This window comes from Pocillopora verrucosa, chromosome 8 (assembly GCF_036669915.1).
Source record: "Pocillopora verrucosa isolate sample1 chromosome 8, ASM3666991v2, whole genome shotgun sequence".
NCBI lineage: Eukaryota > Metazoa > Cnidaria > Anthozoa > Scleractinia > Pocilloporidae > Pocillopora > Pocillopora verrucosa.
In genome coordinates, this window is record NC_089319.1 from 9,543,429 (window position 1) to 9,615,227 (window position 71,799).

General features: G+C 38.5%; 4 protein-coding genes and 1 non-coding gene across 6 annotated transcripts in view; 2 read left to right on the forward strand and 3 right to left on the reverse strand.

The window, feature by feature from the left end:
• The window catches only part of LOC131778889 (coadhesin), a 6,508-nt gene extending 4,613 nt beyond the window's left edge, over positions 1-1,895 (forward strand). The window contains exons 7-8 of the mRNA XM_066170735.1: positions 816-1,125; positions 1,745-1,895. Of these exons, the coding sequence (XP_066026832.1) occupies positions 816-1,117 (302 nt within the window). The 3' untranslated portion in view covers positions 1,118-1,125; positions 1,745-1,895. The remainder of the gene's footprint in view (positions 1-815; positions 1,126-1,744) is intronic.
• The window catches only part of LOC131778916 (uncharacterized), a 34,904-nt gene extending 16,364 nt beyond the window's left edge, over positions 1-18,540 (forward strand). Inside the window, exons 8-24 of the mRNA XM_066171136.1 lie at positions 5,955-6,022; positions 6,368-6,604; positions 7,268-7,415; positions 8,010-8,077; positions 8,455-8,694; positions 9,252-9,399; positions 9,507-9,574; positions 10,102-10,338; positions 10,870-11,017; positions 11,257-11,324; positions 11,671-11,907; positions 12,146-12,287; positions 14,175-14,351; positions 14,723-14,911; positions 15,712-15,882; positions 16,985-17,284; positions 18,254-18,540. Coding sequence (XP_066027233.1) covers positions 5,955-6,022; positions 6,368-6,604; positions 7,268-7,415; positions 8,010-8,077; positions 8,455-8,694; positions 9,252-9,399; positions 9,507-9,574; positions 10,102-10,338; positions 10,870-11,017; positions 11,257-11,324; positions 11,671-11,907; positions 12,146-12,287; positions 14,175-14,351; positions 14,723-14,911; positions 15,712-15,882; positions 16,985-17,284; positions 18,254-18,540 — 2,933 coding nt within the window. The remainder of the gene's footprint in view (positions 1-5,954; positions 6,023-6,367; positions 6,605-7,267; positions 7,416-8,009; positions 8,078-8,454; positions 8,695-9,251; positions 9,400-9,506; positions 9,575-10,101; positions 10,339-10,869; positions 11,018-11,256; positions 11,325-11,670; positions 11,908-12,145; positions 12,288-14,174; positions 14,352-14,722; positions 14,912-15,711; positions 15,883-16,984; positions 17,285-18,253) is intronic.
• Positions 18,541-20,077: 1,537 nt separating this feature from the next.
• On the reverse strand, positions 20,078-45,184 carry LOC131778867 (uncharacterized). Its single transcript, XR_010718586.1, has 41 exons — positions 45,077-45,184; positions 44,231-44,245; positions 43,809-43,876; positions 42,818-43,054; positions 42,389-42,536; positions 41,836-41,903; positions 41,318-41,554; positions 40,930-41,076; positions 40,573-40,640; positions 39,847-40,083; positions 39,434-39,581; positions 38,589-38,656; positions 37,755-37,992; positions 37,347-37,494; positions 36,507-36,574; positions 35,910-36,144; positions 35,004-35,168; positions 34,557-34,624; positions 33,970-34,206; positions 33,283-33,427; positions 33,017-33,199; positions 32,324-32,391; positions 31,912-32,148; positions 31,240-31,387; positions 30,953-31,020; positions 30,272-30,508; positions 29,509-29,656; positions 28,885-28,952; positions 28,507-28,743; positions 28,259-28,406; positions 27,864-27,931; positions 27,033-27,269; positions 25,375-25,522; positions 24,927-24,994; positions 24,544-24,780; positions 22,703-22,850; positions 22,007-22,074; positions 21,563-21,799; positions 20,970-21,111; positions 20,411-20,590; positions 20,078-20,235 (listed from the first exon to the last, which is right to left on the reverse strand). It is a non-coding gene; the product is annotated as an uncharacterized protein (transcript).
• Positions 45,185-48,875: 3,691 nt separating this feature from the next.
• On the reverse strand, positions 48,876-58,133 carry LOC131778869 (mucin-17). Of its 2 annotated transcripts, none has more exons than XM_059095345.2 (9): positions 58,071-58,133; positions 55,165-55,335; positions 53,430-55,046; positions 53,218-53,331; positions 52,683-52,796; positions 51,554-51,919; positions 50,546-50,634; positions 49,901-50,032; positions 48,876-49,734 (listed from the first exon to the last, which is right to left on the reverse strand). In XM_059095345.2, the coding sequence occupies exons 2-9, from the start codon at positions 55,229-55,231 to the stop codon at positions 49,660-49,662; spliced, it is 2,574 nt and encodes an 857-aa protein (XP_058951328.2). In that variant the 5' UTR covers positions 55,232-55,335; positions 58,071-58,133; the 3' UTR covers positions 48,876-49,659. The 2 variants fall into 2 exon arrangements, with proteins under 2 accessions (XP_058951328.2, XP_066027565.1); XM_066171468.1 differs by lacking the exon at positions 58,071-58,133 and adding an exon at positions 56,526-56,662.
• A 5,450-nt stretch (positions 58,134-63,583) lies between these two features.
• LOC131778874 (uncharacterized) overlaps positions 63,584-71,799 on the reverse strand; it is a 10,607-nt gene continuing 2,391 nt past the window's right edge. The window contains exons 3-9 of the mRNA XM_066171476.1: positions 71,617-71,799; positions 71,407-71,520; positions 70,859-70,972; positions 68,438-68,803; positions 64,746-64,834; positions 64,128-64,235; positions 63,584-63,839 (exon numbers count right to left, since the gene is read on the reverse strand). The exon at positions 71,617-71,799 is cut by the window's right edge and continues 612 nt beyond it. Of these exons, the coding sequence (XP_066027573.1) occupies positions 63,765-63,839; positions 64,128-64,235; positions 64,746-64,834; positions 68,438-68,803; positions 70,859-70,972; positions 71,407-71,520; positions 71,617-71,799 (1,049 nt within the window). The 3' untranslated portion in view covers positions 63,584-63,764. The remainder of the gene's footprint in view (positions 63,840-64,127; positions 64,236-64,745; positions 64,835-68,437; positions 68,804-70,858; positions 70,973-71,406; positions 71,521-71,616) is intronic.

Consider the following 71,799-nt stretch of genomic DNA (forward strand, 5'->3'; position numbering starts at 1 on the left):
GTTTTCTGGTGAAAAGGAAACTGGGTAATGATGTACTAATGAGAGTAATAAAACAATAAAAATGATCATAATTATAGGAAAAATGCTTCATTGCGTTTAAAACAGATAATGACCGAAGTCTTATTTCTAATCTATTGCTTATACGTATTGGGAAATCTGTATGATTGATTAAGTATTTTATCTATTTACTGGAGCCTTTATATCGTTTGTTCACGTTGTTCATGTAATTGCAGTAAGTAAAACGTGATCTCCATAAGTGCATGTTCATCATTTTCGTAACAAGTATGATGATAAAATCAAAACGAGGAATAATTATCGATACCATAATCATCAATAATTATCGATGCAAAATTAAATAGTGCTAACAGTAATAATGATAACAACAATAAAATCTAAATTAGAGAATGAGATACAAAATACAAAATAGGCGTGACTTAACAATTTATCAGTTGTAAACTTAAAGCTAAAAGCCAGTCGTGTAACCACTAGAATTGCCGAAAAAAAAAAAAAAAGAAAAGGGTGAGAGAACGCAATTATTGTTTGAACTCTGGGAAATATGAAGTCATAACTGATAATTCCCCCGCTGTAAAGCACCCACATAGAAAATAAGAGAGCCTTGAGGTGGGACGAACGTTCTGACCACGGAATTACATGAAAAGCGAGAATGATAACCACCAGTGTAACTGTTAGACATAGACCGTTAGAAATTTGGAAAGAGACTGAATATAACGCATATTTTTCTTGAAATCATGGAGGTACACAAAGGGCGTTTAGAGAGGTCTGATTCCTAATTCTTCTTACTATTTTTCACAAAGGGGACTGGGCACAAAAAGGATGCTACGTCAACAAGGCATCGAAACTGGCTTTACCAGACTCTTTGGACGACGGTGTCGATAAAATACAAGGTAATGACAATATCTTCTTGTACTGCAAGGAGAAGGCTGAGTCTTTAGGCCACGAGCTATTCGGAGTTGACGACAAGATCTGCTGGGCGGATAACGATGGGGAGAACAAGTACGATAGGTACGGGAAATCCTCAACATGCTCTGTCAGCAAAAGTGGCAACGGGTCCGGCAAGGAAATTAATGGTGACATGTTTGTCTATAAGTATGAATAGTGGTTCAGGTAAGTTCGGAGTTTGTTTTCAAATTGCTAAAACTTTTCCACCTCAGCTATGCAGCTGGCGGATTTAACTTGTTTATTACCTGCGTATGATCACCCCATGATAGTCAAGTTGAGCTTGTGAACTTTGTTCGCGGAACACGAACGATATTCTGCTCACCTCTTGGGTATCGAGTAGAAAACCTCGACATTTCGGACCCTTAGCCGAATTCAAGTCTCGCAATCCATTTTCATTTGAAGCCAAAACCAAAATAAAAGAAAACGACACCTTAGAAGTTAGAGAAATTGAGTTAGTGGGTAATACAAGCCATCAGCCAGTTAACCAAATCAAGAGCAAAATTATAATAAAGGGGGAAAGTTTCTAAAGAGACTGTGTTGCCGCGTCGGTGAGGGAGCGTTAGCCCTTCGTCATCAATTTCTGACGAAGGGCTAACGCTCGAAACGTCAGCTTAAAAACTCCTTACGGTAGACAATTTACGTCGTCAACTCAGTTTATAAACGAAATTACCCTGCATGACCAAAAGTAGCTATTCACGTTTGTTCAAGACTTCAAGTACAATGTAGGCAGTTTACAACTTTTCAAAATGCGAAACTCAAGTCGCATATATATTATCTTTCACAGATCAAGGGCCAACTCAACTCAAAAGTGGATTAACCACAGAACTGGAATGTACGCGGAAACAAAAGGGAAATATCATAACAAAAAACAGTAGTCTAGCTACTCTCTGGTTTATAAATTGTAAGGATATTGGGGAAAAAGTTTAGCGCGCTTAATGGGTTAATAAAAAAGCAATGAAAAAATATTGATTGCATTATTTTTCTTTCCATGCCATTATCATCCAAAACTCAATTTGTCACAGCAAAAAAAATATCCACAAACTAGAGTGGAACGAACAAAACTTCTCATGAGAGTGCCCATCATTCGTCATCATTCAACTTTTTAAACAGGCAACGAAATTAACATGTTACTGATGACTTCTCCACCTCCCTTCCTCTAACCCCCTCCCCTCCCCCCTCCCTCCTCTACACAAGAGTTAGCCTTCGATAAGGCGGTCGGCATGTTCTAAAGTTTACGTTATAAATGCCGTACATAAACAGTCAAGTTTTCAAGCCAATCCCAGGTTAAGATACCTGAAAAGATCCTCTAGAACCCCTAAATGAAACCCAAAGGCAAACTCACTTTTGTCGTTAATTCACAAACTGTGAATTCACGGCTAAACTGTGCTACTCAATTGAAGTTTTACTCTATTCCCTCTGTTTTTACAGAACTTTTACGAGATATTATCTTTAAATACGCATTATAAATTCGGATTCTTTCTTCTTTTTCTTTGAATTCTAAGAAATAATTACTAACAAATATTTAACGAAGTGGAGGTACAAGTGCCCAGTGGTGGATAATTAACGACCGGCCACGAGGCGGCGTGCTCTCTATCCACCGCTAATCACCGACACTGAGGTGAACAGCTGTTTTGATAGATAGTAAATCAGTGAAGTAAGAAAGCAAAAAATATTATTTCGACTCATTTATTCCTGCAACGATTACAATATTCTCAGGCGCAAATACCGCGCGCTTTGCTCGGAGGTGAATAGTGAAGGATTATCGGTGATTGGGTAGCCAATCAAAGCGCGCCTTCAACGTTATCTACTGTTTTAATGGATACTAAAATTAAATATTGAACTTCGTAATTATACTCTGTATCCGGTACAATAACCAAGTAATTTCAGTGGAGTTTTAATTCGATCAAGGCCACTTTTTTTTCTTTGAATATTTAAATTTAGGCATCTGAAGAAAGCAATCACAGATTTTTAGACTAATCTCGCTTTTCCCGCATATGACCAGGGTACTTGGTAAACATTTTGAAAGGCTTTTGCTCGAATATTTCTATATCCAATTTGCCCAAATCACCAATTTCCTTACTTACTCACCCATGTCAAATACAGAGCAAATTTCAATAGGGTCTATGACCCATTTAATTTGTTTTCTATGGGGGGTCTTTAAGGGGGCACATATTGGCCCTTCCTTTTTCTAGCAAAAAAAAAAACCTGAAAAAAATTTATCACACAAAAGTGACCCCTTCTTGTAGCGTTGAAATTTGTTCAACCTTATCCATCCAGAGAGTAAAGAAGTTTGCTTATCACCTCTAATTACCATGGTGTTCTCAACGTGTTATAGGGATTTTTTGAGCGGGACCCCACGGAGAAAAACTGCAATAAAAAAAATTAAATTACCAGATAAAATAAGATTTATTTTGAAACATATCTATAAAGGAAAACTCACGTGCAGAGTTTTGAAGAAGCTTGCTATATTACTAACTCTGGGCATAAGGATACCTGATTGGTACTTTTTTTTTAACGCCAATACTCAAGAGAATGTTGACAGATACATTCTTTTGGGGTTTTAAAATTGGCGTGGTTTGCTAATGAGTCAAAGTTAAAGCAAATTGTGCAGTGTAGTCGGCGGTTTATCACAAAGGAAAGTGCAATTACAGACCCTCCTAATGAAATTTAAGTTTGACACTGTGGCAAATATTTCCATTTGTTTTTTAATCCTACAATATAACTTACAAATAAGCAACGCGTGAAAAGGCTGACGACTCATTATCATTTAAACTGTGAATATTGTTTGTTCTTAAATCAAACAAAGGATATTTAACGACCTAGCAAATCACCAAGCAAGTTTTTTTTATTATTAAATTTCTGAATATATTTTTCATCGGAAAAAAGCGTTTTTTCGTGACAAGAAACAACATGCCAGTCAACATTTTGTCTCTCCATTTTGACAAGAAAAGTCCTGGATCTCTTTTTAAAGTGATAAATGAAACGATTTTTGCCCCAGCATTCTCGTGGTTTATATAACAAATTAAAACATTTTTAATTACTATTTAATTAGTAATGCAGGGTTTAAAAAGTTTGTGTTATAACATGAACTACAGCCTCACACCTCACATTATCTTCGAGTCTTTCTTCAGAGTTGTCAGAATGGCCTTGAGCGCCAACCTCATCGCTCTTTTAGAGGCTATTCTTCTATTTGGTAAGTACCAGATTGAGTCAATCCAACAACAACGAAAGTGTATTAGGGTTTTTTTTCTCTCTTCACCAGCAAAGGAGAGGCCAAAGGTTTGTCAAAAAACAATCATACCATTTTGACGGTCAAAGGGGTCAGAATCTGATTGCTGAGTGCCGGTCATATAAGCCTATGTGCTAAGTGCTGTTTAGCCCATAACAAAATATCATCAAATGTCTGTTCGATATTAACTTGAGGTGTATCAAACGACTTACGCCTTCGTGGTCGTCACCAAAAAAAATGCCTCGTTCGTATTCGTTTCTCGTTGAATTCTGGTCCCCCTCTCTCTCGAGCTGTCTAAAGTCAGTGTGGTGCATGAGTGTTCTTGGTTTTCACGGAAAACATCATCTTTCGGGAGTGTCATTCTGACTCATTTTCTTAACTTTAAATTACGTTATCGGCTGGTTCCGTTACTCAGACGAATCATCTTCATTAGTCACGGTTTCATTTTGATTCTATCAGTTTTGTCACACTTACACTCCCACTAATAAAAAATGAACCAAGCACGATATATGTGGCCCATGGAAACCAATAGGGATTATTTGTCAAATCAACTCGGAAACAGACCAGCCTTGCTTAGTCCAGCGCTGACTTTGGAAACCCTATTTTAGTCACGGTACTTTGAGTTGTCTGAATCCTCTTTTTAGAAATGTCACAGTAACATTACTTTATTGTTGGAATAAACAGAACAATGACAAGTTAAAAATGGGAAATGGGAGGGTTTGATTTTACTCAAAGGTGTAAAAATCATGTTGAAATTCATCAGGTAAATGCCTTAACGTATCATCACCTGTTGCCGCAGGTCACTGTTGAATAAAGCGCTGGAGGGTTCTCGTAATAAGAAGCTATTTTAGAGGATGTTAAAACTAGCAAGATGCAGGTAGCTTGAGCGTTGCTAGGAAACCAAGTGATCTGCTAAAAGAATGTTTTAAGAGAAACTTCTGGTGAGAGGTACATGGAGCCGGCTTTGCAAATTACTCATGATCTGTAAAACAGCACTCAAAATTCACATTGATTAGCCAGAAAATATCGCAGCTAACGGTCTCAATTGATTTCGCTTTTAGAACTAATTGGTTTAGAAAGTGGTACAAGTTTTCTTGAACAATCAAATCACGAAGTAAGACAAAACTAATACACTGATCTTACTTCAAGGTGGAAACTAAATCAAAATATGTCCTTTCAGCAGTAAATTTTTCTGAGTTAAGTGCTAAATAAAACTCCCATCAATCGGTTCCAATAAGAGAGAATATTAATCTGACCACTTGTATTCACACTACATGCCTATATAACTCGTAAATAGGAATGGAATTTGTTCTTTTTTTTCCGCTCTTTCCAGCGATCACGAGAAATTTAAAAATTACTTAAATCAAGCCCTAAAATAGTTCAGAGATAAATTATAATGGTAAACCGTCGTATCACATAATGAGTTAACGTTCTTCTTTTATTATATTTATCACAGGATATACGCATGGAGGTATGTCATACAATATTTAACAACCGTTTAAAGTCAAAGAAAATACCAGGATAATTTTTATTGCTAGAGTGTGGACTTCTTTTTGAAAAAAACCGAGGGTACTTGAGAACACTTAAAACGCAAAATAATGGAAGAGGACTCGATCCTTTTATTCAACTAAAAGAAAAACAGTGGAACCAACATTTATCAGAATATACTCATTGCGATCATGCCTTGTAAATTTGATGTAGTTTGACAAATTAAGGCGCCAATCATTTGACTGTAATCCTATCAAAACTTTTTTTCAAATTGCAGAATGTGAATCACCACTTGGTCTTCAAAGTGGGGATATACCCGACTCAGATATTACCGCCTCCTCAGAGGTAAGGAAGTTTAGCATTCAATTTTTCGGAGAGGGTCCTTCAGCTTAGAGACACACGGAAAGGGATATTTACTGGTCCAACCACAGGCGTTTAGCCACGAGAAATTTCATTACTTGACTCCTACACATTATTTCCAAACAAGGTCTGTGCTTCCACTCCTCATTTTTTAATTCAAAATGTTTCCAAATTTTCACAGCAAAATGTTTAAAACATTTTTTCCTTTTTTATGAAAAAACATAACTATTCAGAACTAACCAATTGACATATTTTATCAGTTTTATCATGTATCTAAACGCTGTTTGACTATATAACTAACAATATTTGAAATGTCATATTTGTCTGCAGTGGGCTGCAAACCATGGGCCCAGCAATGCAAGGCTCAATCGTCCAGCTGGTGGAGGTAAGACTGGAGCCTGGTCTGCCGGAAAAAACGAAAAGGGACAGTGGATCCAGGTGGACCTTCGTCAACTAACTCGTGTGACTAAGGTGGCAATCCAAGGAAGACAAGACCGACTCCAGTGGGTTACTGCATTTAAAATATCTTACAGTACGGATGAAAAAGACTTTCAATTTCTAGAAAAGGTATTTGAATGAGATAAGAAAAGAAATGATAAGGACTTGCTCTGTGGATAAGGCAGAGTGTGACTGCTAAATAGATGGCTTTAACGAATCAATTACTTGCCTTAACGCTTTTTAGAAATTAACGAAATAATACGAGCGCCCTTATTGGTCCAAAGCCTATCGTTTATTACATAGGTAACCCCTTGATAATTTACTAAAGCAATAGATTACACTTTTTATCGCATGAAAGAAATTATAGTCTATTGCTTAAATAAACGTATACCTGATTGACCATGGTATATAACTGTACAGATAGAAAAGGATAAAACGTATTTGTTCAAATTAATTTTGCTTGAGCAATTAGTACAACTACGCAGCTATCATAAACGATGCTGTCGATATGGCGCGCAAACGCACCTGCCAATAACGATACAGTCATCGTCGAAAGAAATTGATTACTGTACATACACACGTCTATTCTTCCGTTTGAAGTGCACTAAATACTACAACTATTCAAATAGTTATGGCCTAACTTTCACTTGTATGAATCATTTATACTTAGACAATAAGACAAAAAGTAATACAATCAAATATTCAGTTGATAAAAAACTACTTGACTGCCAATTATCCATGCTAAGGAAATCCCTTATGATCATACTTCGATATATTTTGGTCTCCCTTTAGATATACTACGGCAACAACGACCAAAACGGTGTTGTGGTAAACACTTTCATGACACCGATCGAGGCTCGCTTCGTCCGTCTTTACCCATACGCCTGGCATGTACACATCTCCTTGAGAATGGAGCTCTATGGCTGTAGTTTAAAACCAGGTTTACCATCAGGTGATTATCATAATATTTATTCTCGCTCTTAATTTTTTCTGTAATCTTCGTAGCGTCTTCATTGTCTTTGGCTTTAGGGTACAGATACGGACAGGGAGAGTGTGACTTCTTACTTTTTCTTACCGTTATGAAATTTGATCAGAGGTTAAGGAGGCCTATGATTATCAGCAGGGAGAGTCATTTTTAACCCTTTAAACCCCAAAAGTGATTCACATGTTAACTCTCCCTATAATATCTATACCACATCCAGTAAACAGGTTTTGAGAATACTCAAACTTATCAGGTTACAGTTGTTCTCCTGATCTAACACTAAATTCTCATCACTTATTTACAAGAAATTTTGTAGCAGCTAGAGGGGAGAATCGACAATCAGATCTTGAGATTTAAGGGGTTAACTGAGTTTGGTATTATGTATCACGAAAGCTCACTTGGTGCTCATGTCATGAAATAAGTTGAAAATTATTTACCCGAAGATTATCATAAAGGGTGAGAAGGGGGCACATGGTTTGGATTTTACGGTGCTCTTATACATATCTTGGACCAAAAGTTTTGAAAAAGAGAAAATGATAACTTTTCCTTCAGAGTGCGCAACACCTTTGGGTATGGAAAAAAAGGTCATCCCTGACTATGCCATAACAGCTTCAACTGAGGTAAGAGCTACGGAGAAAAAATTGCTTTTACAGATAGAGGACTCTCCATTTCCTTTTGCAAACGATATTTATATTGCAGTGCTGGGAAGAAATCATAATTTCAAGTATAGGACGTACCTTATGTCTGTGCTTAACGAGTGCTGAAAGCGAGATCATTTAGCTTTTTCTTAGAATCATGCTAGTGGCAATAGATACACGTTTGCCTCAACATTTTATGAACGGTTTGTTGAAAGAGCCGTTGCATTTCATATATGAAATAATTCATTGTGGGATGCAAAAAATATGGCTGCTAATGGAAAGACTGGCGGTACTACTGGTTGGGTAACATTTATCGCGCACTTTCGAGTGCTTAACTTATCTTGACTAATTTTCTTTAGTTTGGTTCAGCGTATGGAGCCTCAAATGCCAGGCTGCACCTTATCAAAGCGGGTCACGGAACGACTGGTGCATGGTCTGCAAAATCAGACGACAAATCACCATGGGTTCAGGTGGACTTTGGGAAGATCAAGAGAGTGACGAAAATTGCCAGTCAAGGCCGCTCAGACTACGCCCAGTGGGTGACCAAATACAGGGTCTCGTACAGTACATTTGGAAAAACGTTTACGCTTCAAGATCGCGTAAGCTACGACTAGATAACATGCATATATTTTGCATTTTGATAGGGTTTTAAAAATACATGCTACTTTAGTTCCTTGTGCTGTATTATTCTTGGCTTAATGATCTCTTAGTTTTAATTCTAACCACCCCTTAATGCAGAAGAAAACTCGAATTCAACCCATTTTTTTTTTGTTTTGTTTTATTTCAAGATATTAAAATGCCGTCAATCTTTCTCTTTCTCTGCGATGGGAGAGAAAATCATATACCATTATTTCCGAAAGACTTCTTTCTTTAAAGAAGTTCAAAATGGGTCCGTTATTTTAAAACACCAATTTATCGTGGATCACAGATTTGCAATTTGTTGGTGTTTTCATTGAAATTCGTACCCAAAAAGTATGCCCAACAAACTTAAAGTGATCATTTTTTGATAATTTAGAACACCATATGAACATTATAACCTGAAATGACTCTCATCACTAAGTTACAGTAACATCTTCCTGTCGATGGGCGAAGTTTTGCCTTTCCCACATCAGAATTTTTGCAAGTCCGCCGGTACAATTGATTTGGATCCTTACAGGTTTACCAAGCTAACAGTGACCAGAACAGCGTCGTTGTCAATTCTCTCGTGAAACCCATCGAGGCTCGTTTCGTTAGGATAAAACCTGAGGAATGGAGTAACCACTGTTCGATGAGGTTTGAAGTATATGGATGCGACGTCTCTGAAGGTGAAATTTCATTTTTTCAGTCATCACACATTTATGAAATCCCCCTTTGATTTGTTTATCAAACAACTAGTGTTGAAAACATGACGTATTGATCTCCATGTCTGCAGAATGTGTGACGCCACTCGGACTGACCAGTAAGAAATTACCCAACTCGGCAATAACAGCCTCTTCCGAGGTAAGTATAGCCTACACTATTCCACTCCCTTGCAAAAAATCCTCATAATCAACGCGCCAATTTTAAAGTTATACTTCTCTCTGATATATCCAAAAGGAATTTGACAGAGAGTTCCTTTTTTCCGTACATCATTAACCTTGGGAGCATAAGTTGAGCATGTCTTTTGCTTTATGATTTATGATTTTCAAATGATAACTTCAATAGCAGGAAAATTCTCCGTCGCGTATCTGTTACCCACAACGTGATGGGAACAGATAGGGGCCCAGAAAGGGCTCCTCTGTCTTTTCATACTTTATCACAGTAGCTGTAATTCACTCAGTCTGTTATTCATATTTAGACGTTTATAGCTGTCAGAGTGAGTTTAGATAGAGAAAGAGAGAAAGAGTTGTGATCGACTAGTTGCGACCGGTGTCCCATGCCACGCTACATTGGTAATTTTCTCGTCTTTGTCATGCAGAGATGAGAAATATGTAGGATGTGTGATGCATATGAGAGGCTCTTACGCTTATTCCCTTTTATATTGTCAGTGGAATGGAAACCGTGGGGCCAGTACTGGAAGACTCTACTATGTATCAACTGATAGGAGGAATGGGGGCTGGTCTGCCCAAGTTAGCAATAAAAGGCAGTGGTTAGAAGCAGATCTAGGCGAGACGACCATTGTCACTATGGTGGCAACTCAGGGACGGTACGACTATGATCAGTGGGTAAAGAGCTTTAAAGTGGCTTACAGCAAGTATGGAAGTCATTTTGAATTTCAAGACAAGGTAAATACTGACATAATCAAATACACGACCTCAAGAGTTCTCAATCATTTTGATCTCGGTAAAGGCCTGGAACGGATCTATCTGTTTCTTTAAGTATAATTTTTTCTCAGACCTTTTTGTATGAGGGTATCTGTTATCCTAGTTAAATGATATGAGTATGCCATTTTTTAATAGCTAAAATGAAGAAAAAACTTCATGGAACGTCCAAGATGACAAAATTCATGACCTTCTGGGTGCTCTGACACAGACGGATTAACCAAGGAGTTTGGCCCATATTGGGATTTAAATATCTTGTGTTGATTTTATCTCTTTAAAGGACTTTATACGTGTAAAATTTTGTATTACCAAAGGGACGAATGGAACTGCTCTCGGCCCGAGTTCTGTGGCGTCTCATTATTTTTGCCGAGTCTTTTTAGACAAGTGCCCATTTTATAATTCATTGAGGTCAAAGATAGAGCATTTGCAGTGCTTTAGTTTCACTGAAAAAAAAATTTAGGGAATTACTCTAATAAAAATTGCCTCACGATTCAGGTTTATGATGGCAATGCAGACAGGAACACCGTTATCGTCAATAAGTTGATTCAACCAATCAAAGCACGTTTCGTTCGCCTCTATCCTGAGAGTTGGAGTGGGCATATTTCCATGAGAATGGAGCTGTATGGTTGTGAAATCTCCTCAGGTATGCTGTATGTGTCAGGCTCTATCTTTTCTATGATCATTCAAGTTGAAAAAGCCTTTACGACTCTGAATAGAAACCACTGAGATGGCTTCGTTAGCAACAAACAATGAAAGTTTGGGTCTCAAAAGACGTCAAATTTAGTCAGACTCATGAGAATGCTGTAAACGATTACTAAGCGTTCGCATTTAACCGATTCCACGAATTGAGGTGAAGGAACCATGATATTTATATCTCGGTAGGATGTTCTTCACCATTGGGAATGGAGGACAAAAGCATACTAGACTCAGCTATAACAGCATCATCAGAGGTAGATCAGTCCAAAGCTACAGGCTTAACCTAAGCCTCAGCCTGCCTGTTACGTATCTACGTTTTGCCTCGTTGAAAATAAATGTTTCCCCTCAGCCATGTTTGTTTCTCTCGTCTTGTTTCTTCATTGAATGAATAAAATATTAGGAAGATTTCATTAAGTGATGATACACAGGTTATCTAGTGTCCACCCTATCCCGTTTTTTTTTTTTTTTACTTTTCTACACGCTATCCAGTCCACAGTTAGCTATCGTGGCTTTGTCAAGCTAGAATTTGATTTAAAAAGAAATTGAAGATAAACATGAATTTCTTCATTCCTGTCTAATTCAAATGTATCTTTTCACAAGTGGGACATCAACCATGGAGCGAACAATGCGAGAATCTACCACATGGCTGGAGGTTCAAGAAAAGGGGCGTGGTCAGCGCGGAGAAGCGACAAAGAACCATGGATTCAAATCAATCTTGGTAAAATTGTGGAGGTGACCAAAGTAGGGAGCCAAGGTCGTCAAGAAGCCGCTCAGTGGGTCACCAAATACAAGGTGTCTTACAGCACGGACGGTCATCACTTCACATCTCAGAATCAGGTGAAACGTCAATCCCTTCCAAGATCCAATTACTAATAATTTAGGCGACATTATACAAAGAGTTATTATTGAATTAACGCGAGTATCTTGACAAGTTGTAAAGAGCTTTAACGACTACATGAAAGTGTTTCATTAATCTGGCCGACAAATCGGTAGGATTCCCTCTTTAGATTTGCTTAATTCACAACAGTCCTATACCAATCTATTATAACTAACTTGAGTTAAACTACGATTTCAGGAATACTTTGGGAATAAAGACCAGAATACCCTCGTCATCAACGATTTAATCCAGTCAATCAAGGCACAGTATGTCCGAATCCTTCCACAAGAATGGTTTCAGGTTGCTTCGATGAGAGTGGAATTGTATGGCTGTGTTTCAAGTAAGATAGAGAAAATAAACACTTTTGGCGAAATACAAATCACAGCTTAGTTTGAGGTGACTGCGAACTAACTGTGGTTTTTTTTTTTGTTTTTTTTTTGGGCGAAGAACCTGTAGATGGCGGATACTCCGCTTGGGGACCGTACGGTGAATGCAGTAAACAATGTGGCGGAGGTGAACAAACTCGAAGGCGCACTTGTACCAACCCACCACCGGCACACGGTGGCAAAAATTGCGCCGGTCTGGGACCAGACTTTTCAACCAGAGAATGCAACACTCAAAACTGTCCAAGTGAGCGCTTTTACTTTCAAGAGCTACGGATAGAGGCTAACTGGCCTCGGTTTTAACTTAACACTGCCAAGAATTTTTAGGACATTTTTTTTTTATATATGAATAGCACTTACAGGTTGTCCAAATTTCTTTTCTTCCGAATTAAGGCTTCTTTCGGCATTAGAAATTCATATGTTGCATTCGAATTGTGTGTGGTTCAATAAAATTACACTGCCTCTTATTTCATTCCCAGTTGATGGCGGTTTTAGTAATTGGCTCGAATGGAGCGATTGTTCTGCCACCTGTGGTGGAGGCAGCAGAGCGCGCAGCAGGAAATGTGATAACCCTGTTCCACAGTACCAAGGAAAGAATTGCGTCGGACTCTCACTGGAAACAGAGGATTGCAATGAGGAAGAATGCCCCAGTTGGTGTTTCTCACTTATACTTGATATATCATTATTATTATTACTACTTTTATAATATTAGTATTGATAAAAACAGGATTTTGAGTGCAAATTTGGTGTTAATAAGCAAGAGTAAATTTTACAAAGAGAGCAAAACTACGCGAGCCCGTTGGGTAACTGCAATTTGTAGTCTTTAAAAAATTTAAAAAGGCTTATTTATACCAAATTTCACGAGAAATCTTGTTGGTTATTGTAAATAATTTACATGAAAAAGGCACCACAGTAAGTCAAGACGAACGAGATTTTGGCAACGCGCGCGCTATTTGCAATTTGCACTCGTACTACATGAACAATGCACACATTTCAGCCGATCAGACGCGCGTAATTTTCTCATTTTATTACAATTTATTAAACATTGCCTGATCAGCCATTTAATACGGGTCTTTACGTGTTTGGTTTGCTTTCGTTATAATCAGTAGAGAGATCCGTTTCATTACTTTATTTTTTTCTCCGGAATAGCTCTGTGTAAAATATTGAATGTGGAACCTTCCGAGAAGTGGCTTCTGCATGAACGTACTACATGCCAACTTGCAATTTTCAATGACAGGTTAAAGCGCACTATTTGAGCTGTAATTTTTTTGTAGCGAATGGCGGTTATTCTGCATGGGAACCATATGGTGAATGTACAAAAACGTGTGGAGGCGGAAAGCAATATCGAGAGCGAACGTGCACCAATCCACCGCCAAGTGCAGGAGGAAAGGATTGTGACGGACTTGGACCGAGTAAAACAAGTAGAGAATGTAATAATCAGGACTGCCCTGGTGAGTTTTTATTAAATTGAAACATAATAACCAACGGTAATATTTAAAAAGCAGAATTGATGAACAGAATTATGAAAGATTAAAATATATTTGATGTTAGCCTTATCGAAAAGGGTTTTAAAAGCTTCTAAAAAATATTTAAAAACGTTTTCAGGACTGAGAAGTGTTTTCATTTGTGTCAGAAGTGTATAGAGGTGAAATACTTCTGTTCCTACTGATTGAATTCTATATTAAAACATTATTCAACAAAATAAATTCTCATACACACCAAAGAATGAAAAATCGTCTAATTTTTAACCTTTTTCAAAATATTTACCATTTATACACCTATCATATGTACATATATAAGCACTGTAAGTCACTTAATCCATATTAATTCGTTGTTTCTTTAAGTCAACGGAGGTTACACGACTTGGAGTAAGTGGAGTGAGTGTTCTGCCAAATGTGGAGGAGGAACACGCAGTCGTAGCCGGGAATGCACAAATCCAACACCACAATACGGTGGGAAAGATTGTTCAGATCTGGGACCGAAGACACAGGAAGAGGATTGTAATAAGGATGGATGTGCAGGTTGACACAGTTTACTTTAATTCAAATGGCTATTTATTATTTTTAATCTTCAACTTAAATTTTCGTTCCATGCAGTCTAATTCACTCCCATGATTGTGACTGAAAGAAAGGATCCGTTTCCTACATGCACCTATACGTACTTTATATTACTAGCGTGTTGTTAATTAGCTCATGTAAACGCTGTGGACCAAGGAATACTCCTAACCTATATAGACCATAATATTGGATTTCTTAAGGCCCTAACGCCGAGAGAGCCTTTGGCTCACAGGGTTATGAAAACCGTAATCAAATTACAACGTGGTGAAAGAGTTTAGCAATGATCTAAAGAAAAAATTATGATGTTTCTTAATCATTGCATTGAATATTTCCAGTGAATGGAGGGTACGGACCATGGGAGTCTTGGGGCGAATGCTCCATAACTTGTGGAAAAGAGAGGGGCATAAGGACACGCGTCAAGTTGTGCGATAACCCAGCACCAGAAAATGGCGGAAAGGACTGTTCAGGTCTTGGACCAGATAGCGAGACAAAGCCGTGTGTACCACTATTAAAGAAATGTCCAGGTATGCATACATAAAGAAGAGTTTATAAAACGAAGACAGGCCATCTATCTGTCAGGGACAAACGAATGAAGCGGGTAAGAAACTGTGGTACTGCGTCGGTGGGAGAGTACAACAGAGTACTTTTTGAGTAATTTAGTATAATCAACTGAGTTGATAACGTAAATAGGCCAAGTAAGAGATGGAAATGTTTAAACTTATTTTGCAAGTCTACTGGGGGGGAGGGGAGCGGGGGAACACTGAGCTAAGGGTCTAAGAGTAGATAAATTTTTATGACAATTATTCGCGTGCGGCCAAAAAATGCTAATTGTAGATTTTTTTCACATCTGTTTATGGAATCATCATTATCGTTTCCATTATTGTTAACTGCGTTTTGATATTAATTATAATTTCAGCAAATATCACGTCCCTCCTAATTTGGGCAAATTCAAATTATGCTGCCATTACACAGAAATTTTTTTAGAATATTCGATTCAATAAAATAATGCAAAGAGATTCAAAGCTAACGTTTCGAGCGTTAGCCCCGACGAAGGGCAAGCATCTTTTACATTCTAAAATCAACAATTATTCATTTTCCACCAGCTGGAAATCAACAACATAGTACGATGTTAAACTAAAGACCCGACAGAATAAGTCTAAAAGATCCTGAGATCATTAGTAAGAGCAATCGTGACGGTCCTAACAGCTTATATATGTATGATGTATTCAGTTCTCTAGCCTGGTCCCTTCATGGTATTAACCGTCAATTATTTTCGCTCCATCAGTTCTAATACGTAATATGTTGCGATTCTCATTTTCTTCAGTGGACGGCGGATGGGGAGAATTTGGTGAGTGGAGTAAGTGCCCGGTTACATGTGGAGGAGGAGAACAGATCAGAAAACGATACTGTAACAATCCCAAGCCTGAAGGTGATGGGAAAAAGTGTGAAGGAGACCAACAAGAGACCAAAGAATGCAACACCAATAAGTGTGAACGTAAGTAATGGGAGATTTTTAACCTTGTCCTTTTATTATCAGTGTTGGGGACGCAGTGGCTTTCGCAAATTCACTGTTTACAAAGTACCATCAGCAATCACGACGGCGACGCCATGGAAACTTCGTCTCAAAAATGTCCATGCATTCGGCGGAAGAGTTTTCCACGTGGCATATTGTTTTTTACCGTCCAAAACGGCGCATCGAATCTCCTTTTCGGCGAAAATTGAAATGGAGCCATTAATGTCATGAAGAGACACAAAATTTCCTGTCGAAGTATTCGTTCACAGACAACAAAGCATTTGGTAATTTAAGGTAATTGTTTACGAGAGAACTGTGCGAAAATATACAAAGTTTTAAAACGCACGTGCAAAACTATTTTTCTGCCCGTCAAGACTTACATTTATCCACTTCTCGTTTTCTTCTCACACTAGTTTGCATAATGTTCATTGCCATTCTAGTCAGGAGTATTAAAAGATGATGCAAACTGTCAAGGGAACCTGAAAAACTCCAGCAGGGTACCCGGGTACCCTGTTTCTAACAACTAGCTCCTGAAACACAGGGAGTCGCAATTCTCCCGATCAGATAAGCTGCGCGTTTCGGAAGCCGAGATACACACTGACAATGTGGGTCATGAGGCTTGAGAAAGAAACGAATTCAGCGATCTCATCTCTAGTCACTATAACTCCATCTTCTTTTATGAGTATAACGACGGAAACCGCCAACCCGGCTCAAAGTTAAGCTTGAGTAAGCACAGCGGTCGAAATGACAGAAAATACGCTTTTGAAAATTATGCTGATCTTAAGCACAGCTTTATTTGTAAATCTGCATAAACGCACCAAAATAACTATTAAATGTCAACATAATTTTTTTTCTAGGAAACCGCTGTGGACTTAGTAGTCATTATTAAGCAGTCCACGCTATATTGTTGTTATATTTAACCCCAACCATTTTTACCTTCATCCTGAGGGTGTAAACCGCTGACTCTTTCTTAAAGAAGTTTGCCAAAGGTAACCTGCATTGGACCACAACTCTTTGCAAGGAAAGTAGTATTAATTTAGGGTCATTTTATGTCACAAAATAATTTTTTTCATTCCTTCAAAAGCTGAATGGAGGCCGGTTGGCTGCTTCATGAATAGCGTTCGCGCCCTCGGACAGATCCTTGAAAGAGTCGCGAGCAAGTCATCCATAAGCGCCCGCTATGCAGCATGCACGTCAGCGGCTGACAATGAAGGTGTGACCTTGTTCGGTATGGACGACAGGAGATGCTGGACTGGTGAAAAGGCAGAAAGCACATTTACCAAATATGGAACCTCAGACCAATGCCTAGACGCAAGGAAGGTACCATTAAGTGGTGGTCTGTCAGAGTCGGGAACAATGTTTGTCTACGAGAAAGACGCCAGCGGTGAGAAATTCTTTTTTCTCTCTCCAATCATATAATAACATAATAATAATAATAATCATATAATAACAATTCATCTTTTCTTTTTTCGGGAGACTAACTTGTAAAAGTGAAAGATTATATCAGGTATAGAACACGTTTTCAAATTAAAAGTACAATGGTTTCCTTGAGGAATCATTTCCGTGATTACCAAAAGCAAAGCTGGAAATGAAGTAAATTAAAATCTCTTCTCAGTCCGTCATAACAAGTGCGCTTTGCAGTCTTTCTGGCCTTGAGTGTGCGAATCACTCTATTTAATACTGAATGGCAAGTGAACTTAGTATTGACCACTTTAAGTATGAAGTAATGGTTGACAATCCATTCTGTTACCATTTTGAATGACTTATTTTTCCTGTATACGGCGTTACAGCAACAAAATCAAGCTTTTGACATTTATTCATGAACTATTTTTTCGAGATATTTTAATAATATGTGTTGGTGCGATATTTTCATTGCGCATTTTATACTCAATAAAAATGTTTACTTTTTCCTTTCCTGTTCCTGTGATAGATTTATAGTGAGTTATTAATGCGATAACGTCATAGCCTCGAAATCGTAAAACGTTTGAAACGGTTACTTACAAAAGACTTAAGGATAAGTAATTCAGTATTATTAACTGAGTTAATAACGTAAATTGACCACCGTAAAGAGTTTCAAAGCTGGCGTCCCGAGCGTTAGCCCTTCGTCAGAGCGAATGGCGAAGGGTTAACGCTCGGGACATCAGTTTTGAAACTGTTTATGGTGGCCAATTTACGTTATCAACTCATTATTAAATGACAATACTAAATTACCCTCCCACCGACGCAGTATCATGGTTTCTTTAAAAACTTTATTCCTTTATCCTTTATTCATTTCAAAGGATAAGTATATTGTTGATGTATTAAAGTATTTTGTAACGTAGATCGGCTAATTCGTCTCTTGTCTTTCACAAAGGCGAATGGAACAAAAAGGGCTGTTACATCAACAAAGGACCTATACTAGCTTTACCAGACTCATTCGATGACACTGTTGAAAACTATCAAGGAAAAGAAAACATCCTTGAAGCGTGCACAAAGAAGGCTGAGGATTCTGGCTACAAGGTATTTGGTGTTGACGACAAAAATTGCTGGGCAGATAAGAGTGGCAAAAACAAGTACGACGTTTACGGGGAATCCTCAGAATGCCGCAAAGGATCCGGCAGTGAAATTGACGGTGACATGTTTGTTTACCGTTTTGAGTAATAATTGTTAAGGTAGGTTATACTGTCATATTTAACGATAAATAAATTAGTTCTCGTGAAAGAGATAAGAAAATGGCTGGTAGTTTGGTCTCAGGGTCATGTGGTTCGTGTTTCTGACTCGACTTCTTGAGAATCATTCTATTCTCAGGGCCTTGGCCAGACTTCGGAACAAGACGAGGCAAGTTTTGAGCGCCGAAGGCGCGAGCCGCTAGGTGGGTCTGGAGGCATGCCTCCCCAGAGAATTTTGAAATCTGGAGGCTCAGAAATGCTCTTTTAAGCATTTTCGGTGGTATTTTTCATCAGAAAAGTCAATCTTGGGCCAAAATCAAGACGAGGCATTTGCCTCGTCTTGCTTCGTGTTAGCTACGGCCCTGATTCTGAAATTTGAAAGGTCGATAAGTCTGGACCTGACTTCCGTCTGTGATAAAGAGTAACTTTATTAGGGGCACTTGCATCTCAGGCAACCCTCCAACTAGGCCTATATATCGTAAAATAGGTTTCGGTTGGTGATCGTGTACATAACACTTTCAAAAGAGAAATTTAATCGTTCGTCTCACGATGTGGTCAATTTAGATGTGGATCGCGACATTTTGACTGCATACTGCTGGTCTACTTCAGGCGATGAGGTCGACTGAGTACGCATCGCCTATATGCTGAAGTGCTCAGCTTAGATTGAATAAAATTTTACGGCTGAGATTGGTGCATCTTCGGATCAGGTTTCGTTTGTGGTCCGTTGCCGTAGGGGTCTCCTGCTGATGGCCTAAACAGGCCTAGATAGGCCTAAATAATTGAAAAAAATTATAAATAAAACTAAGGATGACCTGTTTTAGACTAGCATTGCGTAAGAACCTTCCACTATACAAGTCAGTCTGATATGCAGTCTTTGGGTCACTGTACAGAACTGGGCAACTGAATTCAATTGACAAATGCTGATAAGAATGCTTTAATCATCAATTTTCATCTTTTGCAGACAAAGGAAATTAAATTCAGGAACGGACGACACATATAATGGAAGAATGAAACAGTAGTCTAGCGCCTATGTGTGGGTCTTGGCCATGGGAACAGGGTTTAGTGCACTTAATAGGTATATTAAAGAACATTGCAAAGCAAAACTTTTTGTCTAATTTTTTTTTGGTATGACCTTCAGCAGACAATACCATTATTCCGTTTCGTTTAGTGCCTACACCGCACAAAATAGATGGTTCTACCAGGATCTACCAGGATCTACCAGGATCGTATCTTACGCAAATCCAGTTTATTTATATGTTGGCTCCTACGAGGTTTTTAACTGGTTCATCATGGCTCTATGTGCGTTAAAAATGCGTTTCTATTGAAGTCTTCCCTTCCCCGTCAAAATCCTCCTCTCGGTACGTTAATAGGAATTCTCTTTGTATAATTTTCAATACATACACCTTACAACGGCAAACACGTTTAAAACACGTCTTCTCTGCATGAAAACACGTCCCCTCTGCCTAAAATATCCAGCCATAAAATACAATAAAATCTGATAAACCGTAAGACTCAATTTGCAGCATGAAGATTTTTTTATTCATCTTTGTCAATTCTGATATAACCTAAAATTTTCTAATCCCTTTACTCTTGATAATCATCATTTTTGTTCTACATGTAATATCAGTCCATTTGTCGATGTTTAGTACTCTTCACGGTTGTTCAACTCATTTCTGCCACGGATTTCCTGAAAATCAAATTGTAAAAAAAAACTTGAACAGATAAACTAATGTAAATAACACTCGGCAATCAGAAAGAGAATTCCGACAGGAAGAGAAATACAATTTTTCACTTTTTGTTTTTTTCTCGAGCTCGCTAATGAAAGCTTTCTTCATATGAGAACGAAATCAATCATCACTTACTAGATTCGGAGCATTCACCGCTGGTGCATGTCTGAAGCTGCTTGTTTGCTCCTTCACAGTCTTTTCCACCATTTGACGGAGGGGGGCTGGTGCATGTACGCACTCGTTCTTGTATTCCATAGCCGCATTTTGCCGAGCAAGCGCTCCACTCACTCCACTCAGTAAAACCACCATCAATTACTGTGGTTATAATAGCATAATCAGTAAGAGGACTTGAGGGTTGGGGTTCGAAAGCAATCCTTTAGTTCGCTTTAGTTTGGTTCATCTAGCCCCTTTGAACTCTAAGCGGTTTGTTTCTTTTTTCTTTGAGTTCTTCTCGCGGTATCCTCTTTTCTACCTTAGCGCTCGACACGTTGTGCGCTAGCATATGACTTACTGCATTTACCAAACTGTCCCTAAGCGAGAATAACTCAAAGCAAGAATAAACAAACCGCCTAGAACTCAAAAGAGCTAGTATCCGCCATAAACTGTTCCTTTGTAAAGCAAAATGTCTTTTGAGTTCATGCCAGCCTTAAAATAAGCTTTGATCCGCTGCTTAGGTTAAAGAGTTTTATCTTACTTGAGACACAACCGTAGAGCTCTATTCTCATTGAGATGTGTCCATGCCATCCTTGTGGAAGGATGCGGACGTACTGTGCCTTGACTGACTTTATCAAGTCGTTGATAACGAGGGTATTCTGATCTTTACTCGCAACGTATTCCTAAAATTGCAATTAAACGAAACGAAATTATATTGATACGACCTGTTAATGGTGGGTTGATTGGCTGCTTCCTTGAGCACTATTTTCTTTGGCAAGTAGAGAGTGAAAGCGTCTCTTCTCCTGTCACTAAGGATCTCTGTCAGTTAAGGGCACTTAACGCGTCTAAAATCTTTTTCCTGAAGATTTGCTACCCTCCCGGTGTGTACTGTCGGATGTGAAGGAGCGCCCTGAGCGTAACTTTTTGGCAAAGAATGCCACTAAAACTGACCTGATCAGGTTCCCAACAGTGGTAGGCAAAAGCTACTCAAAATAAAATGTTTTCACTTCAGTCATTCTTGTAGATGACTACCTTTTTCACAAATACCTTTACATTTCAGGTAACATAGTTTGGTACTTATTTGATGTCGAGTGTAAGGAAATGATGTTTAATTTCTATGAAAGAACAATTTACCTGATTCTGAATTGCAAAGTGGTGACCGTCCTGGCTGTACGACACCTTGTAGTTTGTGACCCACTGAGCGTGATCTTGACGACCCTGGATCCCTATCTTGGTCACCGTGGTAATTTTTCCAAGATTTACTTGAATCCATTGTCCCTTGTCGTTTGTCTTCGCAGACCAGGCCCCTGTTCTTCCACCTCCGGCCATGTGGTATATTCTGGCATTATTTGGTCCATGGTTTGCATCCCACTGGTTTGTTGAAAAAAAAAAAAATTACACCCATTTTCCATTACATTGTTACCATACTAATTTAAATTATTGAGGACTGATGAGAGCATTTATACTTTTCCTTTACGAAGCTCATTCATAAAAAAGGCCTAATCGTGATAGGTTAGATAAGTTTCCAATTATATCCCTTTAGTTTAACCTGGAGCTCATAACTTTAGGTCAACCTACCACTGACGAAGCAGTTATTGCTGAATCTGGTAAGTAATTATTCTCCAATCCCAAGGGCAACGAACATTCTAATAAGAAAAAAGCATCAAGTTAACTCACAAAATGCGTTTAATTAATTAAATATGATCAGGTTATCAACAACAGCGGCCTCTCTGACCTACGTAGGTGAATTCAGTCGCAAACCTCTTTCGGCATCGACACAACAATCTTTCTAAGATTTTTATGCATTTATTGCTATCAAATATATCTTAATAACGTAAATTAATGACGTATTTATCTATCTAAATGGAGACAATGGCAAACGTTTGCTGAGGAACCCTCGTACTCCCTCAGGACGAGTACAAGGGACCCATAAATAGAGGTGTCCCCTCATGGAAGATGACTGCGAAACTTCTCTCCTGCGTGGGACGCCTATCATTCCGGCAACACGTTCCTCTGACAAAGGGGCAACAACATTGATCTCAGTGAAATATAAATTTTCCATACACCGCTACATCGTTTATTTTCATTGCAGGGACAAAGGAATTCAAGGAAATCTTTTTTTTCACTCCTGAAGTCTCCTCTTGAATAGAGAAGTCCCCTGGATACTCTGGTGAGTGCTGATACGATCGCCATTTATGTTCAATAAGTTTTGAAGGATTTGGCAACAGATTATTTATTGGAAGAAAACACCCAGATTAAGCGATTTGCAATTACCTGGATGGATCTCACAGCCATAAAATTCCATTCTCATAGACATGTGCCCATGCCAAGACACAGGATATATGCGAACGAAACGCGCCTTGATTGGTCGAATCAATTCATTGACGATTACACTGTTTCTGTCGGTATTTGCATCATACACCTGCAAAATACAACATCCTCAAAATGAAATGGCACTTAACGATTACGATGTCTTACCTTATATTTTGGATTTCAATCAAGAACTGTAACCTTGCTAATTATTGAGTAGTGGCTATCGTTAGACGGAGAAAGTAATAAAGATGACAATATATATTTTTTACAACTTTATTGGGTTTATAACATAGTACTAACTACAAAAACATATCACATAGAGACAAAGATAAATGAAGATAGGAACAAAAGTAATTCTAACTCGAAAGGGCAGGTGCGACAGGGACTGGCGTCCCATGCGAGGCATCGTTAAAATAAAATAAAACACGAGAAATCTAAATCACAACGAGTTTTTGTGGTGTCAGCAGCACCTGTAGCTTGTGGCACGAGCAAGTTCCAACTAGTGTCCACGTGCAGGGCTAATCAATGTCAAAGGACGTTCTCAGGCGGTCAAAAAGTGTTTGTTTAACGAAAAGCTGGAAGGAAAGCGAAGAGGGAGCAACAAAACAAGAGTAATTTCAAAGTTTTAAAATGCGATTAAAGTAGGAGGCCTGAAAAGCGCTCGTTTTACAGATTAGTGTTTTTGAATTAAAGAAGTTATTAAGTTTGGTAGGGCCGTGAGTAATAAATTTGGTGAAACTATGTACATCAAGGTGAGTATGATTAAATAACCACTTATTAAGGAATACCAAGTCTTTCAGTTCTCTGTCATAGGTAAGAGGGAGTAAGTCCAGGACATCTCGCCAATCCGGTTTTGTAAGGTCCATCTGGTAGCGCCGCTGCACTCGCTCGACTTGTGCCTTCAAGGAAACCTGAGCAGGCGACCAGACTTGAGTAGCGTGGCAGAGTTGTGACTTGACTGGTGATAAGTATAGCGTGCGCCGGGTAGACGTGTCAGTTAGATAGAGAAATGTCCGCTTTAGGAGCCTAAGGAGCTTGTTGGCTTCAGCGGTGATGGTGTATATATGAGAGTGCCAATACAACGTACTCATAATTGTAACTCTTTTTCCGCGGACACTTGCTCAAGTTGTGTATTGACTACGGTGTACTCGTAAATCAAGGGGGTTTTCTTCCGCGTCACAGTAAGCGTTTTACATTTCGAGGTGGTGAAGTTGATGTTATTTACCTTCGACCAGCATTCAAGTTTGCTAGAGTGGTCTCCAGAGACAGGCAATCGCCGACAGAGCTGACGTTTTTATACAACTTGGTGTCATCAGCGGATAACACTGCCCTAACCCCGCCTAAAGTTTCACCCGGGAGATCGTTAATAAAGATCGTAAACAATAACGGCCCCTATTAAAAGGATGTTAATGATACCGATAATGATTATCGTTATCATAGCAATTGAATTGGTAGTTCTAGTAGACGCGATATTGATAATGATAGGTTTGCTTTAATTCTTTTAGTTTCAGTCCTCTTCCTTAAATATCGGTTAAGATGAGGCCCTTTCGTAATGTTACTTAGCCCTTTAACTTCCAGATCAAATTTCTAATTCTCCTTACTGTCAACCATAAAATTCTTATAATATTAGTTCAGAGAATTTAGTATTGGATCAACTAATTATCCCTAAATTGATATTTTTCTTTATTTTCATCACTTATCTGGTTGATATTGTATTGATATTGTAGGGAGAAATTCTGTCCCGGTCACTCATGAAAGTTAAAACGTTATGCAATTATTTTTCGATTTATTTCATAAGTTACCTTGTTTTGAAATTCAAAATGACTCCCGTACTTGCTGTAAGCCACTTTAAAGCTCTTTACCCACTGATCATAATCGTACCGTCCCTGAGTCGCCACCATGGCGACAGCTGTCGTTTCACCAAGATCTGCTTCCAACCACTGACCTTTATTGTTCAGTTTAGCAGACCAGGCTCCACTCCTTCCACCACCTGACACACGATAGAGTCTTGCATTGCTGGGTCCATGGTTTCTATCCCACTGACAACATAACGGAATTAGCGTATTACTTCTGCATCACACTACGTAGATCGCTGTCATCTCTGCATGACAACGACGACAAAATTACCCAATCACTCAATTGTAATCGTTTGGTAGAGAAGAAGAACTGTAAGGATATTTCTTACCTCAGAAGACGCAGTTAGTGCCGAGTTAGGTAATTTCTTATTGGTTAGTCCGAGCGGCGACACACATGCTAAAACATATAAGTATCTATGTATCATGCATTGCTCTGTTGTATTATAAACAGAATGTGGCAACGTTACGTTACTCATTAATTAAAAATTAAATGTGTTCTTGCCCATGGTTTGTATATGCTCACAAGCTCCATAGGAAAACATCATCAACACGACTCGGCATTTATCTCATAATCACAGGATGAAAAGTCATGAATAACAGCTATAGCCTGGTACGTTTACCATCAGCGTACCCATCACAGTTGAAATATTAGCTAAAATAATAATAATAATAATAATAATAATAATAGTAACAATTGCGCCCAACATTTGCAATGGCCAAAATGCCTGAACGAACAAACAAACGAAGAATAAATTGAATAAAAACATCAAACTTTACCTTCAAAAACATCGCATCCATACAGTTCAAACCGCATTGAAATGTGGCCATGCCATCCCTCAACATTTATCCTGAAAAAACGAGCTTCAGTGGGTTTGACGAGGGTATTGACAACAACACTGTGTTGATCGCTGTTAGCTGAGTAAACCTGGAAACAAGTTTAAAAAAAAAATTTTCAGGAAGACAGTTTAAAGCCAAGTGCGCATTTAGCTGAATTACCTATCGTGAACCATGTTCCACAAATAAAGTTGAACTTGCTCGCAAAATATTTCTTCTTAAGAACAAAAAGAGTATCTTTGCATATATATCTTACGGGTTTTAGTAGCCTGCAAAGCAGGTGGTTTGGCGAGCGAGTGCTCAGTATTTTCTTGACAAAAAATAATGGCCGCCACTTGATTTTAATGGCAGCGAAAGGTTGAGGAGAAAAATAAATCTGTACCAAGGGGGTCAGTTGACGGTCAAAATAAGGAGAGGGGTGGGGTGTCTAACCTAACTTCCAAATCAAATATGGCCCGTCGGGTAAACGATCACGAGCTTATAACGTTAGCTCGCCCTAATAAGACGCCTGCACTCGCAGGCTAGCGTGCTAGTTGCTGTTGGTATTATGAATACGCTCCCTTTTTAATTTCATGCAGGTTACCCAGCACATGCGAGATTCGAAGCACAGAATCGCCCATTTCTAAGCAATTGTGGGATTTCCGAAATCAAGAGCGATCTAAGAATGAATTAAGATTTATTTTTTAAGAATAATGTTTAACATGTATTCGCCGAAGGCGAAGAAAATATTGTTGAATAATCCCCGAGACAAAATCGAGGGAATTATTCCGCAATATTCACTGAGCCTGAGATTAGTAATTGTTTTAATATAATTTCTTACGTGCTTTAGAATCCTGTTGTAAATTCGCTTTGTTTTTTGTAATCATTCTAACAAAGTTGTATGATTACTCGTATAGAGATAAGCTCCACTCTCCCCTAGAATTTAACAGGTTTATTTATTTCAATCAGCAAAAACTTGACATCTTTATTTTGAAAACTGTAAAACCAAACTTAGATTTTACTTCTATTCCGTTTGTCACTTCCTCGGTGGCCTGACAAAACGCAAAGCTGCTATTTTGAAATTTCGTGCTGATGCTATAATCACCTTGAGGAAGATAATTATAGCGCGATATGACGAAAACCTCGACCAATCAGAGCACAAGCAACTCTGTTATCACTGGAACAATTTTGCTCATTACTCTTAGAGTCATTGAAATAATAATGATAATTATATCAATGATAAGTTCTGCATTGGCGTTTGACTCTCATCGCTTGCTTCTCGTTCCTTAGCCAAAAATTTTAATTTAGGGATTACTTTACGCTTGGTATTGAACGAAGGGTCAGGGCGAGTACTTACAAATTGAAACCAACGATTTTGATAATAAAAGTATTAGAAAATAACAAGAATTACTACATTTGTGTCCTTAAGGTGGTTCGAATCAAGGGAAACAAGCAATCTTCCTTACGTATTTCCTTTGTTTTATAGTATCTTCCACGAAGCAGCAAGTCTAATTTCCAAGAATTAAAATGGTATTCAATGACCTATTAAAATCAAATTGAAAGCTCTCCATTGTATCAGAATAGGACATGATATTACATGAAGTTTTCTTGATGTAACTCACATGATCGTGGGACTTAAACGTCTTTCCAAATGTGCTATAAGACACTCTGTATCTCGTTACCCACTGTGCGTAGTCTGAACGGCCTTGACTAGCAATTTGCGTCACTCTCTTCATTTTTTCAAAATCCACCTGAATCCACTGTGATTTTGCATTTGTTCTGGCAGACCAGGCACCAGTTCTTCCTCCACCTGCCATAAAGTACAGCCTCGCATTTGAGGCTCCATGATTTGCAGCCCACTTTGTGAAGAGAAAATGAAAGCGTTGTGAAAATGAGGTGGGTCAAAGTTGATAAAATTCATGCAATTAATGTGGGCTATTCAGAAAAGACCTGTTGTGTGTATTGAGTGGATTGAATTGGGAATAAAAGGTTCCTATTAACTGTTCTACTTACATACATACATACATACATACTTTATTTATTCCAGAAGCAGATGATAACTATTATATACAAATAAAACTAAAAAGAAAATACTTCTAGAAAAGGAAGTTAAGAGGTTAATTTTAATTTTTTAAAATTTTTTTAATTTTTTAATTTTTTTTGGTTTTTTTTTCTGATTAAAATTACATTTAAGTGTAAGGGAAACCTAAATCAAAAGCAATGTTGTAAAAGACATTCATAGAGAACAGATATTTGAAAATGAGACAATGAAAACGGAGTCGAAGACGTCGCTATCAATTTCGCATTTTAATCTGATAGTTTTAGTTGCCGGTGTTAGTTTTCTTGACCGATCACAGAGCGAGATAAAACACAACAAAAAGTAACCCCAGATCAAAAATTGCTTTATGTCGCGTAGACTGACTATATGAGAGAAAACCGATACATAAAAATACCTCAGACGAGGCTGTTATTGCGTAGTCTGGTAGCATCTTATTTTCCATTCCCATCGGCGAAGTACAATCTGAGAACAAAGATAATACTGAGCACTCGCCCGCCAAAATTACGCCTTCTCTACAGGCTATGCTATGATCAAGCTCGTTTACCTGCTAAAAGTCTGTTAGAAACTCTTCGGATCTGAAATCTTCAAGAAAAATTCCTCAATTTTTAACCACAAGTCTAGACAAGACTAGAACTTCTATAGACTGCTTTAGTGAGGTAAAATTGAGGAATGGTAAATATATTCATTATGGTACCATACTTTTCGCTGATAGACTTCAGAGAATTTCCTCTTCTATTCGATAAAGATGACCTAGAAGCCTTATGACCTAATAATTAGTAAAAGACTGACCTGCTTTCAAACTGCAGCCGTACAGTTCCATCCTCAAAGATATGTGACCATACCACTTCTGGGGATGAAGACGTATGAAGTGCGCCTGTATGGACTTCTCTAAAGCGTTCACCACAACTGTATTCTGGTTGCTGTTAGCTTGGTACACCTAAACAAGTGAAGGTAACCGAATGCATATATCGTAAAACGATCAATGCCTCCTCTGGAAAACAAAGCCCGCGGCTTCAACTTCGTTATCACTCACTGACCTTGTTCTGAAATATAAAGTTAGTTCCGTCCACGCTATATGAAACTTTGAATTGGGTCACCCATTGCGCATAATCCTGTCTTCCCTGTGTTAGAACCTTTGTCACTTTGTATCTTTCACGAAGATCCACCTGAATCCATTGTGATTTGTCATTTCTCTTCGCAGACCAGGCACCAGTCCTTCCACCGCCTGCTGGGCGGTGCAATCTTGCATTAGAGGCTCCATGATTTGCTGCCCACTAAGTTATAATAAACCAATGAATTCAAAATACTTTGTTTTACAGATAATTTCTATAAATGAATGCTGCTTCAAGATTTTAAAATGATGTAATCAAATCTAATTTACCATAGCTAAACAGGTTTCTCGCACAGTTTCTTACCTCAGTAGATGCTGTTATGGCGTAGTCGGGGATGAGCTGGTTTTCCATACCCAGAGGTCTGGAACATTCTGAAAGGCAATTTATTTTCATTTGCTCAGTTAATAATTTTATAATTTCGAACGTAGTAATGGTTGTATGTAGAGTGTTGATATCACTTCACAAAAATAGTTTTCTAGTCATAGGACCTCTCAAAATTTTCAAACATTTACATAATTCTCCACAATGTCGCACTCTATGTTCTGATGAGTGTTTTAGCATTTTAGACCACGCACCTACAACTTTCCAACGTAAGACCAATGCAAAGAATCTATCCACGTTCAATGGGAGCAACCTACTCGTAGTCATCAAATTTGTCATGTTGATTCAAAACTTTCGTTGTAATTGCATACATTGTTCCGTTACTATTGTTTGTTTTTTCCAATCAGCATTTTGTTATACACTTTAGATTCAACTTTGCACTTAGTAAAATCAGAACCAATTGTCCGCGCATTGGCAACACGCTCCCTCATTCACAACCCCCCATGTAAGCATCCCCAACCACCCCCACCCCTTAAACGTTTCTCTCTCTCTTACTGTGGTTTTAATTCCTAGGTAACTATAAGTTGGTAACGAAGTAAAGATCACCTGATGGTAAACGGCAGCCGTACAGCTCCATCCTCAGGGATATGTGTCCATACCATTCAACTGGATTGATGCGAACTACACGAGCTATAATTGATGTTCCTAAATCGTTTAAAACGATTCCGTTTCGGTTGTTGTTTCCTTGGTATATCTATGAAATTTACATGCAACAGGTAATTGAAAAATCTAGGCATATCATGTCTACTCTAATCATCGATACATCGATAAATAATTAAATGCATTACGGGGATTTATTTTTAACAGGTTATGACAATAGGCCATTTTACAGTTGTGTACTTAGTTGCCAAGCCTTTGATTTGGAGTGAGGCTGAAGGTGACCTTGTTGTGTTAGAGACCAGAATCTAGTTAGCATGATAACAAATTAATTTGCATTTCAAAAGCAGCAAGGTTTGTATCATAACAAGGTCACCCTCAGCCTCACTTCTGTTCAAAGGCTTGGCAACCAAGCACACAACTGTAAAATGGACTATTGTCACACAGCAATTTGTGTCATAGCTTAATTATTAAGATGCTATATAGGCATTGGTATAAATAGTTATAATTATTATAAGGAAGATAACAAATGTAATTACAATAATAACAACAATAATGATAATACCAGTAATATCCTGGGTAATAACGGGAAGAAAAGAGCGACTATAGCATCTTAATTTTAGAGTAATTAGATTTCTTGATCCTTAATTCAAGCGTTGCCATAATGAAACTGGCAAGCACCACTCTTTTAGTTAGGTGACATATAATTCACCTTGCTGAGGATAACGAAGTGAATACCATCACGACTGTAAGACACTTTGAACTTGGTAACCCACTGATTGTAGTCATATCTACCCTGGATACCAACTCCTGTCACTTTAGTGACTTCAGAAAACGTCACTTGAATCCACTGGTTGGCATCATTTCTCTTGGCTGACCAGGCACCCGTTTTCCCACTGCCACTGGGTCTGTTAAGTCTGGCATTAGTTGGTCCATGGTTGGCGTCCCACTTGGAGCAATAATGTAAACAAATTTTATTACTAAGAGATTGATCGATTTCTGTCAATCAGTCATCCAACCACCAAGTCACTCATTTACTCGATAGGTAGATCCATCGATCCATCGATCCATCGACCAACCTATCAGTCGATTGTTTGTTTCGATTATTCATTCATTCCATCGGTTTGAAGGGGTAATTTGTAGGTACATGGTCCGACATTCATTCATAAAACTCATATAGTTAGTCTCACACTTACGTTCCGAGGAAATTGTAGCAAAGGGTACGGCTTTGAAAGCTTTGCATAAGGTCAATAAATTCTGAATTAATGCTGCATTTACATTAACGAAGAAATTCAGACTCTAATCGGTTCGTGATAATGCTTTCATCCATAAAGAATTTTCTGAAAAGTAATTTAATAATGAAAAAATCAATGACATATAACCGTTGTTTTACCTCTGATGAGGCTGTGATTGCTGAATTTGGGATCCTGTAGTTTTCCATACCCAGGGGAGATTTGCATTCTACAAAGTCAAAAAAGGAAGAAGTGGACAAGCAGGTAATCTTAACTACACTGATTTATGATAGAGAAAAATTGGGTGGTTACCTTAATGGAAACAATGCAAGAAATGTGTATAGAGTATTGCCGTTTGAATAAACGTTAGCATGCTAAGATTTTCACGAAAAGGTAACCAGCGAAAGCAAGTGGCTAACAGGGGCTCTGATAGCAATTTTCATATCACCTTGTCCTAGTGTGCAACCGTAAAGCTCCATTCTCAACGAAATGTGTCTATGCCAGACGTACGGATGAAGGCGGATGAACCGGGCCACGATTGGTTCTACCAAGGTGTTCACGACAACACTGTTTTGGTCATTGTTTCCACTGTATATCTGTAGAAAAAAATACAAGCAAAGAATATGTTTCTAGAGAGTTTGGCTTAATAGCAAAAAAACTGATGTTTAATCAAGTTCTGCTGTACCCTTTTTAGATTACTCCTTTATGCTTAGTGTATTTACTGATTAAGTGTTTCAAAGGATTTGATTATGATATGATCTGACGATATTACACCCCGATCCAATCATATTCAATTCTACATCCGGCTGATAAATCGAAATTGACAAGATAGGTTGCATGCTAATCGTTAAGATAACTAAGAGGTTTTCCCTCTCTATTCAGTATAGATTTTCATTGCAATAATTTGAACAGTGTCGGGTTGCAACTCTCTGTGACATACAAGGGTTACTAAATTCCTTTTTGTGCGCTCAAGGCCTAAGAAATTTAGTACCTTAAATACTAAATGATTTAGCCCTCTGAAATGATCTATAAACTCAAGAAGTCCACATGCTGGAGGATATCATGAAATTCTCTTGCCTACATGTTTTGGATTAATTATGATTTCAATTCAGAGAGATACCTTTTCTTGATATTTAAAATGTTTTCCATTCAGACTGTAAGATATTTTAAATGCAGTAACCCATTGTGGATGGTCTTGTCTTCCTTGAATTGCCACCTTAGTCACACGAGTCAGTTGACGAAGGTTCACCTGTATCCACTGTTTCATGTCGTTTGCTCTGGCAGACCAGGCTCCAGTCTTACCTCCACCAGCAGGACGATTGATCCTTGCATTGCTGGGCCCGTGGTTTGCATCCCACTAAGGAGAGCAGGAATATGAAAATGGTTAGTATCGATTTCCCTACTAGAAAAGACGAATCATTCATCATTAAGTATTAAGAGACAATCGCAGAAAGCTTCTATATTTAAAAAATATCTACAGCCTCAGTAACTGATATCGATCCATTTTTCTATTCACCACCTGTTGAACTTACTTCGGAAGAAGATGTGATGTCGGAGTTTGGAATATCTCCACTTTGTATTCCCAGAGGGGTGTCACAATCTAAAATGAATTAAATCGGTCGTTTTACCTCCATGTACTAACGCAGGTAACCTAACGTTGTAATGGAATATTTCCTGTGGCCCTTGTGGGAGTATTTCGTTGCACCAATTGCAAATCAAGGCGTGTACCTCCAGGATCATATCCATGCGGGAAAAATAACAGTGAGGATAAAAAGTATGTCTCCAACGTATGAGAAGGCAAAATGAAAACTTAGTTAAGTTCGGCTTCGGAACTATTCGGGATGAGGTCCTTCTTGAGTCAATGGTGAGATAGGTTACTCTAGTGAAGATTACCACTTTCAGCCATAAGTTAATCCAGCCCAGCGAACGTATTCGTTCGACTGCTTGTTATCAACTAAGTTGAATTTGAATTGTTTTGAGTTTCATTAATCATTTGGAAACGAACAAACCGTCGCCTAAACTAAAAGAGAAAGGGGAATAAATCCCCCAAGAAAAGACATATTTATATATTATGAGACCAAAGAAGATATCTTTTTCGTCTTACTGTGTCTAAATAAATCAACCGTCAATAGCCAATTCTACAAACTTTTATTTCCGTTGTGAAACAAGAGTTTTTTGTAATAAACAGGGATTGGTTGTATCCCTCTCGTTTTATCATTCTTTACCCCTGCAAGGTTGCATATTACAGGACTCAAATTCCTCCATAGGTCCCAGGGATGAGCAGTCTGAACCACCATTCTGTGGAACAGGATTATTGCATGATCGTCTCCTTGAACGTGATCCTCTTCCACATGACACCGAGCATTCTCCCCAGTCTTCCCATTCGGAGTAACCACCGTCGATAGCCCCTAAATTGCCACGAAATTAAAGCAATTCTGTTAGTTTTGCTATGAGGAGAAAAGGAATGGGCTTCTAATTAAGGAATTATCACCTGAAGTGTCGCAGCCGTACAACTCCATCCTCAGAGAGATGTGTCCATGCCATTCTTGAGGAAGGATTCGGATATACTGTGCCTTAATTGACTGGGCCACGTCAGTTATAACAAGAGTATTTTGATCCCTGTTTCCTGAATATTTCTGAAATGGTATTGCATATGATTATCAAACAGCTTCAAAAACACATTGTTTCTCGAGTAGGAATTTTCCCTCGAAACTACGTTGGCATTAAAGATATGTACTTTCAACATGGTCAAATCCAAGGTACTGCTGAAACTCATGAAACTTCAATGCGACTTTTGATCAATCTGATTTCGTCAAAGTTTCGAGGTAGATCATATATTCATTCAAAATAGAAAAAAAAAGTTTCACAGGTTTTCTACTTTTGGAAAATCCGCGTGTGTGGACTCGAGTCATCTAGCATAAAACCAGCCGTTGAATCTTTTTCCAGAGTACTATCACCGGTTGTTGTAATAAGATTTCATAAAACGAATTAATTGTGATCATTTAAAAAAAGTACGCATCCTGTATCGCAGAGATTTTTGATTCAGGGTTGATATTTTCGTTAATTTGTTTAGCTGACCTGACTCCGTGACCTCCGTCTAAAAAATGCAGGAAATGCAAACTAATTAAGAGCTTAAAAGTGGCAAGTAAATAATGCTTAAAGGGTGATTTTTGCTCACCTGATTTTGAACTGAAAAGTGCTGACCATCCGTGCTGTAAGCCACTCTGTACTTGGTGACCCACTGGGCGTAATCCTGACGACCTTGCATTCCAATTTTGGTCACCTTCATAGCTTTTCTAAGATTTACTTGAATCCATTGTCCCTTGTCATTTGCTTTCGCAGACCAAGCTCCTCTTCTTCCACCCCCAGCCATGTGGTAGATTCTGGCATTGTTTGGTCCGTGGTTTGGATCCCACTAGTTTAGAAAAAAAGTTTTATCAATGATTTAAGTTTTGAAGTAAGACGGTTGATTACTAGTATTTTCATAGGACTAATGATAACAGTATTGAAATTGCTCTGTTTCCTTCTCGGTTTTTTTCCGGTGTATTTCTTTCTTCTGCTCTATGGAGCGTATACCTTTTTTTGGTCTCCTTTAATTTCAGAACAGTTTTGCACGATACAAAAACTGGCTCAAAGAACTTTCATAAGGGAAGCAACATCTTCAAACAAGTTCTGGTCATTACAAACTTTGTATTTTTCTGTAAAATTAAGGGAAAAATACATTTTCTAGAGTCTTAAAAACAAAATTATACCGAGATAACCTACCCGTGAAGAGGCTGCTATGGCTGAGTCAGGTATATGGTAGTTTTCCATTCCCAGGGGAAGATTACAACCTAATAAGGATGTTAAAGGAGAAAGAAACGAAAATGGGAGCACGATGAGTACTTTTTTTTTTTTTTTAAGCCGCACTTTGATTTTAAAACCAGACGCGTGATTCTAAATCGCCTAAAGCTCGGGTAAGAAAATTTGATATTGGGGTACCCTACCTGGGGTTGGCAAAGACTTAGAAATTCAGAGCTATCTGATAATAATCTTTTAGGCAGAAAGCTTTTCCATCAATTACAATGTCGGTTCTGACTTGATCTAGAATCTTCAATGACTGTTTAACCACCCCATTGTTTGCCTAAATTAGAAAAGGCACCTGGAACCTCTAATAAATCGCTTGTTTTGGCATTAATTTGGTAAACGTAGGCCCATTTTAGACAAGATGACCTTACCAGACGCGATTTTCGACGCCATGCAATTCCACTCTCATAGATATGTGGCCGTGACCAAGGTCCTCTGGATAAATTACGGACGCAACCGGGCTTCGAATTGGTTGGATCAACCTATTAATGTTGCCACAACACCATTCCTATCTCCGTTAGCTTGTCATACCTGAAAATAAGCACCACGCGATGGCACATGTTTGAATCTACTGTTAACCAATAGAGTGAAAGTGACTCACCATATGAGATGTGTTTCTTCAAGGCTGGGCCTCAGGCATAACCATTTCCCTATGTCCTTCCTTTAATTCTTATGAAGTTAGGCGACAAGATTAGTGACTTTATTTTATACACTTTGGAATAATTTTTTACTGCTGGCATCAGAGGAGCGGTGAAAGTCTGGTTAAACCTAATTTTAATAATATTATGAAATAGTCGTTTGGATAAGATTTTTTTCGATAGCCTGAAATCACGAACGATTTATACAGGACCAGGTACACAACGCAGGTAGAGATTAGTGGTTTCAGGAGTATAACCACGTTGACCAAGCTATGGAGAACTCTTTGTTTAGCTAGGCGATACAAGCCTAACTTCAATGCAGTTTTAAATAATTAATCCAGGTTATAACATGGAAGCAAAACTAGCAAACGTTGTTCGTCTAAACAAGGTTTTTAGTATTATAAACTGTGTGATAAATTAAATTGGCCACCGTAAAGAGTTTGAAAGCTAACGTTTCAAGCGTTAGCCCCTTTTCATTGGTCTAACGAAGAGCTAACGCTCGAAAAGTCGGCTTTGAACTCTTAACGGTGGTCATTTTACGTTATCAACTCAGTTTATAATGCTTGATACCCGCTGTACTCTCTCGCCGGCGCAGCACCAGTTTCTTTAGAAATGTACTCGTTATTCGTCTTACCTTGTTTTGGAATTCAAAATGATCGCCATATTACTGTGGGCCACTTTGTAACTTTTCACCCACTGATCATAGTCGTACCGTCCCTGTGTTACTACCATTGTAACTTTGGTCGTCTCACCAAGATCAACTTCTAACCACTGACCTTGTTATTGAATTTAGCAGACCACGCTCCAGTCCTCCCGCCACCTGAAACATGGTAGAGCCTTGCATTGCTGGCCCCATGGTTTCCCGCCCACTTGCAAAAGAAAAGAGATCCAATTTCTGTATAGCTATGACACCATATGGTACAAAAATTTGCTCTGAAACAATTTCCTTAAAAATTAATAGAGCAGTAAAGTATCATGTACATATTGAAGATCCTTGTGGTTATGTGGTTATCAATAAATCTAAATGAATATCAATGTACTTATCGCTAAATATAAATCAAGTGGTTATGGGAAAGTATTTGAATGATTGGTGTTTCGTGTAGGAACATGGAAGTGATGGAGAAATTATATTGTATCGAATGAAAAAAGCTAGCTTTTTTGCATAGCTTTTTCACGCGCTTATGAATATGTATGCGCATACAGTGTGCATATCTAAAAATAACTCTCTTACCTCAGAAGAGGCAGTTAATGCCGAGTTTGGTAATTTCTTACTGGTTAGTCCAAGGGGTGACACACATGCTAAAAATAAACGAAAATGCAATGTTAGTAAAAGCCATTACAGTAGGAGTTTATATTCAGAGGGAATCTTTAGACAAGTGTTAGCAACGCACGGGACATATTAGATGATACTAAGTGGTCGTTTGTTAAAAAATCCTCAAGTGGAAAAATTATAATTTTGTTGCGTAGCTCCTCCAATCATCGGTCTGCCTCCATCTCTAAAGCGTGAAAATTAGAGATAGTTTCCCTAACAATGAAATAATTTCCAAGCAATTCTGGAGAATCTAGATGCCTTACATGTAGGTGACCTGAGTTTGGCAGTCGTGTACAAGAGATCATGGGGTGAAGCCTATTAACATAGGTGATCTTGATTTGTTTCATATACTCGTAACGGGCCTCGCTCACCATAGAGCCTCTTTGGCTCGATAGTACAGCACCGGGGTGCGGATTCCTCATGGGGACACAGAGCTGTTTTATTTTTTTTTATCTGTCCCACGCTTGTGACAAGGCGAAAAGAATTTTTCGCTATTTATTTACCGAGCTCAAAACTTATCATCTTTTTTATTCTATGTTTCATATAATGGCGCAGACAGCAATATTTTCCTAGAAAGGTCCTTTGGTCCAAAAACTAACGTGTTAGCTTTAAAACAATAACACTTGTGCAGCTCACTCAAAATGATGTAGTTTTCCTTTAGTAACTTATTTTGTTCAAACTATTATTTATCACGAACAGTGTAACGTTGGAAAGTGCATTTTGCAGGGAGAACTTCCAAATGTAAGACTCCTTGCTAACCTGAATGAACATGACATCCATACAGTTCAACCTCATGGAAATGTGACCATGCCATCCTTCAACTTTTATCCTGAAGGAAACGAGCCTCAATTGGTTTGACAAGAGTATTTACAACAACGCTATGTTGGTCACTGTTGGCTTGGTAAACCTAAAATAGTTATGCAAAAGTATTGCACATGTATGTTAAAACTGAAAAGGGGAACAAATTTAAACAATTTGAGCCTTTCCGGATAGCACATCATTTCTAGTTATTGCTCAAGCTGGCGCAAAATTCTCTCTGAAGTGAACGTTAGACAAACCCCATATGTGAAAAAAGTGTATATTCACTAAAGAACAACCTCTTAATTCTGAGGGTATGATGGAACTCCCAACAAATACCACACAACAATCTAATTATCACTATCTCACGTGATCTTGGATGTGGAAAAAACTTTTCCAAAAGAGCTGTAAGACACTCTGTATCTTGTAACCCACTGAGCATAATCTGATCGGCCTTGACTGGCAATTTGCGTCACTCTTTGGACTGTTCCAAGATCCACCTGAATCCACTGTGATTTGTCATTTGTTCTTGCAGACCATGCACCAGTCCTTCCACCGCCTGCTATATGTACAGCCTTGCGTTTGAAGCTCCATGATTTGACGCCCACTGAGGGAAATAAGATACAAATACCTCAGACTTGAAGTCTAAATAGATACTTATCCACAGTGACCCATTTAGCACAACGGACCATCTGTTCAGCTGGCTTTGTTGAATTTCTGGTAGAGTTAGTGCCTTTGAGTTGCAAGACCTCTGTATCTGAAATTTTAGCTACTGACTGAAAGATTGATCACGTTTTTTTCCACACTACGTTCGTCCGGCAAGAGGTTGCCCACTCCTGACCGCAAAACAACTCAACAAAACTCAAGGTTACCTGAATGGGATCGCGAATTGTTAGCTCATGTCTGTTCTTAATTTTTTTAGATCACTAAGCAATTTATTGCTTATTATAATTTGTCGAGGATAGCTCACCTAAATGAGCTAACTGGCAAGGATGAGCTTAGTCGTAGCCCTGTCTCGGTATAAAATACATTCCATGCATATAAGAGCGTAATTCAATCTATGACGCTCTTCAATTTAATGAGATATTTCGCAGCACAAACACGGTCTGTTTGCTAACTAACAGTTAGCATTTGTTATGTTTTTCCCACAAGTAATACTGGCCTCAAAACTAAAGCAGAGACTCTATGTAACGATTAACTTACCTCAGAAGAGGCTGTAATTGCGTAGTTTGGAAGAAATTTATTTTCCATTCCCATGGGAGACATGCATTCTGTTACCAAAGAAGGCAAAACATTATGGGAAAGGCAGATGGTTTCAACTAAAGCGTAAAGTAGGGCAATGTTATGTTTTTATTGAGTCAACTAACTCACGGTAATCAACCCTCCTAACTCGCTTAACATTCATGAACTATATAAATATGCAACTTTTATAAAACTGCTCCAAATGAATGCTTGGATAATCCAACCCTGTACCAGGTCCCTCAGGGGGACATGTTGTTTCGCGCGGCCTCGATCTTTGTTGCTGATGGGAGAGATGCAGAACCAAAAAAGCTTCACGAATTCTTTTAAATTTGTATATTTGCAAACATTTTTCCTTTCCATAATGGGCCGAGGAGATCACTGCTCTGTATGAGATGTGAAATGACTGTAAGCACCCCGAAAAGTACAAAATTGTACCGAAAACCTTTCATTTCCAATTTGTGGGTTCGTACAGAAGTCCGTAATAAGTTGTTACACCTGCCGTAAAAAGTCCGCGCGTATTGCATTGCCCAGTCACCATTGCAAGAACGTATTTTAATTAATGTATTAAGATTTTGTTCTGTAAAACTGATTCTGTAACTGGCAGCATGCATATTCTGAGAGTCTGTAAGTTAAAACTTTTAAACAAAATATTTTAAAGGAGTTGTCTGTACAAAACTGCTTCCCTCAAATTACGACGTATTGTGTTATATCTGTGTCACTATCAAAGTTGTTTGAGCCTTTACCTACAAAAGCTTAAAATGTGACATTTATTTTCTACAAGAGAATTAACAAAACTAATGATAAACCTGAATTCAAACTGCAACCATAAAGCTCCATTCGCAAAGAGATGTGACCAAACCACTGTTTAGGGTTGAGACGTATAAAGCGCGCCTCTATCGGGTACTCTAAAGTGTTCACTACCACGGTGTTTTGATCTTTGTTGGCTTGATACACCTTGCAAAAAGATGCAAAAGAGGAGGCAGACTTTTGGTTAAAAGAGCATTTTCCTACAAAAGGACGTAATAAGATTACTGCTTTAAATCTAATACCTCTATATTCAAATCAATATGACCGAGTTGAGTATTCCTTTTCTTACATATTAAAATAATGGCTAAGCAGTGGATAAAGCACTCTTTTAACCTCAATGGTATTGCATACATTATCAGCCCTGCACATACGATGAAAAAAAACTGTAAAAAATGGAAAGTTTTGAACCTACTTTATTTTGATCACTGAAATGCACCCCATCTGAGCTATAGGACACCTTGTACTGGGTCACCCATTGCGCATAATCATGCCTTCCTTGTGTTAAAATCTTGGTCACTTTGAATTTTCCGCGAAGATCCACCTGAATCCATTGTGATTTGTCGTTTGTCTTGGCAGACCAGGCACCAGTCCTTCCACCTCCTGCTGGGCGATGCAGTCTTGCGTTAGACGCACCATGATTTGCTGCCCACTGTTAATAAGTAATGTTTTTGCAACATGATACCATTGTGATATGTAAATAATGGAAGAGCTTAACAGTGAAATAGTTATATTAGACAAAACTGTACGGTTTAATTTCCAGTCATAGCACCAAAACCAGATAGTGACCAGATATGCAGTTCGTAAAAAAGTTAAATTCAACCGATGGGGAGAAGACCTTGCGCGCGGGAAAATGCGAGTGATGAGGTCGCGACTAGTTCTAGTTTTACTTGGGATTGCAATTAGCAAGACTTATCAGAGGGGAAGCTCTAACAACAAAAATGTAATTGTTCATTAATAAGGATGTTTAGAGCCGTAAATATTGAGAGGAACGATAGTTAATAAAAGCAAGAAAACTAACAAAAAAAGGATAAATAAAAACTAAACAAGAGGTCTCACACGTGTGGAGTCCGTTTAACCTTATTAATTTAACCTTAAGGTTAAATTAATAAGGTTAAGCTCAAGTAAAGATAATTCTTACCTCTGAGGAAGCTGTTATGGCGTAATTGGGGATAACCCTGTTCTCCATTCCCAAGGGGGTTGCGCATTCTATAATGATACATCACATTTTCCCTTAGAAATTGAGAAGCTTAGGTCACACCTGGCTAGATAAAACTTAAATGTATGAGTTTTACACTCGATTTACACTTTAAGCCTCCGGTTTGAGGGCGATGAAGAGATATCTATCAGAGGGAGGGTCGAACTCCAGATTCCATAGAAGAAAGATTGTTCTTCCTGTGATATTCATATACAAATTTCATTGTTGCTTCATTTCTCTTTCACTCTGGATCTACCATACAAGATTAATTTTGTCAGAAACTCCACTAAATACTCTCACCTGATGACAAACGACAGCCGTACAGCTCCATCCTCAGGGATATGTGTCCATACCATTCGACTGGATTGATGCGTACTACACGAGCTTGAATGGGTGCCCTAAATCGTTGACCACAATGCTGTTACGGTTGCTGTTACCGTTGTATATCTATGAAATTGACGTGTAAAAACAAGGAAAAAGTTAAGAGATAAGGCTATTTAAACAATGAATTCTAAGGGTGGAAAATAATCAACGTGCTGCTAGTGTTACTGCTATGCACAAGGTAATAAATCCAAAAGGTGAAGGATTTTGGCAAAACTCGTACAACCCTGACATTTTTCACCTCACCTCATCTTAGCTAGAAAAATCAATACTATCCAGACTAACCATTGGCTGACATTTAACTCACCTTGCCGAGGATAACGAAGTCAATACCATCAAGACTATAAGACACTTTGAACTTGGTAACCCACTGATTGTAATCATATCTGCCTTGGATTCCAACTCTTGTCACTTTAGTGACCTCAGGAAATGTCACTTGAATCCACTGGTTTCTATCATTTCTCTTGGCTGACCAGGCACCAGTCTTCCCGCCACCACTAGGTCTGTTAAGTCTGGCATTGGTAGGTCCATGGTTGGAGTCCCACTTAATACAAAGAATTAGTAGATTTGTTAGGATTGATAGTATAAACTGGACTAACTTTTTTTGGCTGATATGAATATTGCAATGTTTTGATCATCGTTTAATGGATAAACCTGATATGTTCAAGACTAAATCTACATCAACGATGTCAAAATTTTAAAAAATGAAACTTGAGAAAATAAAGCGAGAGTTAATCAAAATAAAATGATAAGAGACAAAGAGAGGATACACGTGAATACTACGACAGATTGAAATTCTCGCTGAGGAATCTGGAGAAGGCTTACCTCCGAAGAAGATGCAATGGCTGAATCAGGAATCCGGTAGTTCTCCAAGCCCAAGGGGCGAGCGCACTCTATCGAAAAAATAGGTATCGTCATTATCTATTTCCAGGTTACCATTACTGTTTATACCCTTCGCATCATTCTCTTTACATTTCCTATGTTACTGACAAGAAGAATTTGTTCGAAAATTATGTATTGGTGATCATTTCCTTTTTTCCCGGACCTTTACATTTGATTAAGGGTAAAACTGTAAAAAGAAATTAGAGACCAGCCTCTCTCAGGAGTTAAAAGGTTAAATAAAACAGTGAAGCACTCTCTGTTGAAAACAATATGTAAACATCTTAACTTAATATTTCCTTTACAAAATTACTAGTTTGCTTGCGTGGGTAAATCTTCCGGAGAGGACAATAAAGGCGCTTATCTCAGAAATATTTACTGTTCGAGTGGGAAAACATCTGTCCTTCATGCAGCTAACACATTTGAGCTCAAATATTGTCGGCATGATGACACTCGAAACGGAACCTATTTAATAAGATCTTTGTATTAGCTTTTTTACCTGGCTTTAAGCTGCAACCATAAAATTCCATCCTCAAAGAGATATGTCCATGCCATGCGTATGGATGTAGACGAACGAAGCGAGCCTCGATCGGTGCCATTAAAATGTTAAAAACAATGCTGTTTCTGTCATTGTTTCCGTAGTATATCTAGACGGAAACCAGATTGATATTAAAAAGAGCGAAAATCCCAACCAAGTTGATTTTTTTATCGAACAGTTTCCGTAAAATGGTATTGTTTTTATAATATTTTTATAATATTTATTACAGTGGTAAATAGAGGGGTCAACAGCTTAATACCCTCGCAATTCAGCATCTTAAACGCCATGGCTTCTACTTCATCTTCAACTTTCAAACTACTTCAACCTCTGTAGTATTCTAATTATTCAACGTGTTATGAATTCATTAAAAATTTCGATTGAAAAAAATACCTTTTGTTGATATTCAAAGTGTTTTCCATCCAGACTGTAAGATATTTTAAATGCAGTAACCCATTGTGGATGGTCTTGTCTTCCTTGAATTGCCACCTTAGTGACTCGAGTTAGTTGACGAAGGTTCACCTGTATCCACTGTCCCATATTATTTGCTCTGGCAGACCAGGCTCCAGTTCTACCTCCACCAGCTGGACGATTGAGCCTTGCATTGCTGGGCCCATGGTTTGCAGCCCACTGTAAACGAAATTATTATATGATATATATTCCAACGAGAAAGGAAGATCATGATTAAGTAAGTACGATGCTTCTCGATTTTGGATCGATAAACTCTGAAAATGATATAACTGGAATGAATTTATAGGGGTAGCCGTTCTAGATTCGATTTTTTCCTCATTTCTTCTGTCCTATCTTACTCTCAGGAATCTATGGTGTCACAGTAATGTATCTCCATTTTAAATCGTAAGAGGGCCTTCGCAATCTCACCAGTCATTTAAAATTTCATTCCAATAAGATCAAAAATTGTAAAGAAACTCCAATTTAAGATATCTGGTCGATTAATTGGCAAACAAACAAATAAATGTTTTAGCTTCCTTGCTTGATTGCAACATTTCAGACCAAGTCACGGTACTCAAATTATCAAATGGTCTGGAATAGGAGGAAAACTAATACGCAAATCTCATTTGCTTTCATCATGATGCCTCCAGATGTTTCAGCTTCCTAGCAACATATCAGGCCAAGTCATGGTACCAAAATAATCAGATGGTCTGGAATAGGAGAAAAATCAATGGGCGATTCTCTATACATCGGCTGAATCAAATTTTGGCGCAAACCATTCATGTAAAATAAGAAGGGTTCAGCTTGTGGTCTCCTAATTGGCTCGTCGCAATTTTTAGACATGTGCCTTGAGTAACCTCTACCACAGCATATCAGGAAAGAAAATGTAGCAATTTTCGATAGTTCAATACACCAATTTAGGTAAGTTGCTTACCTCGGAGGAGGCGGTGATGTCTGAATTGGGAATATCCTCGCTTTGTAAACCAAGAGGTGAGTTGCAGTCTGAAATTGCAAATTGTGTTGTTAAAGAGCACAGAGCAGAAATTTAAAACCAAAGTTGACTTTTATAAGGAGTGGTTATAACAACTGATAGTCGTCCCATTGCTTTCTTTATCGATATCTGATCAACATTTTGGATAAGAAAAGATCAAAGAGAGCGTTGCTTTTTCATCATCACTCGCTGTTTATTTCCAAATATAATTATTTTCTTTACGGAAATTAATCGTTGGAAAACAAATCCCCTCTGAGAATGTTAATTTGATTTTTATTCATAAACATTGTTTCTTTACAAACTCTCTATAAGTAAACTCTAATAATTCCTGTCTCCATGATTATTCTTAACATGTTTATACATACCTCCATGGACAAATCCTGTGAAGAATATCAAACAAAAAGCAGAAAGAATATAAGTTTGGTCATTAACACCAACGTATGTCTTAACTACCTCGGCCCAAGAATCAGCGCTGTAAGCAAGGGTTCAGGGCGCAATTATTTCCATTTCATAGGGTTTTCAGAAGGTATACTATGATATTGATCAGGTTCATGAAATAGGTACCATCTTGCAATTAAGGGTGCATAAAAGCAGTACCTCAAAAAACTTAAGGGTTGGGCCTGAAGGCAGAGTCTAAACATCCCCCAAAGTAAGTCCTAAAGTAAGGTATTGACCAGGCAAGTTTTTCCCTCAGTGACTTGCTTTTCTTATCCTTCAGGCGTTTTTGAAATTTCTGCCCTTCCTTTACAGAAAGCTTAAACACTTTCATGAATGAAAGGTAAAGGTAATTGTAAAAGGTTGCAACCACAATTAAAATACCTAGGCGCCGCATCCTAAGGCTGGAGTAATAGAGCATGGGAATAAAACAGCTCTAAGGAAATATTGTATCTAGATTGACCTGTTTTGAAATACTAGTTTTTTGGACGTTTCAACTGATTACTTGCTCAACTAGGTAACACTAATAACCTGCTATCAGGTCCTCTTTTTTTCTATGGATGGCATAGCGGCACAGGAGTCGTTGCCTCCCCGGATAATAATAATCGGTTTTTCAGATACATAGAATTTACTACAGCTTTTTTCTCTTTGATTTATTTTTTAAAATTCGTGTCATCAGCATTGTAGGTCGTCTTGGGCGAATGTAAAAACTAATGGAGAATACGTTTAAAAATCCTTGGTTTACACTCGGCCAGAGCCTAGAACTGTGTACTTACCAATTAGAAGAATAACTTCGAAAAGAACGATCTTATTGAAGCTGAAGACACTCATAGTGGTGGTTCTCCAAAGCACTGTGAGGTTGAATGCTAAAGTTAGTGTTTCAAACCAGTTTTTCTACCCCAAATTTTGCATGGCTAATTACGTTAAATTAGAAATGTGTCTTTTGCAAACATACGGCTAAGTATAAACAATTCATATGATTTTTAATAAGATTAGTGTTTGTAAGTTGTCTCTTTTCATCCATTGACTGCTACAAAAATGGAGGCATAAAACATAGTCAGCTTTCCTAATCAGTGTTTATAATGTAGAAAGTTTGCGGGGTATTTTTTTGTAAGTTTTCATTTTTTTATCTCGGCTCCTACTTATTGCATAATCTACGAACAGTGGGTTTTTCCAACAGGAATATTTGTCTTGATAAGTGTACACACCTGCTTGGCGTGTTATTAGAAAACGTGTGATGTGTGATGTGTTTAATTTGGTATAAAATATATTTGCTTCCGTTTTTCAAGTGGAATTAACGTTTTTCTTTTAAATTAAAACCCGCATTTGTAAAGAGCTACACACACAAGACTTATTGATAACAAGCTTTTATTAGGCTGACCGCAAGATGCACCGCTTTAAGAAATGGAATGCTTGGAAGGAGTGTTTTCTTTCCTTTTACTAAAATTTCCTTTGTAAAAACTCTCGTTTGCCTTAGCATTGTATAATCTACGAGCAATGAGTTTTTCAAACAGCAATATTTGTCATGATAAGTGTACACACCTGCTTGGCGTGTTATTAGAAAACGAAAAGCGTGAAGTGTTGAAGGCACGCATCCAAATAGCCCATGTCGTGAGCCACTTTTCGACACTTTGCCGACAAGATTGTAGCTCGATGGTTAATGATTGCTGTCGAAGTTTCTTGTCTCATTGCCTTATGCCGTTTCAGCTTCTATTTAACAAATGGATTCCAAGTTGCCGTGTGTCTGTTCAGTAATAGATCACAGATGACGTCAAAATGTGGTAAGAACAAAAAAGTGGCACACGAGGCGCAGCCGAGTGTGTCACTGATGTGATTAGGTCTTGTGTGTGTAGCTCTTTACAAATGCGGGTTTTAATTTAAAAGAAAAAACGTTAATTCTTCTTCAAAACGGAAGCAAATATATTTTATACCAAATTAACGAACTTCCAGACTTGAAAAAAGCCAGCTTATTTGTGGTAAGGTGCATGGCTTTGTTTTTTCTGGGACTCTTTGATACGCGGACTGATAAGAAGCAACTAAATTGCTGCTAGATTTCAGTGGCTAAGCGACTTGATGATACTATAGGGCTACAGTTGTACGCGATTACATGTCAGTCCCTTCTGGGCTGGCCGCTAACTGTATAAATCGTTACGACATGACAAGATAGCTACATAGCTCGATCAGTACGTGACCACATGGTTGCCTAACCGTGTAGGACACTTGTATATGTGACTACAACTGAAGAGGATTAAAAGTGGCCAATTCACAAAGGCTGGCCGCTTGACAGAGGGTCACTCAGTGGAGGTTTGACTGCAAAACACCAACTTATTACTAGAAGCCGCCAATGAAATTGATGGTAAACAGCAAGGAGACCTCAGCTGAGTATCAAAAGAAATTGAAATTAAGTCACTTAGCCATTACCATTCAATAACAGGATGTGAATTCCTTTGATAAAACCGGCTGTTGATTAGTCTATTAGTATCTCCACCGATAAAATAAAAACAGAACGCGGAATGAGGACAAATCAAGCTGGAATAGCGTCACAATACATAATAAGCGGATGTAAATTCTTCCGCTGAGTGTACTTCACGGAAACAAAGACCAGGGGAGCAGATGTAAATTCCATCACCCAGTTTAATCTTCCTGTTTATCATTTTGAGCAATAGAAGGAATATAACTGTGATAGAACTTCTATTCCATAAACTGTATTGTCACATCAAGAACATGACGTAAGTTAAGTGCACGAGTTTCTGTCTTTTGTTGGTTTCCCAATGATTGATGAGAGTATCTGACCATTTTGTAGTAGGAAACTGGTAACTAAGAACATGATGATGTAATGCTCTGCAGCGCTTGAAATATTAAGTGAAAAACGCAACATCATAGCACATTCAGCGATAGAAGCCTATTACCAAGGGTGAAACAAGGTAGCGGAGAGTTATTTAAAATCCAAACACACCATGATAAGGCCGGAAGTTGAAAATTTTTGAGTACTATAGAGGTTTCGGAGGTCATTACTACTCAGTGTCACAAAGAATATCAAATTGCGGAACATTTCGAAATTTGCAATCAATACCTCAGCCTAGTCAGCTAACAGATATTTAAGCAGTAAAACTGGTTGGGTAAAGACACAGCTCTTCGACTATCCTTCCATCAGGACCAGAGATATACAGAGAAACATGAGTGATGCGTCAACTCTCCCAACGAAATTTTACAAAGACTTTGGAATCGATCCAGATTCGTTTCGATCAGCCTTCCAAGATGCTGGTAACGCAATGTATCGCTTAAAACTTGGTTGGTCATTAGGCTTTACTCATGCGGTGTTGACAACCGGTGATAAACCTAAAACAGTGGCTTCAGTTGGAGGGCATCCCCTAGAGGCAAGTGCTGCCGGTGAGTTGTGGAAAAAGTGCACTAAAGGAAACCTGTCACTGAAGAGTATTGCTGTGTACATAACTGCACCAACCCTAAATGTAAACCAACGAGCCCTCAAAAGGCAGGAGCCACTGCACATGTCTACGCTTCGTTTCAAACGCGAGAAAAAGACATCCGCTTCATGATACTGCTCCCAACATGCAGTGCTGATAACCATGCAGGAAAATGTCGCAAAGAGGAAGTCAACTTTGCTGAAACAGGCAAAGACGCGTATGTGTTGTACACAGCTCTTAGTGATCCGCCTCCTCGAGTTATCTTCATCGAAGTATCAGACGCCACGGCTTCTGGAAAAGGCAGTAAGGGTAAAGGCACCGGGAAAGGCGGAGGATTGAAAGATGATTTTCCCCCTGGTCCACCAGTAGGAGCCAAAATAGCTGGTGTGCGCAAGTGAGACGATGTTAGCAAGATAGAGTGAGTAATGATGATTCATATCATCGGTTTAAGACTAAACAGTCATAAAGATACTTTTCTAATAATGAACGGAAGAGTAAATTGTAGTCTCGTCGGAATTATATGCTGAATAGTGCAAGCCTTTCTAACCTAACAAAAAAAATTATTAAGTAAGTAAGCAATGCGATTGGAATGCCCTCAGTTGGCGTTGTTGTATTTGTAATGATTTCCTCAGTCCTCAGCGTAAGGCGTAATTTACGTGTAACGGATGCAACTTAAATAAGTAATAGAAAAAAAGTTTGATAAAGGCTTGCTGTTCATATTTCTACAAAAATCGAACATCTGCAGGGGCTTTTAATCTTTCAACACCCAGGAAGTAAGGGAGGGTAGGAGGGGGGAAGCTTCTGATCCCGTTTCACGCACGAACTTGTGAGGAACTCATGTGTCACGTTTCAAATTTCTCTTCTTGTGTATGAGATTTTACGCTAGTTTATAAATTCACGAATCACGCTTGCTCTTCCGGAGAATTCACGCGTCACATGTTGATTTTGGATTTGATGATGCGTCTCCTATAAACTCTTTTCCACCCTCGCAAAGGCAACGGAATTGCACCACGACTGCCAAACCTCTAAGCAAGGGTCACCGAATGACGAACAGTGTGACAACTCGCTCATGCATAGGAATCTTTGTTAGAGTTATTCCCCTGGGGAGGAAATCATGAGTCTCAAAAAAAGAAAAAGACGCGATTGCTGCAAAAGAGAAACCAATTTATTAACTGTATTGAGGCGAAAGTTAACCCTAAGCATATCAGAAAGTAAACTTGAAAAACTGTTCTAGCCCTTTGGCATATCGTTACTCGCTAAGTTCTCTGCATCGTTAAGTTTGCGTTAAGTAACAAATATTGCCCGCTGCACAAGTACCTCTGAGGATGACCGACACAGTTTCATTATTCACGCGAACGTACTGCTGTTCTTGATTCAAATTTTCTTTTTTGTCCTTGCTATTTTAGGTAGAATAACATCTTACAAAATCTTAGGTGATTCGCACGTGCGCCAAATTAGTTTAGTCTTTCCAGCTTTGCAGATATCATTTCGCTGTCTTTGTAAGCTAAGAAGTACATGACATGTCAAAATGATGTACCAACAAAAAGTTGCACACGAGACGCAGGCGAGAGTGTAACTGATCATTGATTCTCTCAACACTTCAAGTTGACTTAGTATCCGATCTGTAACCAAAAGGGCCCACGGCATTGAATTTATCTGTTCGTTAGCTGGACAGTGGTAAAATACTTCGTGAAAAAAACTGTGTACGTATGTTCAATGTCGGTTACATTTTCTAGATCCTTAAATCCCTCAAATGTTTGTCTTTTTTTCTGAAATAGTATGTAACGAATTTATCGCACGTGGAGTCAAGTGAGAAATTACAGTCAACTTGGAATCGCTTAAATATCTAAATTAAAGTCGTTTCGTTCTAAAACCGACTGTTAGGATGAAACTGGTTGATTTTTTGACTACATTAACGGTTTTGCTCATTAAACCTACAACGCACTGTCATGCTGATATGCCTTGTTATCAGATCCAGGTATTTGTCCATACATTGGAGACACATAGCTCTGTAAAACATAGATAACCAAGATCAGTTAGGCGAGGATAAATCAATATAAATCAATATGGCAGTCAATTTTCTGAGTTCTCTCATTTATACTCTGCTAGCAACGAATGGCACCCCCCGTTCCCCTGGAAATCCATGTGATCTCAAGAAAACACTGCTCAACAAACCTGCGGTCCGTTACGACTCTTGTAACCAGGCTGAGCCCTCAAGCCATTATGCCCGTTCTCCATTACTTCCCATTCTCCATTAAGGGCATACAACTCCTTCTTTTCACCCTGAACAGCGTTTCTGTATTTCACCTGTTCAAATAGAGACGAGTAAATGAAAAAAACGATCGTGCAACTTTTAAGCAGTAAACTACACAGCCTGTGTGCCTAAATGTCTTTGTTGCGATGACGCTTCAAGATAATTTTTAGTCCTTGACATGATAGAAATATGTCGGAGCCATACCGTGCGCCATCATGTTCTACAACCAACCTATCGTAATGATGATAAAAATTTTCGCGCCCAAGAAATGAATAGAAAGTTCAATTTTTTCCCACCACTTCTCTCTCAAATCCCTTCTGCCGCTTCCATACCCACCAAAATAAATGGCGCGACAGTAAAGTTCTCAATCATTTGATTTCGAGTGAGCAACAATTGACACCAAGAACTAAGACCAGCCAATTACATGAATGTAATTGAAACAGGGTGTGCACGAGTATCTGTCGCCGAGCACGCCAAATTCGATCCTTTCAGATAAGTCCATGATTGGTAGTTTTGATGATTCAAATACGCATCGCAAAATGCAAAGAAATTATCTGAATACTCACTGCCAAAACGCCAATAGCCACCAATAGAAAAAAGACAATAGTTGCAGCTGCGATTAGCACGATCTCCCAGTCCTTGATTGTTGATTTTTCTGTAAAAAGAAAGTGAGAGAGAGAGCCCTGAGAACAGGAGATCTTATCATAACTGAAGATGGCGCAAAACATCATGCAGATAAATGTTTTTTTAGTCACAACAAGCCCACGATGTTAAGTGTGGATGCTATTTGTATCTGCCACCGTGAGCTGGGTTTTTTCGCAATTCAACTTTGACTCCAGATTTCTTGAAAGTGTTGATCGGCTCCGAAACACATTTCTTGTTTTTCGACTTAGCGGTAAGCTTCTTGCTCCGCAGATCAATCGGTTGCGTAAACAGAATAAGAAAGATGGTTATATCAGTTAGTAGTTTCACCATATATCTCGAGGCTGGAGGTTATTGCTCAAGTAAGCACAGTGTACCAAAAACCTGAGATATGAATGTTCTATGCCTATACCGCGGATCTAAAGCACGGCCTGAATCCATAGTTAGTGGTAAACCGCATGAAAGGCCTCATACCGGCCAAATACATAATCAAAGAAATAGATAAGAATAAGCGCAATTGTTGATTTGAACATTTGCGCCTACATACTGGTAGCAGAACCGGCCATGCAGCCTAATCATGGCCTGGCTTCGCTCGTTTTCGTCGATGTGATGGAAGGTATAGGAAGGTATAGGAAGGAAGAGGACAATCTCGGGTCGTCTGTTACTGTCCCTTCTATCGTCCGAACAGATACAGAGTCAAGGGCGAACTTTTCAAACGAAATATACTCAGCATAAATTGTGGAAATGTTCCTTAAAAGTATAGATGTCCCAAAGAGAGGTTCCAGCCGGAAATATGATAATCTTCATTTCGTGCTAGTATAGTTAAACAAATATGGTAGTGGATATTTTAAAGCAAGTCAAATTACCCTGAACTTCATTGAAGGCTAACAACATAAAAGCAACATGAAAAATAGAAAGACACTGTAAGTTACCTGTGGTTGCAGTTGGTGCTGCTGTCATCTGAACGACCTGCTTCGTTACGGTTATATCTCCCGTCAGCCTCAAAAACCCCAGATCGCTTGAGCCATTACCTTCATTAAGAGCTTGCACGATGTTGCTATCAGTCACATTTGAGGTTGTTGGAAATAGCAATTCATAGTCAACTCCAACACTTCCTTTGAAAAACCTCTTGTAAATAATATCTATTAAATCTGGAAACTCCTTTTTTAAAAATACTTTTAATTTCGAGTCCAAAACTGTAATGAGGGCACGAGATCTTGGTGAGTTGATATCATTATACTCCTCGTCATAAGCTTGATCCAGTTTCACTCTGCCGGCAAATTTTTGGGTAGGCTTCTCTGTATAAAAAAGATCAACGATAACATATCAACATATGGAAACGATTAAAAAAAAGTAGAAAAGAAACAGCGAAAACGACATATTAGACTCCGATACAAGTCAAACGCGTCAATTTTGGACTGAGGACGACAACATCCATAAGCAGCGTGCAAAAACAGAGTACGAGGTCCAAGAAGGGATAAGAAAGCTTGCAAGAAAACGGATCAAATTCTTCACTGTTTTCCTTGTCAAGTGCTGTATTCATTCAGCCTGCTTTCCTTCAACAAAATTTATCAGTTATCACCATATCATGTTGTTGGGCACAGGTACAGTACCGTGCATAGCAATGCAAACGTTAGTCGTCGATTATCGAGAAAGTCGCGATTTATCGGCGACATTCGAATAATGTTTGAGTTGGAATGATATATTGGCGATTTGTAATAATAGTAATGATGACGATGATAATAATAGAAATAGTGTTAATACTGAATATTTTTACAGGGTAGCCCCTCGGTACATACATAGCTCTTTACCATCTAATCCGCTTGATATTTTTGCTTTTCCAAACAGCACCATATCACTTTTACCTTTCTTGAGATTGATGATAAATTCGTTATCTAGAAACCAACTAGCGAGAGGTTGTGTTAAAATCAAGGTTAACTTAAAAAAACGTCAGAACACGCTTTTCTAACTATTACGTGGATACATGTGTTATTCCCTACTTGGCAGTACTTCGTTGGAACGATATATTACTGGAACGGGAAATGTCAGACAGGCCCATACCTGATTGGCAGGTTGTCCCTTCAAACGCTGGAGTGCATGTACATCTGAACGTTTTACCATCTTCTGTGCAAGTTCCATCGTTTCCGCATGGGTTTGGACTACAGGCACTGATTTCTAAGGACAAAGACGCGATAAATTCAGACGGGATTGGGATGTCTACGTTTATGTGTTAGACATATGTTTTCTTCATTGGTATAACCAAATACGTTTGTTTATATACTTTCAAATCAAATCAGTGCCCATAATTGCTAACTTTCGCTAAATTTTCGAAGAAGTAAACGTAATGTCGCTTATTGACCATCGCCTTCAAGTCTAACATCATCAATGATATCCTTTAATACGGCTACACCAAGTAAACATTTTAAAATGAAAGAAATGTGAGCTAAATTAAAAAAAAACAAGTGACAAATACAGAGATATTTATTTGCCTTCAATCTTCCTCTCTAAATTCAATCAGATATTTCTTTGCTTTTTCGCAAAAGTAGAAATGGTTCCTAAGTTTACAGTGTCGTTATGAACATCTAACGAGACTTACTTTTCTCACAATTTTCTCCAAAGTAATTATTTCTGCATTCACATAGAAATCCATCTATTTTGTCAATGCACACTCCATTTCCTGAGCAGTTTTCGTATTCACAGTCATTAATATCTATGACAGCAAAAAACAACAACAACAACAACAGTTAGCATTGTTTACCGGCGCTGGTATTGTATTAAAAACAAAATCTAAATGCATTCATCACTTACTTATGGAGCAATCACTTCCAGTAAATCCTGGAGAACACTTAGGTGCTACCGTTGGAATAATGCTAGTCACCATTGGAGCCATTTCGCTAACAGATGGCGATGGCATCGTATGCACCATTGATGACATATCACTTGCAGATTGTGATGGCATCATATGCACCATTGATGTCATTTCACTTGCAGATTGTGATGGCATCATATGCATTATTGATGTCATTTCACTTGCAGATGGGGATGGCAACATATGCACCATTGATGATATGTCACTTTCAGATGGGGATGGCAACATATGCACCATTGATGTCATTTCGCTTGCAGATGGTGATGGCATCATATGCACCATTGATGTCATTTCACTTGCAGATTGTGATGGCATCATATGCATTATTGATGTCATTTCACTAGCAGATGGGGATGGCATCATATGCATCATTGATGTCATGTCACTTGCAGATTGGGATGGCATCATATGCACCATTGATGACATGTCACTTGCAGATTGTGATGGCATCATATGCACCATTGATGTCATTTCACTTGCAGATGGTGATGGCATCATATGCATCATTGATGAAATGTCACTTGCAGATGGGGATGGCATCATATGCATCATTGACGTCATGTCACTTGCAGATGGGGATGGCATCATATGCACCATTGATGACATATCACTTGCAGATGGGGATGGCATCATATGCACCATTGATGTCATTTCACTTGCAGATTGTGATGGCATCATATGCATTGTTGATGTCATTTCACTTGCAGATGGGGATGGCATCATATGCACCATTGACGTCATATCACTTGCAGATTGTGATGGCATCATATGCACCATTGATGTCATTTCACTTGCAGATGGTGATGGCATCATATGTATCATTGATGAAATGTCACTTTCAGATGGGGATGGCAACATATGCACCATTGATGACATATCACTTGCAGATGGGGATGGCATCATATGCACCATTGATGTCATTTCACTTGCAGATTGTGATGGCATCATATGCATTGTTGATGTCATTTCACTTGCAGATGGGGATGGCATCATATGCACCATTGACGTCATATCACTTGCAGATTGTGATGGCATCATATGCACCATTGATGTCATTTCACTTGCAGATGGTGATGGCATCATATGTATCATTGATGAAATGTCACTTGCAGAGGGGGATGGCATCATATGCATCATTGATGATATGTCACTTTCAGATGGGGATGGCAACATATGCACCATTGACGTCATGTCACTTGCAGACTGTGGTGGTATCATATGCACCATTGATGTCATGTCACTTGCAGATGGGGATGGCATCATATGCACCATTGATGACATATCACTTGCAGATTGTGATGGCATCATATGCACCATTGATGTCATTTCACTTGCAGATTGTGATGGCATCATACGCATTATTGATGTCATTTCACTTGCAGATGGGGATGGCATCATATGCACCATTGATGACTTGTCATTAGCCGATGGGGATGGCGTCATATGCACCATTGATGACTTGTCATTAGCCGATGGGGATGGCATCATATGCACTATTGATGTCATGTCACTTGCAGACTCTGATGGCATCATATGCATCGTTGATGACATGTCGCCTGCACATACAAATTCAATATTTTAATTGCATGACATATTTCATACGTCCATAACTTTAGCTTACCTTCCATTAAATAATTGCATTTAAGTTCATAACATGAGTTCGTATCGACTTACCACCTGGTAGTGTCAGCAGGATGCATGCAACAAGAGCAACAAATTGTTCCTTTAGGGGCTGAGCCATCTTTGTCGTGATGTGATCGAAAGAGTGCCAAAGGCTGTCGAAGAATATTAGCTGAATTTCCTCTTATAATGGTCTGTGTGATATTAATTAGTGGCTGGCAAAAGCTTGTGTGCAAAGGGAGAAAAAAACAGCCGTTAAAATGTTAACATTATAACACTACTTAAGGGAATATAATGTCCAGTTGCTTTCTCCTGCTTGACCTCAATATTTTTAAAATTTGATATCGCTTACAATGCCTTTTTCTTTTTATTCTTCTGCAATCGTTCGGAGAAAGCCTCGTGGTTTCATTTAGGTTTCCTCTCCATAAAATGTATTGAACTTAGCTTGTTACACTTCCTCGTAAATATTTTCTTTTACTTTGGCAAACAAATAAATAGAAAATTAATAGATGAATAACAATTTTATTATAAGACAAAACAGTTTTTGTTTTGCGAAAAATTTTTCGACACTAGTCATGACCTCTTCGGTTGCCAATGCTGGTGTAACAATTTGAAATTAACTTTACAAATACGTGAACTACTATGAAAGAATATAAAACGAAATACGAAAATACAACGGAAGTACATTTTCAAAATTGAATTAAACTCTATTTAGGAGACGAAATAAATTCTGAATGCTGATTGCAAAAAATGACAACAATGCTGGACCTTGTGGTTTTGCGTTTTCGGTCAGGCAACTTATCTATACATACACGTGTATATAATTTATTGAAACAATTATTGTTCAAAGACCTGACAATATCGATATATATCATCGACCCGCCGGAAGTCTAAACTTATCCCGGCGCAGCACACGAAAAGCAAATTAAAAGGGTAATCATTGAAAAAATGCAAAATGACATGACCACACGGTAAGGTTTTTTTTTCACAATATTCTATCAAAAAGTTATAAATATGATAGAGATTCTATAAGAGAACGGAGCGACTACGTACTGTTCAGACATTTTGTACAGACAAATTATTTTTTATGAGATCCAGGATCGATATGGTTGCGAAAAAAATGAGTCGATGAAAAAAAATTTACACATGAATAAATGAAGTGATAAATTAACTAATCAAATAAAGAAGTAAAATATAAAGTGTAGGAGAAGATGCTATCAGCAAGCAAATTTCTCTCCATGATTATATCAAGATTACGATCTTAGGAAGTTGGAGAGGCATAAAGAGTGATTTCTTAAATTTTTTATTTTATTATTTGATGAGCGTTGTTTTTTCTACTGGAATTTTTTCCGTACTTTCCGTACTCCGTACTCCGAATCTTATAAAGGAATTATAGAGATTCTGAGTAAATTTACCTTGCCTCGGCCTTGATTTTTCTGGTTATCACAAAAACCTCATCCACTGATTGTTTATAAGTCAGTTTGTAATCATAATGCAAAAAACCCCATTTGACGATGAGTTACGTCACCTCACTTCCTTCCACGTCAACGGTATCTGCGATATTGATCGGTGAAGAGGAATGAGTACTATTCACGATTTTCACGAAGACATTTTCCGGGTCATTTCATGTTTGTTTTTGTATGTTACCTATACATGCAGTAAAGGTTGGAGACTGTCTCTTCCTCCCTGGCTGCGAGCCTCAATTCCGACGGCCCATAGAATCGAGATGGAGACAACAGAGCTAACAGAGCGAAACACTCTTCTCTAATTCACTCAGCGAGTTAATGTGAAGTTAAAGCCAAATGTTTTGGTTTAGGTCGTTAATGAATAAACTCATTTTGGAAAGATGGTCCAATATGCTTAATGGAGAAGTAATGTAGAATAAGCTGTTATGGATATGGCTACTATCACGGGATAGTTGTTTTGCTACAAGTGACCAGTTTGTCTGAGTTCTGTTGTCCCTTTATATTTCAACTGATAGCTGGTGTGTTTCCGCATAATAACTGTCAGGTTGTATACAATAGTACTAGAGCTATTTTTGGATTGTACGTGGTCTCTTTGTTGAGCGCAAAATGCAAATTAACAAGAAGCTGTTTAAGAATACTGTCACGTTTGTGGAAAGCATCATTTACCGATATGACGAAGCAAAAACAACAAAAAGTGAAAGAGGTAACCAAAATGTATGAAAATGGACAAATGTCTTGATACTGAAAGATTACTTTTATTTATTTGGAAGAGGTACTGATCTAAAACTTAGTTCCTATCAACGAGCTGACCAGGCATCTCAAACTGACGTGGAGGTTAATAAATGCAATGCACATTCGTTCTGCGGTTAGCTTCGCAAACTTATATGTTTTTCCTCTCGGGAATGCAAGATACGACCCTGACTTAGTCGTTGATTATGTTCCCTGAAGGCTTGTTTTTTAATTTAAGTTTTCAACGTTCATTCCAGTTTCTTTATATTTATTCTTCTTATGCCTGCGGAATTTCTTTTATGTTTATTTATCCAAAAAAGATGCCTCACGTTTAAAAATAAACCTAACATAAGAAACCCACGAATTCGTCACACTTTTTTGAAATTCTCTCTTGAAAAAAGTTCCGCGCTGGTCAAACAATAACTGTTAAGACGCGAACCCATATATTTTTTTGAATCTGATCTGTTTTCTGTCGCATAAAATCACTAATGTTGCAGTAAAAACTAACAGGTGCTTCTGTTTAAGTAAAAAAAAAGTGCCGTCGTAAACGGTACGAATTGTATGAAGCTTAGAAAAGCCGCCTGATTCACTTGATGCAAAGTAACGATGTTGGCCTGCTATAAGACATCAGAAGCTGGTGCATGAGTCAGCCAATCTTATCTGATTTCACTCACTACCGATCAAACAACTGGCATCGGTCGAAAGTTAGATATTTGCATCTTATTACGATAAAATAACAAGAGATTTCAAAGAAGGAAACCTTACCTTCCAGACCTGTCTTTACACGCGAAGATGCCAATGAGGAATGAAAATTACGAGCAAACGTCAATGTATTATACGTCAGATAAAGTTCTTGATGCGGAAAGAGGAAATATTTAGGTTTGCCGGTCACGGGCCGTGATCGCATAAAACGCTTATGGGAGTCTTTAAAAATGCAATGCTTGGAAGGAGTGCTTTATTTTCTTTTTGCCAATATTTCCTTCGGAAAAAACTCTCGTTTGTCTCAGGTCAGAATAAAAATTTACTCTCCGATCGATGCCGGTCTATAGGTCGCAAAAAATATCAAACCATGGGCAGCGGTCCAGAAGCTTCTCTCTATGTTTCAGGACACGGTTGAAAAACTCGGATTTGTTCCCCTTTCAATTGCTGCGTAAGTAACGCGCAACTTTGGTTAAAAATAAAACCAAAGAAATGCTTTCAAAACGAAGGAGTGGGAAATGTTACAAAAGTAAAGAGGGAAAGCGATAAAACGATTCATTTAGCAAATTAGTTATAACAAAACATGTTAATCTATTTTTCGGGTATCAATACATTTTTAAAGTGTTGCTTCTTGCGGTCAGCTTAATAAAGGCTTGTTAACAATAACTGTGAACAATAAGCTTCTTTAAAAAGATTGCGGACTCACTCGGCTGACGCAAACGAGAGTTTTACGAAGGAAATATTTGTAAAAGGAAAGAAAGCACTCCTTCCAAGCAATACATTATATTTTTCAAGCGGCGCTTCCAGCGGTCAGGTTAATAAAGGCTTGCTAACAATAATTGTGAACAATTAACAAACAAGTTTTAATTTAAAAGAAAATAGTTAATTCTATTTGAGTCCACAACATTTTGACCACTGTGATGACGATTATAATCAGTAAACCTCGCGAAACCACTGTTAAATTGGTGCATGATGTTCGAATAAAATTAAATAAGGTTTACCTAATAAAGATGTCATGTCTCAGGGTTATTTCCGCTCCTCAAGGATCAAACCTTATCTAAACAGGATGACCGGATAATGTTAGTAGCAAGCAAGGCATATACAAACAATGTGTTTAAAATCCTTTTAGACAGGAAACTGTGCACCTGCGAAAAAATTCGATAACAGCAATCATTAACCACCGAGCTACAACCTTCTCGGCAAAGTGGCCAATGATATGGGCTATTTGGATACGTGCGCTAAGTGGCCTAGCAACCTTCAAGACTATGTTGATAAAACCCAGCTAATTGTTGTGGTAAGGAGCATGGTTATGTTCTTCCTGGAACTCTTTGATGTGCGGACTGAAAAGAAGTAACTAAATTGCTGCTAGATTTCAGTGGCTAAGCGACTTGATGTGACTAAAAGGCTACAGTTGTACGTGGTTGCATGTCAGTTCCTCCAAGGCTGGCTGCTAACTGTATAAATAGTTACGACATGACCAGATAGCTACATAGCTCCATCAGCACATGATCACCTGGTTGCCTAACCGTATAGAATCGTTACTGCGTGACACCTGTACATGTGACTACAACTGAAGAGGGTTGAAAGGCTCCTGAGGTACTAAACCAATCATACAAGAGACTTCTTTCTCACTTGGCTACTTGGCTGCCTGTTACATGTTGCTACATGGATGCGAGGCTTCCAAGCTTCAAAGCTAACGTGCCGACTAGCACTTATAAACTTTCGAAAACTCGCAGCTCAGTTAAGTGGTAGCCCCATCCAGGCTACAAGGCAACTTCAGAATGGGTAAAGTGAGCAATCTACGAACCACACTAACGAGAGGTTTGAGCATGTGAATAAGCTTTGCATGGTTTCGTCCTGTCGCGTTCTTTCTTTTAACGATCGCAGTGAAAACAGGTTGGAAAACATGACGAAGGTTGCTATTGGTCCTGTTGGTGGGAATGCTGATAGCACAAAGACAATTGTCTAAGTAACAAAGAACCTGCAAAGTATTTTTGTCGAGACAGCGGAGTTATTCTTAGGAGTTATAGCTGACAGAGGAGTTATTCAATATTTGGAAAGAAGTGTGACATAGCAGCCTAAATCTGAATGCATCTGGATAATCACAGAGTAATAATTTTAGTTTGTGTTCAGTTAAGGAAGGAAAGCGGTGGCTCTTTCTCAACGTGCATATAACAGGCCTAGAATGTTAATTAGGACTCAGATGGACAGTGAACGAAATTATCGCAAGGAGTGATATTTTGTTTAGGAAAAAATAGAAGCCAATCGCTCCGAAGTGTTGAACAGTTAAAAGAGGTTGATGCCAAAAGAATCAGGCATTTTGGAGGCTAAATAATTGCTGTTACTCTTAACCATTTATACCCTAAGAGTGACTAGCATCTAATTTCTCCCTACAATATCACTTCTGAATCGCATATTAAGGTCATGAGAATAAAGGAAATGATCAGCACCCCAGGAAATGTATAAAAAAAAGTGTGGAGAATATGCATACTGATGCTAAGGTATGAGGGGTTAATGTGATGAAAAAACCAGATACGACAATACGACAGATACCGTTAACAGAGATTTAATTAACGGTATAAATATGAGAAATGAATTCCGAGAATTTTCCACTGACCGATTCATAAAGACTGGCCGTTTGACAGAGGTCCGCTCAATGGAGGTTTGACCGTACAACATCAACTTATTACGAGTAGCCAACAGTCAATTAGTAAGGAGACCTCAGCTAAGATCAAAAGAGATGAAACGAAGTCACGAAGACAGGAACGTTCAATGAAAAGACGTGAATTCCTTTGATAAAACTGGTCGTTGATTAATTTATTAGTGTTTTCACTGATTAATGAAACGCGGAATAAGGACAGATCAAGCCGGAATAGCGTCACAATACATAATTAGAGGATGTAAATTTTTTCACTGAGTGCACTTCAATAAAACAAAAACCAGGAGAGCGAATGTAAATTCCATGACCCAGTTTAATCTTCCTGTTTATCATAACAGATGCAATGTTACTGCGAGAGAACTTTTATTCCATAAACTATATTGTCACACCAAGAACCTGACGATGACTGTTTTGGTACTTGCTGTTGTTTATTAAGTGCACGAGTTTCTGTCTTTTGTTGGTTTCCCAATGATTGATGAGAGTATCTGACTAATTTGTAACTAGGGACATGATGATGTAATGCTCTGCAGCGCTTGAAATATTAATTAAAAAACGCAACATCATGACATATTTAGCGATAGAAGCCTATTACCAAGGGTAAAATAAGGTGGCGGAGGGTTATTCAAAATCCTAACACATCATGATAGGGCCGGAAGTTGAAAATTTTTGAGTATTTTATAGGTTTCGGAGGTCATTACCACTTTGTGTAACAAAGAATACCAAGAGAGCGGAACATTCCGAAATTTGCAAACAATACCTCAGCATAGTTAACTAACAGATATTTAAGCAGTAAAAATAGTTGGGGAAACAGAAAGCTCTTCGACTATTCTTCCATCAGGAACAGAGATATACAGAGAAACATGACTGATGCGTCAACTCTCCCACCCGATTTTTACAAAGACTTTGGAATCGAACAAGATTTATTTCAATCAGCCTTTCAAGATTCTGGCAACGCAATGTTTAGCTTAAGACCTGGTTGGTCATTAGGCTTTACTCATGCGGTGTTGACAACCGATGATAAACCTAAAACAGTGGCTTCAGTTGGAGGGGAGCCCTTGGAGGCAAGTGCTGCCGGTGAGTTGTGGAAAAAGTGCACCAAAGGGACACCTGTCACTGAAGAGTATTGCTGTGTACATAACTGCACCAACCCCAATTGTAAACCAACGAGTCCTCAAAAGGCAGGAGCCACTGCACATGTCTACGCTTCATTTCAAACGCCACAACATGACATCCGCTTCATGATTCTGCTCCCAACATGCAGTGCTGATAACCATGCAGGTAAATGTCGCAAAGAGGAAGTCAACTTTGCTGAAACAGGCAAAGACGCGTATGTGTTGTACACAGCTCTTAGTGATCCGCCTCCTCGAGTTATCTTCATCGAAGTATCAGACGCCACGGCTTCTGGAAAAGGCAGTAAGGGTAAAGGCACCGGGAAAGGCGGAGGATTGAAAGATGATTATTACCCTGGTCGACCAGTAGGAGCCAAAATAGCTGGTGTGCACAAGTGAGACGATGTTATCAAGATAGAGTGAGTAATGATGATTTTCCCCCTGGTCCACCAGATGGAGCCTTGATAGCTGGTGTGCACACTGTAACCAGTGCCGAGTGAGACCATTTTGAGTCCGCAGTGATGGCTCATATCATCGGTTTAAGACTAAACAGTTATAAAGTCGGTTTTAATAATGATGAAGGGCAGAGTATATCGTAGTCTCCACGGATTTAAGTGCTAAATAGTGTAAGCCTTTTTAATCTAACAAAAAAAAAATAGCAAGTGTGCAATGCGATTGGAATGCCCTTAGTTGTTATATATGTAATGGTTTTCTTAGTCCTCAATGTAAGGCGTAACTTTCATGTAACGGACGCAACTTAAATAAGCAATAAAAGAACAAATGACAATGGCTCGCTGTTCATATTTCTACAAAATCGAAGCTCCGCAAGGGCCTTTAATCTTATTTCAACACCCAAAAAGGAAGGGTAGGAGGGGGATAAAGGAGGGGGGGGGCGCTTTTGCATGATCTTATTTCATGCATGAGTTTGTGAGGAATTCATGCGTCACGTGTAAACCCTTTTCCACCCTCGTAAAGGCCATAAACTCGCATCACAGCAGTCGGTATAACATCTAAGCGGTCACCTAAAGACGAACGGTGCAACAAAATGTGTGACAACTTGCTCATGCATAGGAATCCTTGTTAGAGTTATTCCCCTGGTGAGGAAATCATAAGTCTTAAGAAAAGAAAAAGAAAAAGACACGATTACTGCAGAAGGAAAGCTAATTTATTTGCTGTATCGAGAAGAAGGCTAAGAAAGATGACCACCCCGCATTTTAAAGAGTAATCTTGCCCTGTTACTCGCTAAGTCCTCCGCATCCTAATCATGCATTATACGTAATGCCGAACTGACAATCTCTGGGTTGCGTATAAGCACACCGTAGTAAAGTCACCTCGCTAAAGAGAAAGGGCATCAAGGAATTTTGAAGTAATGTAACATCTAATGCGAAACACCCTGAGGAGTTCTGGAAAAAAATGAAGCCATTACTCCCTAACTCGTCCTTGTCCAAACAGAACAGCGTGACATTAGTAGAGGATGGCAAAGTTCAGACGGAGCCCAGTGAAGTGGTGCTGTATTTGAAACCCACCGCGGCAGCGTGGAGAATTTTAGCGATCACCCGAGTGTTCGTGGGATTGCGTCAAGACAGGTGTTGGAACACCCATTTAACTTTGAACCAGATATCCGATCTGTTACCAAACGGGCCCACGGCATTGAATTTATCTGTTTGTTAACTGGACAATGGTAAAATAAATTCTTGAAAAAAACTGTGTATATATGTTCAGTGTCGGTTACACTTTCTAGATCCTTAAATCCCTCAAATGTTTATCTTTTCTCTTTGAAATAGCATGTAACGAATTTATCGCACGTCAAGTTAAGTGATACCTCAGAGAAACAAACTTTTATTACTATCAGCTTGGAAACGCTTGAATATCTAAATTGAGGTCGTTGTGTTATAAAAGCCCACTGTTAGGATGAGGCCACAGAGTTCTAAGAGGCGTTTTAAACTGGCTGATTATTTCGACCTCGTTGATGATTTTTGTTTTTCATTAAATTTACAATGCACTGTCATGCTGATATGCCTTGTTATCAGATCCAGGTACTTTGTCATACGTTGGAGACGCATAGCTCTGTAAAAAAAGATACCAAGATCAGTTAGGCGAGGAAAAATCAATGGAAATGTCTTGAAAACCATCTGTTTTTTATCGTCGGGAAGGGGGGAAGGAATGTGGTTGCGTAGCAATAAAATCTACCTAATCCCCTTTCCTAAGGCTCTGTAGCATTCTAATGACCCTCCCCCATCCCTCATTGGCAGTCAACTTTCTATGTTCTTCCATTTAAACTCTGTTAGCAACAGATGGCATCCTTCGTTACCCCCACAAAACAATGTAAGCCCCAAAAGACACTGGTCGACAAACCTGCGGCTGAGCCCTCAAGCCATTATACCCGTTTTCCATTAGTTGCCAGTCTCCATCGAGGGCATACAATTCTTTCTTTTCATCCTGAACAGCGTTTCTGTATTTCACCTGTTCAAATAGAGAAGAGTAAATGAAAAGAACGCTTGAGCAACTCTTAAGCAGGAAACTACACCGCCGGTGCCTAAATGTCTTTGTAGCGATAACCCTGCATGATAATTTTCAGTCGTTGACATGATAGAAATATGTCGGAGCGATGCCGTACACCATCATGTTCCTACAACCAACCCATCGTGATGAAAAAAATTTTCGTGGCCAAGAAACGAATTGAAAGTTCAATTTTTTCCCACCACTTCTCTCTCAAATACCTTCTGCCGCTCCCTTACCTCACCAGTATAAATGACGCGACAGTAAAGCTCTCAATCATTTGATTTCGAGTGAGCAACAATTGTCATCAAGAACTTAGACCAGCCAACTACATGAATGCAATTGAAACAGGGTGTACATTTGTATCTGTTGCCGAGCACGCCAAATTCGATCCTTTCAGATACGTCCATGGTTGATAGTTTTGATGATTCAAATACGCATCGCAAAATGCAAAGAAATTAACAGCATACTCACCGCCAAAACGCCAATAGCCACCAATAGAAAAAAGACAATTGTTGCAGCTGCGATTAGCACGATCTCCCAGTCCTTGATTGTCGATTTTTCTGTAAAAATAAAGTGAGAGAGAGAGCCCTAAAAACAGGAGATCTTATCATAACTGAAGATGGCGCAAAACATCATGCAGATAAATGTTTTTTATTCACAACAAGCCCTGGATGTTAAGTATGGATGCTATTTGTATCTGCAACTGTGGGCTGGGTTTTTTCGAAAGTCAGCTCTGATCCAGATTTCTTGAAAGAGTAGATCGGCTCTGGAGCACATTTCTTGTTTTATGATTCAGCGGTAAGCTTCTTGCGCCGCAGATCAATCGGTTGCGTAAACAGAATAAGAAAGATAGTTAGATCAGTTAGTTGTTTCACCACATTTCTCTAGGCTGAGGTTATTACTCAAGAAAGAACGATGTACCAAAGACCTGAGATATGAATGTTGTATACCTTTACCGCGGATCTAAAGCACGGCCTGAATCCATACTTAGTGGTAAACCGCATGAAAGGCCTCCTACCGGCCAAATACGTAATCAAAGAAATATTTAAAATAAGCGTGAATCCTGTGACCACTCATTCACTAAGTGACACAGAAATTCTGCGACCACTCATACACTGGGTGTCGCAGAAACTCTGCGACCACTCATTCACTGGATGTCGCAGAAATTCTGCAACCACTATTTCACCAGGTGTCGCAGAAATTCTGCGACCACTCATACACTGAATGTCACGGAAATACTGTGACCACTCAAACACTGGATGTTGTAGAAATTCTGCATCCTCTCATTCATTAGATGTTGCAGAAATTCACTCACGGCGTGATGGATACTGGAATATAACGGTTTTTCTCCAACCAGTCAGAAACAGATGCCACAAATATTCTGTCAATTAACTTTCATTAGAAATTATGTAACTAAAATAGCACATGGCTCAATGCCACATGTTAAAATTTAGAATATTAAAATGTTAAGAAAGTAAGCAATACAACGTACAGTTCAAGTCACTTAACTTTATTTTATGATCAGATACAAAAACTGAATGAAAAATATCACTTTAATAAAATTGGAGTTTGTTATATAGCAAATAAGCAACCTTCTCTAGCCAAAAAAAATTAACTAGTCACAATTTCAGTCCTTTGACCTATTTTAAAGCATTTGGCTTTTCTTGTGGACGTTGAAAACCTCCAAATGGACAACTCGCTAAAATGCGTTCTATTTATCAAAGTAAGCGGTCAGATAACAACAATACGCTGTGGAAGTAAGGTGAGGTTTTTTGTTTTTTTTTTTAGAATTTCACGTATTATTTTAATTCCTTAGAGCGGTCGTAAATATTCCCATACAAACTCTTATAATTCCGCCATGACTGTTATTGCGCAAGATGATCATCTCACAGCTGGAGCTTGGGCAGCCTGTGAGCAATGTTGCCCAATAAGTCACAAACCAATGAAAGGGATAATGAACTGCAGACCCACTCTACAAAGCCATTGTGAGGACGCCTTCTGATTTTGACCGGGTTCTACATTGAAAACAACGACGGAATCCAAGAAATCTGAAATACTTCGCTAATTCTTATCGAAGTGTATTTCAACCGAAGTAAATTATGCATCGTATCAAAAATTGGCCTAAAATGTGCTTTTATCAAAAGTTTGTGGGTTCTACATCTCCATTCAGGACTGAAAACATACAATTCATAACTAAGTGATAGTCTAAACTCAGACATGACGATTTGATAACCGTTTGGTAAAAAATGTTAATTATATCGGGGATATTTACCAGGCAAACAAAGTTTTCCTCAGACCATTTATCGTTATCTAATCGCTCTAATTTACCGTTACCCAATCGCTCTGACGAAGGGCGAACGCTCGAAACGTCAGCCTTTAAACTCTTTACGGTGGCCAATTTACGTAATTGAGGAGGAGAGGTTTCAAATTTTCCCTTTTATATCCGTGACGCGTGAACTAACTTTTCGAAAATTCGTCGTAGGCCTGCAATATCCTCTCTCATCTCGAATTAGTTCCTCCATCTATACGAAAGGTTGAGTTAAGTTAAACTTCAGTAAAACATTATCTGCGCAAAAGCCAAGCTGGCCTTGTTACACCAGGACCTGTTCAAATCATAGTCAAGATAGTGTTGATGAATTCATACATCCTGTTTTGAAAATGTTCATATGATGTAACTTCTCTTCTTTTAACTTTTCAGATCCATACATACGGAAGGAGGCCTTGAGAAAGACTAATTTTCTTGGACGCTATTGAATCAACAGTGGTACATCATCTTGTAAACAGAAGGAAGAGGAGTCAAAAATCTCAAGTCTTGTATCGTCAGTTGAAATGGAAATTACTGAACAGGTAACTTCGTGGAAAAACATTTATCTCATACGAATTATTTACGATATCGTCACTCGGTGATGGTGATGTAAATTCAGCTTAAAGTGTCCTCATTCCTAGGTCGTTTAATTTTAAATTTGTTTAAAAATGAACGGATCATCTTATTCTGCAACAAATGAGCTCTTTATGCCAAGACTTTCTACAGCATTGGACGTCAAGGCGTGCAGAATTTTTGCAGTACGGGACGTCAAGGCGTGCAGAATTTATGCAGCACTTGAGGTCAAAGCGTGCAGAATTTCTACAGCAGTGGAGGTCAAGGCGTGCAGAATTTATGCAGCATTGGACGTCAAGGCGTGCAGAATTTCTGCAGCATCGGACGTCAAACCTCGCAGAATTTCTGCATCATGGACGCCATACCATGCAGAATTTCTGCAGCACTGGACGTCAAGGCGTGCAGAATTTTTGCACGCTTCGGCCGTCAAACCTTGCAGAATTTCTTCAGCATTTGACGTCGTACCTTACAAAATTTCTGCAGCATTAGACGCCATACTATGGAGAATTTCTGCACCATTAGATGCCATACCATGTTGAATTTCTGCAGCATTGGACGTCAAACCATGGAGAATTTCTGCAACATTGGACGCCATACCGTGGAGAATTTCTGCAGCATTGGACGTCAAACCTTGCAGAATTTTTGCATTACAGTTCGTAATACCATGTCAAATAAAATTGAAAAGAAAAGCCGCTTAAACATTTTAAGGGTTAAAATCAAAGACTTTATCGTTCCATTTAAACGAGCAGAACATTAACAACCAACGCAGTTAAAAGTTGAATATTTGTATGAGTAAAATGCACCTACGTTCAACTTTCCGTTGAATTATACAAAGTGTTGCTCTTTTGAGGCAACACATTTTCTTAATCCGTGAAAAGTGAAGCATTTTGCTTCTATTACATAGGAGAAATTTCCCTGTTTTTTGCCTAAATAGTGCTGCTTTGAAGCCAACATTTTACAGTGTCTGGAAAAAAGCACGATATTTTTCGGAATAGACATGAAAAAAATGCCTAAAAGGTTCATTTTTCACGGGAAATGCTATTTTGGAAATCACAAAATAGTTGGGAAAACGTTTTGAGCGGAAATATATTCCTTGCGTGAAATGTTCCTTAAAAGTGTATATGTCCTAAAGAGAGGTTCTAGCCGGAAATGTGATAATCTTCATGTCGAATTAGTGTAGTTAAACGGATAAGGTAGTGGATACTTTTACGCATGTCACCCTGAACTTCGTTTAAGGGTAACAACATACATGCAACATAAAAAATAAAAAGACACTGTAAGTTACCTTTGGTTGCAGTTGGTGCCGCTGTCGTCTGAACAACCTGCTTCGTTACGGTTATATCTCCCGTCAGCCTCAAAAATCCCAGTTCGCTCGAGCCATTACCTTCTCTAAGAGCTTGCACGATGTTGCCATTAGTCACATTTGAGGTTGTTGGAAATAGCAATTCATAGTCAACGCCAACACTTCCTTTGAAAAAACGCTTATAATTAATAGCTATGAAATCTGGAAATTTCTTTTTGAAAAATGGTTTTAATTTCGAGTCCAAAACTGTAATGAGGACACGAGATTTTGGTGAGTTGATGTCATCATAGTCCTCTTTATAATCTTGATCCAGTTTCACTGTACCGGTAAATGTTTGGGTAGGCGTCTCTGTATATAAAAGATCAACAATAATATATCAACATATTGAAACGATTGAAAAAAAACAGAGAAGAAACAGCGAAAACGACATATTAGACTCAGATACAAGTCAAACGCCTCGATTTGAACTGAGGACGACAACATCCACAGGGAGCATGCAAGAACAGAGTACGAGGTCCAAGAAGGGATAAGAAAGCTTGCAAGAACACGAATCAAATTATTTGCTGTTTTCCTTTTCAAGTGCTGTATTCATTCAGCCTGCTTTCATTCAACAAGGTACAATACTGTACACAGCAATGCAAACGACAGTCGCCGATTATCGAGAAAATCGACGATTTATCGACGACATTCGGACAGTGATTAAGCTGGAATGATCGGCGATTTGTAATAATAGTAATGATGACGATGATAACAATAATAATAATGATATTGACAATAATAATTATGACGATGATAATATAATAATAATACTGAATATTTTTACAGGGTAGCCCCCCAGCGCATACATAGCTCTTACCATCGAATCCGTTTAGTATTTTTGGTTTTCAAAACAGCACCATATCAGTTTTACCTTTCTTGAGATTGGTGATAAGTTCGTTATCTCGAAACCAACGAGCGAAAGGTTGTGTTGGATAGCATCCAAATTTTTCGAGGATGTGAAAATAACCTTATCATCTGCGAAGGTGATAATTTTAGAGTAACGGAGTGGCATGTGGATGTCATTAAAGTGAATTAGAAACAAACGGAGAGCGTCAGATCCAATCTGGTCGCTGAAGGTTTGCGATATCGAGAGATCAATTGTGAATAAGAATGAGCCTGTTCTATCTGAAGGATGAACCAAAGTGTTGTTCCGTTGGAGAAGAGCTTCAGATTGTTCTCTTTTTTGTCAAAATATACAAAAAGAAGTTTCTCATGGAGACATTCATCAAAGAAAAAGCAATCATGCTGGTATCATACATACAAAAACTCACACGGCGAAGTACTTATCAAAATAAACTTTATGCCACTGCTGTCGATCAATCAGAATTGTACAATCATGCAACACAAAACGGAAAATTTCACGGAGACCTAGAATATCCACTTCGAAAAACAGTGAAAGACACTTTTTCTCTTTCTCTAAAGACAGTCTTTGATCTCCCTATCAAATTGTCCTCTTCTTTTCCGCATCGTCTCTATTTTGCTATCTTGAATCAAAACAGATGATCCTTGAAACGAGCAAAAAACAATTTGAAATGTCCTTTGATTGGAAATAGAATCTGGTGGACTTCTCTGTCAAGAGAGTCAGAGTATTAAACAATTGGTGGAGCAAAAACAGAGAGACAAATAAGAGAACATTTTTGGATTTATCATACTGATTTTGAAGGAGAGTAAGGTATGTTTAAAAAAAATGGACTTTTGTCCAAAAACATACCCAACAGCTCCGGGGAGATGGAAAATTATCAGCTGTCATTGGGTGAAAGAGACTGACAACGATTCAAGCGTCCATGCTTCTTCTTTCTGGTTCAATAATGAAAAACTTATCAACTTTTCTGCAACCCTACAACAGAGGCAGAATTCGTGTAGAGGAGTTACCCAAAAGTAGCTGGACATCGTTTTCAGAAATGACTGAAATCAGGTTGTCATACTCTCCTCATATACAAATACACAATTTTGACAGAAAAAACAATCAAGGCACATCAAGACTTCCTTGCGAGAAGATACAACATTGATATATGAAAATCTTAACACCAACAATCAACGCTATTTCAGCGATGCTGATGGCGTGACAAGAGAATCATTCAATATGATAATATTCACACCCTCTTCAAAACTCACCTGTGAAAAAATGCAAGTAACCTTTGAAAGCAAAATGATCGATTTCAAAATGTGCAACAGCTTTTTTTTTTATCAACCTTAATTTCAAGCTAAGATTCGTGATTTGCCTTTAAATCACGGTTAACTTAGAGAAAACGTCAGAACCCGCTTTTACTAACTACTGCGCGCGCACATGTATTATTCCCTGTTTAACAGTACTTCGATGGAACGATATATTACTGGAACGGAAAGTCTCAGACAGACCCGTACCTGATTGGCAGGTTGTCCCTTCAAACGCTGAAGTACATGTACATTTGAACGTTTCACCAACTTCTCTGCAAGTTCCATCGTTTTCGCATGGGTTTGGATTACAGGCACTGAGTTCTAAGGGTAAAGACGCGAATAATTCAGACGGGATTAAGATATAATGTTTAGGTATATGTGTTAGACATGTGTTATCTTCATTGGTATAATCAAATACATTTTCTCGTTTCAAATCAAATCAGTAGCCATAATTGCTAAGCTTTCGCTAAATTTTCAAAGAAGTAGACGTAAGGTCGCTTATTGACAATCGCCTTCAAGTCTAAAATCATCAATATCCTTCAATGCGGCTACACTAAGTAGACACTTCAAAATGAAAGAAATGTGAGCTGAATATAAAAAAAATTTTAAATTTTAAAAAGTGACAAATACAGAGAAAATTTATTTGCCTTAAATTGTCCTCACTCAAATTCTATCAGATATTTCTTTGCTTTTTCGCAAAAGTAGAAATGGTTTGTAAGTTAAAAGTTTTGTTATGAACATCTAACGAAACTTACTTTTCTCACAGTTTTTTCCGAAGTAATTGTTTTTACATTCACATATAAAACCATTTATTCTGTCAAGGCAGTCTCCATTTCCTGAACAGTTTTCGTATTCACAGTCATCAATATCTATGACAGCAAAAAGAAAAACAATAGCAACATTTAGCAATGTTACAGGTGCTGGTATCGTATGAAAAACAAAATCTAGATGCATTCAACACTTACCTTTGGAGCAATCATTTCCTGTAAATCCTGAAGGACACGTAGGTGCTACCGTTGGAATAATGCTAGTCACCGTTAGAGCCATTTCGCTAGCAGATGGTGATGGCATCATATGCATCATTGATGACATGTCACTTGCAGATGGGAATGGCATCATATGCACCATTGATGACATGTCACTTGCAG

What these genes read in the sequence shown, in the direction of transcription:
- LOC131778869 (XM_059095345.2), bottom strand. Translation starts at nt 55,231, where the DNA reads ATGGCTCAGCCCCTAAAGGAACAATTTGTTGCTCTTGTTGCATGCATC. An exon ending in TGGAGAAAATTGTGAGAAAA is followed by an intron (nt 52,797 to 53,217) that starts GTAAGTCTCGTT and finishes CTTTGTCCTTAG; the next exon opens with AAATCAGTGCCTGTAGTCCA. An exon ending in AGGGACAACCTGCCAATCAG is followed by an intron (nt 51,920 to 52,682) that starts GTATGGGCCTGT and finishes TTTTTTATACAG; the next exon opens with AGAAGCCTACCCAAAAATTT.